General features: G+C 49.2%; 1 long non-coding RNA gene across 1 annotated transcript; it reads left to right on the forward strand.

Moving 5' to 3' along the window:
- The first annotated feature begins 3,885 nt into the window (after window positions 1-3,885).
- Window positions 3,886-34,875, forward strand: LOC129476464 (uncharacterized). The gene is made up of 5 exons (XR_008654933.1): window positions 3,886-3,974; window positions 26,013-26,168; window positions 28,948-29,065; window positions 29,522-29,658; window positions 33,203-34,875. It is a non-coding gene; the product is annotated as an uncharacterized lncRNA (long non-coding RNA).
- The last annotated feature ends 36,760 nt before the right edge of the window (window positions 34,876-71,635 follow it).

The following is a 71,635-nucleotide window of genomic DNA, read 5'->3' on the forward strand; positions in this document are numbered from 1 at the left end:
CCTCCAAAACTCATGTTGAACTTTAATTGCCAGTGTAATGGAATTGGGAGATGGGGCCTTTAAGAGGTGATTAGGTCATGAGGGATCCACCCTCTTGAATAAATTAATGTCATTATTGTGGCAGTGAGTTAGTTACAGAGGGAATGGGTTCCTGATAAAGTGATGTTTGGCCTCTTCTTACTCTGTATTCTGCATGCTCACTTCCACCTTTTGCCTTCCACCATGGGATTACCCTCACCGGATGCCAGTGCCATGCTCTTGGACTTCCCAACCTCCAGAACCATGAGCCAAATAAACTTCTGTTCTTTACAAATTACCCAGTCTGTGGTATTCTGATACAGCAGCAGAAAATGAACTAAGACATCTTTGTCCATATAGGTCCTTAAGTACTGGGGCTTCCATTCTTATGGGATGATGTCTCAGAAGTAGGATTGCTAGGTCAAATGCTGTGCATCTTTTTTATTTTAATAAATGGTGCCAGACTGCTTTCCCCAAAGGCCTGAGCCTTCTCACTTCCTCGACAATGTGTGGCCCAGCAGCCTGGCTAACTTGACTTATTCTTGGCAGAGATTCCTCTCCAAGGAATTTGAAATTCAAAAGGAGACACACAGAGATTGAGAAGATTGGAGCTGAGTCATATTCATACCAATCAATTCTGAAAACAAGCCCAATATCTTGAAAATACAGTCTTAGTTTTTGCCCCAGTTAGCCAGAGTTGAATTCTGTTGCTTGCAACCAAAAGACACTAATAAGCCGTAGTCATGGACTGAGACCTCAACCTGGTCACAAATCCAGCCCTGATCCCAACTACGAATTCAACTCTAAACCACGCCATAGACTTAATCCTCACCCAGGTTGGAAACTGAGGGCCATTCCTGGCCCCAGACTTCACTGAACTCCTGCCAAGAACCCCTCTTCAAGGGGTGTTCCCGGCTGTCAGTGGATACATTTCAGTGGAAACATTTCAGCCAAACGTATCCATAACCTGGGACCCAAAGTTAAGGCTTCTTTGTGGCAACCAATGCCCATGACTTCTGGAGACAGGGGGGATTTTCTTGTGAAGAAAAATTTGTAAAATCTAAGAGATGTTTTGGGGACATCTGGGTTTCAGGAAATGAAAGACCAAAAGAGAACATGGTTCTGGGGTGAGGGTTTAGTTTGTGGAGGCAGATAACAGGGATATGAGGGAGCTAAGTGTCTGGAGCTGAATGGGGCTGGGATGAATCGCCTGCTGGAGACTACATGGGTCTCTATGAGAGAGAGATCCCATGCTCCCAAGGCAAGCTCAGAGGAGTTGTCATCAAGAGGTCCAGGCAGCCTGTGGCCCAGAGTCCTCCTCCTTTGTCTCTCTCAACATTCTGGCACTGCATCAACTGGCTCAATGGGCCCCCATGAGGCTCAGTCCCCTTTCCCCACTGTCCTGACTTCCCACAGGCCCCAAAGCCACCTGCCACCTCCTCCTTCCCTCCAATTTCCTTCCCATCATCTTTTCCCCTGGTGTGTCTTCTCACTGCATGCCTCCTGCTGAATTTCAGGGATTAGGACTGTCTACCATGGGACACAGCTCCCTTCTCTTCTCCCCAGAGCCAGGAGGCTCTTGCCAAATCTGGTCCCAGCCTCGCTTCAAGGATCTCTGAAATGAATTAGGCAGAACTTGCTGGGTGTGTGGCTGGAGAGACAAGCCAAGAGTGTGGGGAGGCGACTACCATTTGTCAAACACCTATTATTATATACCAGGTAGGGAGTTAGCACTTAGCTCCCCTATTTAATCTCTGCAGCAAGCCAATGAGATAGCAATTTTTATTGTCAGATCGGGAAGCTGAGGCCCTGGGATGTTCAAAGATTTGTCCAAGGCTACTCAGCCAGAGGTGGCAGAGCTGGGATTTGGACTCAGGACTGTTGATTCCAAAGCCAGCTCCTTCTAGGACTAAAGCAAGAGGAATGTAGTGGCCTCAGATCCTCCCTGAAAGGGAGGCCCTACCAGGTAGAGTTCCCCGGTGGAGGCCTAGAGCACCTTCCTGGACCCTGGGCCCACTCTGTAAGGAGGGCTAGCTGGGTAAGAGCTGTGCTAGAGGGGCAGAGAAGCAGGTTCCTCTCACTCCAACCCCTGCAGGTTCCGCTCAGGCAGTGCTGGCCTCCCTCCTCCCATAGAGTCTCCCTGCTTCCTTTATTCCTCAACAGGGAGAGAAGGGAGCCAGCAGACAGTGCTGAGAGTAGAGTAGGCAGTCAGAAGACCAGATACAGATCATTTACAGGCAAGAACTCTGGGCTGCCCCTGCTTCACTGTTTCCATCAGGGCAATGGGGCGTGGGCGGGTGTATAAGACGATGGCTGAGACCGTGTCAGCTCCACCAGTGTGTGTGTGTGGTGAGGCCTGCCTGAGCAGGCAAGTGCTGTGACCATGTCAGTGGAGATGGCTTTGCCCACAGAACATGATTCAGGGGATAGCAAGGGCAGGAGCTAGGGTAAACCAAGAAGACACATCAATAGCTGGTACGAGAATTCTGTTAGGCCCTGCCTGGGGTCCAAGCCCTGCCTCTGGCTGCCCCATCATGACAGAAAGGCGGAGGATAAGCAAATGAGAATCTGTGGTTAATAGAAATGGGGCCTTTTTGAAAAGAGGAACACTAGAGGAAATGCAAGGAGGTAAGAAAGGGCTGGAAACACTCTCCTGGTTGTCCTGAGAGGGAGAGGAAATTGCACCTGTAAGAAAAAGCTTGCCTTTAGATCTCCACAGAGGCAAGGGGCACTGTGTGGCTGATTAAGCAGAGCTCTAGTTACAGGCCTGATACCCCTGCTTGCTGTGCAACCCTGAGCAGGTCTTTTTTTCCTCTCTGGGTCTCAGTGTTTCCATCTGCACAGTGAGAATTTGGACCTAAATGTTCTCCAAGAGCTCGGTCAGCTCTCAAGTTCCAAAATCTTCTCCAAACCTTCTCTGAGTCAAGCCCCTTGAGCATGGCTGTGCCTCAGGCACTGACAGTTGTTTTAATGTGCTGATCAGTAGTGGAAGTCACAGTAACATTGTGAGGTGGGGGTGGTGTGCATTGGGGTCATCCTAGGATCCAACATGAACTCCTCACCACGTCCTAGAGGCTTGAGTGGATTAATGCCCTGCCCATCTTTCCAGCCTCCCCTCTCCCTCTCCAGTTTCCCCTGGCCTCCTTTCCTTGTCTGGGACATATCAGACTCCCTCTTGCTTTGGCACCTTCACATACACTGTTCACTATACTTGGAATGCAGGATCCCCACCTCTTTGGTAATTCTCTTCCTTTTGATCTCAGCTGAAATGACTTTCTTCCAGGAAGTCTTCCTGGGCCCCTAGCCTAGGCCAGCTCCCACTCTGAAACATACTCATAGCATCATGATAATGATCATAGTAGTAATTGCTTGTACCATATAAGTATGTTTGTATCTGTCTCTCCTCCTCAATTACTATCAGCTCCCTGATAGGAGGACCCTTGTTTATCTCATTCACAGCTCTACCCCTGGTGTCCAATAACCCAGGAAACTTTTAACCAACAAATATTTCTTGAAAACAAAACCCCTAGAAGCTGCCATGTGCTGTAGACCTACTGGGGGCCAGGCACAGACATACAGCATCTCATTGGGTCCTTGAATCATGCTCTGCCTACTTATTTCTTAGGTGCAGAGATGGTGTGGCAGACAGCTGATGGGTTTTGTCTTTCCAGAAGATCTTTGTCCTGGATCAGTTGGCTGGGGTGCGCAGAGCTGGGCCTGGCGAGCAGGTCTGCCTGTTTTGTGCCTCCTTTTTTGCTTGCCACCACTCTTCAGAGAGGAGCAGCAGCTGTGGCCGCTCCTCGTGTTCCCATAGCAACCAATGCTTACCTCCCGCTCACACTGGTTCCTAATTGCCTGATTACGCATCTTCTCCCCCGCCAGCTCGCCAGCTCGGGAGCTTCTTGAGAGCAGGGTCCATGGCAGGCTTTGCTCACCATTGCGTGGCTCCAGGCTCAGTGAGTATTAGTTAAATGAACAAAAATGAATGCATGACCATCCATGCACATGGGTTTTTAAAAGCTTTCATCAAAAACAAGGCACCTGGCAGCCTGTAGTGGCTGGGGGGAGGGCGAATTTGAGGACTCGGTGCTCCTGGCTCACCTCTGCTGAGTGGAGTGGGTGGCCAGCCCCCCTTCTCCTCTCTCCCCTGCTGCCTGGGGAAGCTCTTTAGAAAACAGGCAAGACAGCCTGCACGGTCATGGCTGCTGGCAGGAGGGGGATGCTGGAGACGGTGTGACACCCTCCCCTACCAATCCCCCCACCCCTGCTCCACCACGCACAGGCACACTCAAACTCCCTCACCACCTCCTTCTGATGGAAGCCGTCTCAAATGGCCAGTTTTTGCTTTAAGAATTACCAGAAACAATTGAGCAGCCTATTCAGTTCTAATGCTCTGTTCACAATCTCACCAGTCAGCCCCTTTACTCTGTTCCCATTGCCACCATGTTAATCCCACTCACCACCATCTTCCACCTGAGCTGCTCCAACAGCTTCCTCCCTGCCCCTCTTCTGTCCTTTTCTCTTTCCCCTCCTGCCCTCCCTCACACCATTTTCCATGACACAGACAGAAGGAGTGTCCCAAACAGAAATCATCCCACGTTATTCCTAGCCAGACTCACGAGGGAGGCAGGTGCATTTTTTACTATTTTTGTGGCATGACAGAGTCCGTGTAAGTCACTGAAGCACCTAGAGGGGAAGCAGGCAAAGCTACTAGTCCATTAATTTAGTCTTTAAATGTTTGTTCCCTTAAATGTTTGGCTTTGGACCACACATGAGCTAGTGAGCCCAGAGCTCACAAGGATGGGACCAATATGAGTTTTTACCCTAATGGAAGGAACAGAAAAAAAAAAAAAAAAAGCAAGATGTGATCTGCACTTTGTAGAGGGTGCTATGGGAATGTACAGGGAAGTATGTTTGTGCAGAACCAGAGGAAGGAACATTTGAGCTGGGCTTCCTATCAGAAATTGTTGGTTGCAAGCAACAGAAAGCATCTCTGATTAACTTAGGAGAGAAGGGAATTTATGGGGTTGGAGGGGTAAGCTATAGGGAGCTTACAGAATCAAGGGAAAAGCTAGAGAACCAGGTATGGAAATCGACATAAGCAAAGGCATTTCTTGGGGAGGGGTTGGGAAGGAATAGGAAGCAGGAATGGTTTGATCAGGATGTTGCCAATAACATGAATGAAGTCTGTTTCCTCTATTCTTTTTTTTTTTTTTTTTTGAGACGGAGTCTCGCTCTGTCGCCCAGGCTGGAGTGCAATGGCGCAATCTCAGCTCACTGCAAGCTCCGCCTCCCGGGTTCACGCCATTCTTCTGCCTCAGCCTCTCCAAGTAGCTGGGACTACAGGCGCCCGCCACCACGCCTGGCTAATTTTTTTGTATTTTTTAGTAGAGACGGGGTTTCACTGTGGTCTCGATCTCCTGACCTCGTGATCTGCCCGCCTCGGCCTCCCAAAGTGCTGGGATTACAAGCGTGAGCCACCGCGCCCGGCCTGTTTCCTCTATTCTTATATTGCTTGTTCCAGATTCAAAGTCCAACGAGAGTGTCCAGTCACCAAGCTTAGTCCCATGCTCACCTCCTGCCTATACTGGGCTGGGGAGGGGAAGGCAACTTCCCTTTGGCTTCTATGGAAGGAGGCATGCATGGATTTATTGTTTCACCAACATTACCCCAATCAGGCAGAGACAATTCACTAAACCGAGCCTAAGGAAAGGGGAGGAATGAAGGCTGGGAAGCCACAAACCAACAAATGTCCACTCTCTGCTTGACGGCAGCAAAAAAAAGAGGAAGAGGGCATTCTAGCCAGAGAGAACCAAATGGACAAAGAAAGAGCTGAAGCCTGCTGTGCTCATGGCAGGCAGGCAGCAATGTGTGACTGGGGTGTAAGAGGAGGCAGGCAAAGAGCCACAGATGAGATGGGAACAGGGAGAAGACAGATCACAGTGTGCCCTGTGGAGTGGGCCCCCAGTCTCTGGGGATGGGGGGTGACCACATTGGCATTTTAGAACCTTCACTCTGGGAGTGTCAAGAATGGATCAGAGATGGCAAAGTTAGAGATAGGGAGACCAGCAAGGAACTCTTGTAGGCAAGAGATGATGAGGCCTGAATTCCAACATTGGTGATGAAATGGAAAGAAGACAATGGATTCAAGAGCAATTCAGGACCTAGAATCCTGAAGTTTGAGGGGGTGGAGGATGGAGAGGAGTAAGAGATGACTGTGTGTCAAGAGGGAAGAGCGAGTTTGGGAGAGTTTGTGCTTTCTTCATGGGCTTCAAGAAGCCCACAAAGAATGGGTGTTCTCTCAGCACTCATTCAATCAGTAGTTAATGTCAGCCTGGACCCGCTAGCATATACTGTATTGAAAAAGGTGGGGAGAGAGAGTGAGAACTTTGTTTTTTTGAGATAGAGTCTCATTCTGTCACCCAGGCTAGAGTGCAGTGGTGCAATCTTGGCTCACTGCAACCTCCACCTCTCGGGTTCAAGTGACTCCTGTGCCTCAGCCTTCTGAGTAGCTAGGATTATGGGCGGGTGCTGCCACGCCCAGCTAATTTTTTTTTTTTTTTTTTTTTTTTTTTTTAGAAGAGATGGGGTTTACTCCATGTTGGCCAAGCTGGCCAACTTGTGACCTCAAATTACCCACCCACCTTAGCCTCCCAAAGTGCTGGGATTACAGGCATGAGCCACCCACACCCAGCCAAGAGTGAGAACTCTTAATGGGCCCTCTCATACTCTGCTGGTGGGAACATACACTGATGCAGTTACTCTGGAGAACAATCTGGAAGTATGTTTTACTGTTTTAAATATGCATACCTCAGCACATTGATTTCTAGAAATTTGTCCAAAAGAAATAACAAGTATGTACAGATAAACATAGGTACAAGGATGGCTCAACATTGTTTATAAAAGTAAAAAACTGGAAACTACCTCAATATGCATCAACAGGGAAACTGGCTAAATAATAAGCCAGTAGGGACACAAAAGAGAGAAGACACTGACCACACCCCTGGCCTCTGCAGCCTGACAGACCTCAGTGGAGGAGAGGGGTAAAGCTTTCATTTTTAGTGAAGTTTGGGTTTTGTCTGTTCCACTAGGCTGGACATGTTAATTCCTGGAGGTAATCGGAGGATTTTTTTTAATTATCTGAAAGCGTCTCAAAAAGTTCCGGCTCTTCAGGAGATTTCATCCAAGAAGTAGGGGAGAAATAGGTCACAGAGAGTGTTTAGGAAGAAATAGGAGGGAGAAAATAAGTTTTCTGCTTATGGATTTCAACCCGTTCACTAAAGTTACAATAACAACCATTACCTCTGGGGAATTCTGATTGAGGGAGGCAAGACTTTTACTTAATACTTTAAAAACTTTTGCATTGTTTGAATGTTTTCCAATGTGCCCAAATCACAGAAATAAAAAGATAGTAAAAACAACAAAGATACTCGCATTTGTGGAGAGGGGGGAGATGCTGACAAGCTCCCTGAACCCCTGGAGCTTCCAGAGCAGGGTTTCTCAACCTGGGCACTATTGACTTGTTGCAAGGGCTGTCCTGTGCATTGCTGGGGTTGGGGGGCGGTGAGGCAGACTGTTAGCAGTATCCCTGGCCTCTGCCCACCAAGTGCCAATAGCACACCCCCACCTCGAGTTCTGACAACCAAACTGTCTCCAGACATTGTCAAATGTCTCCTGGGGGGCAAAATCACCCCCAGTTGAGACAACTGCTCTAGAGAGATTATTCAGAATACGTGGGTGTCTTCTGAGCCTCTAGATCTGGTGACCTCATTAATCCTGTCTCCTAATGGCTCCCTGCCAGCACCTTTCCATGGCCCCATTGGTCTGGGAGTCAGAAGATGTAGCTTCCAGTTTCGGTTCTGCCACTTACTAGTGATGTGATCTTGGGCCTTCCAGAGCCTCATTTCCTCATCCCTAAAATGGGATAATTAACAATGACATGGCTCAAGGACAACTAGGTTCTCCCTTTCAACTGGATCTTTCCCTACTGCTTTTCAGGTGCCCAGGTGTCTCCCACTGAAACCAAGAACTCAACCCACCTTCCTGGACCTTACTTCCTTCTGCAGCTACTGCCCTGCCTCTCTCTTCTTCTTCACAGCCAAACTTCTTCAAAGAGTCATCTCACTCTTTTGAAGGTATTTCACACTCAATGTATCCTAAACTGATCTCGTGATCTTCCTTCCCAAACCTACTGTCTTCTCGTGTCCCTTATCATAGCAAAGGGACCCCCTTACATCTAGTTACACAAGCCACAAGTCTAGGAGTCATTTTCAACATCTCCCACATTATCAACCTCATAGCCCATCCTGCTCATTTGACTTCCTAAGTTGCTTTGGCTTTCAAGATTATTTATTTCTAAACAGGAAATACATTGAAAAATCGAAATAAACATAAAAAGAGATTTAGTAAGGAGTCTCACCCAACTCCATCAGCTTCAGCTCTCCCCCTAAAACACACACAGATAAACCACCTTTATTTGGGGGGTGGGTTTCCTTCCAGTGCATCTTTATGGAAAGACAAACAATAGATATTGCTTCCTTTCTTCCACAAAATACAATACTATACATGCTGTTCTGTACCTTGCATTTTTCACCTGAAAATATATTTTGTCAATCTTTCTGTTAAGTATAAGAAATCTTTTGCTCTGTTTTTACAAATAGTATTCTACTGGGTGGACCTAACAACATTTATTTTACCATTCCCTTATTTACAAGTGCCAGTTATAGGTAATCTGCTATTCTAAGCAATCTCTAAGCATCTTTTCAACCCATCCACTTGTTTCAGTCTCCTTTGCCTCCACTCTAGCGCAAGCTACCACCATCCTTTCCTGGACTCAGCAGAAGAGCTTCCTAAATACTCTGCCCAAATCATCTCTTGCTCTATCTTCACGTAGTGGCTGGACTGGTATTTTCAAAACATGACTTTGATCATATCCTTCCCTTGCTTAATGACCTGCTGCAGCTTTCTTGTGGTTTCAGGGTAAAGAAAAAACTCCTCCTTATGGCCTGTGAAACCTCATTGAGTCTGGCCCTGCCTCACCCACGTCTCCCTGCTCCCCTGACCCCCTCTGCCCCCTCCTTCTCCACTCCACTCCCAGTGGACACCTTTTAGTTCTTTGCATATGTTGTTACTTCTTTGTTTTTTAGATGGAGTCTCGCTCTGTTGCCCAGGCTGGAGTGCGGTGGCGCGATCTCGGCTCACTGCAAGCTCCGCCTCCTGGGTTCATGCCATTCTCCTGCCTCAGCCTCCCGAGTAGCTGAGACTACAGGTGCCCGCCACCACGCCCTGCTAATTTTTTGTATTTTTAGTGGAGATGGGGTTTCACCGCGTTAGCCAGGATGGTCTCGATCCCCTGACCTCGTGATCCACCCGCCTCAGCCTCCCAAAGTGCTGGGATTACAGGCGTGAGCCACCGAGCCCGGCCCATATGTTGTTCCTTCTGCATAAAACACTCTACTCTGCTCCACTCACTAAGTTCCTTTCTATGTGTCCTTCAGATCTCAGCTTCTTTGTCCACTCCTCAGGAAACCTTCCCTGAGCTCCCTGCTAGGTCAAAGCCCCAAATTAAAGGATCTCATTAGCACCACATGCTTCTCCTGCATAATCCTAGTCCCAGTTGTAAGTTCACATTCATTTGGGGGACACTTTGATAAATGTCTGGCTCCTGTTCCCATGTGGACTATGAGGTCCATGAGGGCAAAGGCCTTACCTATCTTTGCTTTCCATAAAGGCCCTGCATCTAGAAAATTGTTGACCAAATGAATGAAAGGATGAGGCATATAAGGGCCCCAGCAGAGAACCTGACACATAGTAGGTGCTCAAGAAATGTTGCTTTCCTCTTTCTTGCATTCACTGTCTTTGCTCTGGAGCCTGTAATGGGTTGCCTTCCATGTGCGCTACTCAACAACGCTGCTCTCTAGACACTCAGCCTGTGGCCCTTGCTTGGGCTTCTCCTTTCTTGATATGACTCATTTAATGGCTGATCATTTCTTCCTCCTGAAAATCCTCTCTTGTCTTGGCTTGATGCCCTGGGATCCCTTTACCCATGGTGGCTTCCTCTCTACTTTCTCTTCCTCTGCCTACCCCGAGATGTTGGGATTCCTCAGGTTTTATCCCAAACCCCTTCCCCTCTCATTCTATACACTCTCTTTTGAGCCATCTCATCTATGCTCATAGCTTCCATCACCATATATGTCAAACTTTGAGTCTCCTGCTCAGGTTTTTGTAACATGCCTCAGGCCCCCGTATTAAATGCCAGCCTCTGCCTCTAGAATGTAAGTGGAGCGAGACAGCAGAGATCGTGTCTATGTTTGCTTATTACAGTGTCCCCAGCCCCTGAAGCAGTGCTTGGCACATAGTAGTCACCCAATAAATACATATTGTCAAATACGTAAATGGCAGGGCCCATGTTAGGATGGAGACAGCTGCCTTCTCCAGAGGCAGCCTTTTTCTTGGCAAGGCAGTGGGGCAGAGAAAGAGGCTAGGTGCTAAATGTCATGTCCTGGCTTTTCTCATGCTGGGCCTTAGCAGATATCTCACACCTACAATCAGGATGAAAGATGAAATTCCAAGCAGGATTTGCACCCAGGAGCCAGCAGTCTGTGAATCAGCAAACTGTCCTATGGGGTTGTTTCACCCCATTTGCAAACCATAAGGCAGCCTTTGAGAGAGAAGGCAGCTCAACAGAACATGTGCTATCATCATGTCCAGCCAAGTAGCCATTAAGGGGAGCAAATAGCTGGCCACATAGTGTGGCAATGTTGTCAGAGGGGAGGAGGGCACTAGGCTGAGGCTGCACCTGCCAGAATATGGAGATGACATTGAATCCACCTGCACCACTGAAGAGGGGAGCCAGACCACCCTGCTCCCAAACCCAGGGACTTTCCAACAAAGGTCAATGGTGGAGGAAAGCCAGGTTGAGTGGGCAGAGGAATTCTGCTTATAGCCCTGACACACTGCCTGTGGCACAGCCTCCTACAACAGACCGGCCTGTAAGGCCAGGTCCTGCCTGGTCTGCCATAAGAACTGACACAAAAGTATAGACCATTCTAAGTCAGAGCTGAGGAGGCCCTTTGAACCCCAGTTCCACCCACCTCATGATTCCAATGGAAAAGCTGAGGTTTAGTTTAGGCAGAGACTGTCCTGTATTTGGTAACTAGCAAGCCAGGGCGTCTGGCTTCTCTCTTAGCCTTTAGCCTGCTTGGCCCTACAGACTTGATAGTTTCTTCCTGCTTACATTTTAGAGGGAAGAGACAGACCACAATCTTAAAAAGAATATGCAAGTAAAATATGTAGCATGAAAGATGGTGGCAAGGGTTATGGAAAAGAAGAAAGTAGTGGAGGGAGAATGAGGGTGCTAGGGTTTGTGATTTTAGATGGCGTCAAGGGAGCACTGGAGCAAAGCCTGGGGGAGGTGAGTGAGTGCACTTGCTCTCTCTACAGTGTACTGTGAGGACACCCGAGACAGAGCCCGAACCTCCAGACTGCCCCCAACAGGGCCATGGTCAGAGGGCCTCCTGGGAGGTTTGCCTATGGATTTTGGCCTGGCCACAGGGACGGGAATAAGCATATGTTCTGAAACTGAGGCTGTACACAGAACCAAAGGCCTATGACACCCTAGGTCAGGTAATATTAATAACAACAGTAGTAGTAATAATAATAATAGCACCATTTTATCTGCATTGAGCACATACCATATGCCAGGCACTGTTTCTAGCACGTTACATGTGTTATCTATCTTATTCCATTCACACAATGACCCTATGAAAACAGCGCTGTTCTAATGCCCATTTCATAGATGAGAAAACAAAGTCTCAGAGTGGTTACAGAACTTGCCCAAGGTCACAAAGCTAATCAGCAGCAGAGTTGTGCTTTGATCCTAGGTCTTTGGACTCCAGAGCCCATGTTTTATAGACAGAAGCAGGTTTTAGCCATCTGGGCTGGAACGTGTGTCAAGAAACAGAGGGTAGATGAGATGATCTCTTGGGTCCTCTGCTGTGGTCATAAGGGCCAGGCAGCTCAGAGGCAGTTGAAAGTGATGTCTAACATGGAAGCCAACATGGGGTAGGATTGTGTCTGAGGCCTGTACAGAAGAGGTAGGCTTCATCTTCTCTGGAATGTGAGCTCCGTGAACACAAAGCCTTGTCTGTCTGGTCTGCTGCTCTATCTCCAGTGCCTGACACTTAGTCAGTGATCAATAAATATTGGAGTAAATGAGTGAATATAAGAATGAACCAATAATTCACTCTCACTTATCGAAGGTGGGCCCAACCATAGACACTGCCATCTTTCCAAACAACCAGGGCATCTGGACTTGTGTCTCCCTGAGAATGTGAGGCAAAGAAAGAAGGCATGGCAGAACTAGGAGCAAGGGAGATGCTGCTGGGGTCAGGAGCCAGGACAGAGCCCAGAGCTGAGGACTGGGACAGTGATGGGTGCAGAGAGGCCACCCTTTGTGAACACAGTTCTGGGTGCTTTACATATGCCTCCTCATATCATCCTTCCCACAGCTTTGGGAGATAGAGATTGCTACCTCATAGAAAGATGAGGAGACTGAGGCATAGAGAGGCTAAATGACTTGCCATGGATCATACAAGCATTATGGGGTGGAGCTGGGTTTAAACTGGGATTGGCAAGGCAGGCCAATTGATTTGTGTGGTCCCTGACTGGGGTGCAGTTAGAAACTCTCTCCCCTCTGCTGTCTACCTTCCCCCATCCCAACATCCCAAGCTCCTTTGCTCTGCAGCTGTCCCCAAACCTCAGCCTGGGAGCTGGACCCTGCCTCTTCAGTCTCCCTAAAGAGTGGAGACTCCATTGCAGCAGATTTTCCCTCCCTCCCTCCCTCCTTCCCTCCCTCCATGTACCCTAGAGGTCTGAGGTCAGGGCAAAGCCAGCACCAGCAGTAAAGAACAGAGCTGGAGTGAGACAGATCTGGGTTTAAGTCCTGGTTCTTCCACTTAATACCTCAGAGAGGAAGAACTACCTTGCTGAGCCTCAGTGTCCTCCTCTATACATATGGGATAATATCACCCATGTCATGGGGTTGTGGGGACTAACTGAAATCACTCAGGGGAAGGAACTGGATTCCAGGTGAGCTGGAGACAGGAAGAGGCAGTCATAATACTCCACCACATTACAGCTTACACAGCATGTTTCCATTAATTTCTAGGCTCCCCTTTTTTTCTGTATAACCATTCTATTGGGTAAAGTTATTGTCCCTCTTTTGTAAATGTGAACACTGGGGCTTGGAAGTGACTTGCTAACCAAAGGCATGCAGTCTGGAAGTCGCAAGGCAGACATTCTAAGCTAGATGCCTGTGACACCCGAGTGTGTGGGGAGCCCCCTTCACCTTCCAAGGCGAGCACTCCTTTACCCTCCGATATCAAGTTTGGTGGTGACAGTACTTGTCTTGTAAAAGGCTGGTTCTCCTGATCCTCTCCTCCAAAGCAAGACTCAGTGGTGCACTAAGAGGATCTCCTCCAGGCCACAGCCCCCCTCACTCTGCAGTAGCAGCAATGAGGAAAGGAAAATGGTTGTCCCAGCACAGGATGGGAGAGTCAAGCATGGTCACAATGAGGGCCAGAGAACGAGCAGGAGGTAAGCAGGAACCCTGAAGTAGTGCACCTCACACCCAGGAAAAACCATGTCTTTGGCCATCTTTAGAGGCGGCTTACCAGAGAAGCTGCAACAAGACACTTCCCCGTTGTCAGGTCATAGCAGTCAGCCTCTGTGCGTAGCTCTGTCTCATATTGTGAACTTGTTCTTTGTATAGAATGGGTCTCTTTTCTGCTGTAGCCCGTGAGGTTTTTTTGCTTATCTTTGATGGTCTGTGAATTTCCCACAAAGTGTCTAGGTATAGACTTATTTTATTTATTTTGATTAGTCCTTGGCCTGCCCTTTCTGCCTGAAACTCATACCTCTTTTCCTTTCTGAAAAATTCTCAGCTATCATCTCTCAGTGATTGCCTCCTCACCATTATCTGTTTGGAGCTTCTGTTAGACTTAGGCCGGAACCCCTCAATGCCAACCTTCGTGCCTACTAACTGCTCTTTCAAAGTTCGTTTCTATGCTGGTGTGAATCCCTCAGCACTAGCCTACAATTCTCTAATTCTTTCCATGACTGCCCAAGCTAGAGCTATCCCATTCATTGAAGTTTGCTTTCTTTTTATTTCGATGACTATATTTTTGACTTCCAAAGTTTCTACTTGATTTTCTCTTTTTATCTCTCTTCCTGTTTTTGTGCAATCCTATTTTGTCCTTTTAAGGAATATCATTCCTTCATTTCTCTCTGTGTGCATCCTAGGCATGCTTATTTTCAAAATCTGTCAGCCTATTCTCTAAAACTCATCTGGAGTAAATTTATGTGCTGATTGTAGATTTTGCTGGCTCTCCCTGAGCATTAGATTTCTTTACGTGTTTTGGAATTTTGGTTTGGAGAGGGAGTGTTGGTGTTGTTTTGTTTGTGTTTGTGTCTTATTGTCTTTCTCTCTCAGTGCTTACCCCTCCCTGTCTGGTGGTTTCATGGCGGCCTCCACTGGCCCCTCCAGACCCCTCAGCCCAGAATCCAATTTTATGACACTCAGGTCTCTTGCCCTGTAGGAGATGTTGGGGGCATTCTCCTGCTTCAGTGTAGAACCTTGGGACTCGGTTCACTTCCTTGTCATGAGGTCGAATCTGCCTCCACCCAGCTCCTCATGGCCCAGGCTGCCTTGTAGTCAGAACTCCCAGAAGCAGCTGGAAGCTGTCTTTTCCAGCTCGTAAGGGGAGAGCCCTGCCCCTCCTCCCCCTGGTTTCTGCCTCCCATCCCACAATGGAGCACTTGTAGTATTCACAGGAGCTGAGCCCTAGCCACTCCTGCCCACCCCCCGCCATGGCGCCCGTGTTCTGACCCAGGGGCTGGCAGGCTACAGCTGTGCTGGTTGCTTCGCATTTCTGTGTGTCCTCTATATCTCATTTTTTCAGCCTGATTCTGTCTTTGGGGTTTTCTCTTTTTATAGTGTATTGATCTTCCATCACTCCGTGCTTGGTACAGAGGGGCTCTGTTGCCATCTTAACTGGAAATGTACTCTAATTATGTACTGTATGTACCATAACCAGAAATGATTTAACCAATCCCCCATTGTTACACTTTTATGTTGTTTGCCATTTGGGGCTAGTACAAACAAGAAGGCAATAAACATCCTTAATGCACTTGTCTAATTCCTAATGCGAAGTTGTGAGATCAAAGGGTAGCCATGTTTCCATTTGATACACATTTCATTTTGTATGTACTACCCCAACCATCACCACCACCACCAATACACCATCGCTGGCATCTGGTTTGTTGAACAGAACAAGGGAAACCCTGGAAATAAATGAGACCGTGCTGTCGTAAAGTCCAACTTAGTGTACACAGGTGAGGCATTCTTAGACAACTTCTTCCCTGTTCCCATCTCTTTTGGAGCCCCAGCTCCTTCTCATGGGTTATTTCATGTAATCTTCATGACATCCCTACGGGATAGGGAAATCTCATTTTGCAGAGGAGTAAGCCAAGGCTCAGAGAGGTAAGACGACCTCCTAAGCTTTTACTGATAGGAAGAGGAGTCCACATGAAGTTGAGGAGAAAGGTGGGGTGCTCCCCAGTCCACTGAGCTGCAGAAGGGAGGCCTTCTGGCCTTCACTGATCCATATGTTTAGGAATTTGGCTGCCTCCATGAGACCATGGTACAGCGATTGTGGGCAACTCCTAATTGTCTGGGTTTAGGCACACTGGGGCAGCCTCCACTGTGCGTGGGACAAATGCTGGCTTTGCAACTCAGGCTCAGCCCCTCTGTAGTTAAGTAATGATGAGCTCCTCCTTATCCTCTCATTTTTCAATGGGAGATAGCCGGGTATAGTGAGAGCACACAGGCTCTGGATTCAGTTAAAAACCAGCTCTGCCACTTTCCTGCTGCTTGACCTTGGCAAGCCACCTCACTTCTGTGGGTCTCAGTTTCCACATCTGTAATGTGGGGTAATAAGGCTTCTCTTGGAGAGGCATTGTTAAGATGAAAGAAAGACCGGCATGCCTGGCACATGGTAGAGATTCAAATAAAGCTTGTTTCTGACAAGGGTGAAAGGTCACATAGCTAAGCCTGCTCAGCCAATCAGCTGGGGCCACACCCTGTCCTGACTCCACACTCAGTGTTCTTCCCAATGCAACTGTCTGGGCCTCTTTCAGCTATTTGTTTCATTGTCCTGTCCCACTATGTTCCCTCCTGCCAAAAAGAAAGAACCATCCCAAGGAGCTGAAGCTCTGGCCTCTGTGCATGCTCCCACAGCTTCTGCTGGGCTGCCTGACACGAGCATGGGCCTTGAAAGCTTCACACCTGCCCCTGGACCCCACCACAGGTGTGAGCCTGGGTGCGTGACTCTGCAAGATGCTACACACTGAGAGGACTGGAAGTTTGAGATTACTGTGGAGTGGTGGCTGCTGATAGGGCCTCCGGCCTGCCCACTGCCTAGGCCTGTATCCCTCAAACAAGTCTCCCCCGCTCTCTTGGAGGCACTGCCCGCAGCCTGTTGGGAGATCACAAAAAGCAAGAATTGGCCCTTCCTCCTCTGGCAGAGCCTGCATAGCCTCTGGGAGGCAATTAGGGCTTGGGCCTGCCTTGGGAATTCCCAAGGGTACCCAAAAACACTTCAAAGTCACAAGCCCATCTGCCTGCTTCACCCTAGGGGAGAGGGGCAAGCGGGGCATATTGCAATCACTCCCCAGGTGGGAAGCTGAGGAGACCAGTCTCAGGCCCACGGTGGCCTGGGATGGAAACTCTGGCCATGTGGGGTTCTGCCTTTGCACAGTGCTTTGGCACATGAAGATATCTGGTTGTAGGCTCAGTGTGAGGGAATGGGGTGCTGGTGAGCAGAGGTGAGGCAGGGATACTTGGAGTCCCAAGTGCCTGCAGCTCTCACAGCTTATGACCTGGGTCTCAAGATAGGCAGAAAGACTCTGTCACAGGGAGGTGGCACTGGTACCTCATGAGATTAGAACTGAAGACCCAGGCCCTTCCAGCCTGGTCACTGGCACACTCCTAAGGTGCTCTCTGCCCGTCACTGGCGGTTAGTGCTCCTAGAGCTCTGTGCCAGGCCCACCTCTCTTCCATCCTTCACATGCCTCTGGTGTGACCTCATCCACCCCTCAGATTGCAGCTACCACCTCTGTACTAATAAGAGTTCCGATGAAGTGAGTGCTAACTCTGTGCCAGGCACTGTTCTAAACATTGTGCTTGTGTCAGTTCATTTAATCTTCACAGCAACCTAATGAGGTTGACCCTAATATTACACCATCATACAGATGAAGAAGACAATGAGGTCTGGGAGGCTATGGAACTTGCTAGGAAGAGGCTGATGACTCCCAAACTGCTCTCTTTCGAGCTGGTTTCTCTTCTCATCTCCTTTCTTCCTATTGCTCATGGCACACCTAGGCTGGAATGTCCCACAAGCTCCTCAAACCCACCACAGCCAAAACTGCACTGACATTTCTCCTGTACCCACTCCCCATCTCAAAATCCTCCTTCTCCCAGAAGCCTCATCCCCCACAGTGACTCTCCCATCTACTACATCCCTGGGATGCATTCCTTTCTCTTCCCCCTGCAACACCTCGAGGGTCTTCAGTCCCACCCATTCACATTTCTTCAATCTCCCTCCTCTTTTTCTCCTTCCTCCGTGATCCTTCCCCCGCGGTCTTCTTCTCCTCCTTCTTCTTTAGTTTTATTTTAATTAATACATAATAATTTTGCGTATTTATGGGGTGTAGTGATGTTTCCATACATGTATACATTGTGTAGTGATCAAATCAGGGTAATTCACATAACCATCATTGAAGCATTTATCATTTCTTTGTGGTGGGGACATTCAAAATCCTCTCTTCTAGATATTTTGCAAGATACACTGCACGATTGTTAACTGCATGGCCTTGCTGCACAGTAGCACACCAGAACTTACTCCGCGTCTTCCCTCCCCAGCCTGTGGGAGCCATTGTTCTACTCTCTACTTCTGTAAGATCAACTTTTTTAGATTCTTCATCTCATATCTCTACTTTTGTCTTCTCCCCTCACATTTATCTTCCACACTGCCATGGGAAAGGCCCGTGGCCCATCCCCTGCTCAAAATCCTTCTATGGTTTCCCATGGCCTACAGGATCAAGGCCAAATTCCTGATCCTAACATGCAGGGGCCCCCACAGTGGGAACAACTACCTGTTGAACTTCACCCTTTACTTCCCCAGCCACTCCCTCTAGCCAATCTGGCCTCCTTGCTGTCCCTTCCAAGGTAACTTTCAATGCCTTGAACTCCTGTCTTTGGCGTACTCCATCCCATCCCCACACTCCTCCACACCCTTGGAATACTCTCCTTCTTCCCATCCACCTGTCCTGAATGTCCATCCCAAATGCCACCTTCTCGGTGAAGCCTTCCTGTCCTCTCCTGTTGAAAGTACTCTTGGCTGTTTTGAGACCGCAGCAGTGTAATACGGAGATCGGACAGACCATGAGATTTGGAGACAAAACTGAGCCATGGGACATCTGAGAAGGCCCTTTAATCACTCTACCTCAGTGTCCTTCCTTATAAAATGCAGCCGTGAATACCGCTCCTCCGGGTTGTGTGAGGGTGGAATAAGAGGCAGCAGACAAAGCTGGGCACACAGTGAACAGGCCTTGGGAGCGCCCATCACCTCTTCCCAGGGGCACTCCATGTCCACAGCCCTCTGCGCCACAGCACACTGCCAAGGACTGTTCTACCACCCCGACCCCTGAGATTGTTTCTCTATCTTTGCTTTCTTCCTAGCCCAGCATGCAGTGGTCCTCAGAAATCCCTGAGGGAGGAAAGTCCTGACAGGAAACCCCCTTTCTGAGCAGCGTCAGTTTGGGGCCTGATGGTAGAGATTTTCCCCGGTCTTAACAAGTGAGGCCTGCATCATTGTGTTGTACAGGTCAAGGTGGGTTGTTCTGGTTCCACTGAGCACTGAAGACTCCAGGAGTAACAAGCCCCCATCCTTCGTTGGCTGGAGAGGCTGTCATGACGTGGTCATCTCCCCTAAGAAAGGGAACTTGGCCTGAGCAGCACTGGGCTCTGGGACCAAGGTATGTGAGCTCTGGTCACAGAAAACCTGTTCTTAGAGGAGACCTGGATACCTGTTCCTGGATTTATCAACTATCAGCTTTTCTCCCCTGGGCCATGGGTCCAAGAACCAATGGAGCATTTCTGGGTTTAAGCAATCTGTACTTCCCTCTGTTCTTCCCCCCAGCCTGATCAAAGCTCGCTCTTGGACCTTACTCCCCTGTTCCTTTAACAGCAAGTTTAGGAGCATGGTCATGGGGGCTGGAGTGCCCAGACAATCCAGCTGAGCCCAACAGGACAGAGAATAAGCATTCCCTTATATGTGATTGAGTCATCCGTCACAAATCACATTCCCTGATTCAGAGACTCTCAGAGTAGCAGTGCTAGGGCAGTTCCATATACCTTTCTCCTTGCATTGCAGCTGGGCAGACTGAGGTCCAGAGAGGGTGAGGGACTGATTCAGATCACACAGCAAGACAGCAGTGGAACCCAGACCTCCAGACTCCCAGCCCAGGGCCATTTTTCCCACACCCAGGACTCTATCTGAGAGAGCGATGGTAACTGGTAGGAGAAGCTGGGGGTGGGGGCTGCAGGAGGCAGGAACTTGAGGGGAGGAATGTGGGACTGGAAGGTGGAGGGGAAGCAAAGCCCCCAGCGCTGAGTGGCGGCCCACCCTGGAGACATCAGCCTAGCTATCACACTGCTTCCTTTGCTGAGGATTAGCACAAACATCCCCCAGCTGTGGCCCTCCCTGCTGGCCAGCTGTGCAGGCTTTGGGTGGCGCGCCCCAGATGCAGGAGGCCTCAGGCTGGAGGCTGGACTTTCTCTCTTGTGACGTTGTGTGCTCTCCCGGCATCCAGAGGGCATGGGCCAGCCTCTGGCTCATCTCTGCTGTCAAGCCCGGTGAAGGACAGTCAACACTCCTGACTGATCAAAGGCACTCCCACCTTCTGGCCCCAGGAGTGCCGGGGCCGAAGGGGAGTGGGAGAGCTCAGATGCCATCCTGTCATGCTTTGAAGTCCCAATGCATTCTGGGATAGAACTTGCTGTGGAGTGAGACCTCTGGAACACAAACTTAACAAAAATTCCTGACATGTGTTATGATGGAGGCAGGAGAGCCGAGTCCTGACACCTTTGGCCAGACCTTTCACCTCTCTGAGCCTTGCCCTTTCCAACTGGGCCAGGAGGGCACTGGATTCTGCAGAGTAAAGGCCAGACCAGCTTGCCATCCCATGACTCTGAGTTTCTCTTTCTTCTCTCAGAGGCCAGGTGGGCAGGGTGGCCCAGAAAAGGCTTATGGGCAGGAATAGAGGTAGTCTGGTACCAAAGACAGGGTGCGTGGGATAGCTGGGTGTGGGGGATATTTATTCGTTCATTTATTCATTCATCCATCCATGGAGCACCTACTGCATTCCTTAGCCCAAGGACTTGGAAATCGGGCACCCTAACATGCTGCTCCGCTACTCAAGGGACCTATTAATAGATTCTGAACTGGCTCCTCCCCTCACCGTGCATTGCCTCTGTTCTAGAGCTAGGATGGGCACACTGGTTTGTGACTTTTAGCCATCGGGGGCCATATCCAGCAGAGGTTTTGGTTGACTCTGAGTCCAAAAATAGATTGACTGGAAAGCTTTGGGATGGCTCACAGTCTTGTTGGGGAAGGGGGAGAACCAACCTCAGAGAAAGGGCAGGCACCCAACGAGGCAGGGAAGTATGTTACAGAACCAAGGGACAGTCAGGCTCATACACTACTTCCAGTACTGCTTCTCCTCACCTGACCCCTGCCAATGGACCCTGACATTGGGAATCATTTCTGAAATGCTTCTTTCCATGAGGAGTATCTGGCTGTCTGTCAGGGGGCTTGAGGAGGGAGCTCTTTGAGCTTCTGGCCTTCCCCCCTCCCTCCCTGAACTCTCTCTAGCTACTGCAGCCTATGCTCAAGCTGATATTGTTTTCTAACTGACCGAGCTCTTTGGCTTCTCCAAGTGCCCCAGCCAGCCCTGGGCTTTCTGAACTCACTATGTCTCCAAATAACTTCTTTTTCCCCTCCATGTATGTCCTTTAGGGCCACAACTAAAGGGGCCAACACAGACATCTCCCTCACTGGTCTTGATCATTTTGTGCCTGGCCCCAGCCTAATTTAAAGCCCTGTAAACTAGTACATGTCATGACCTCAGGGTAAAGGTGAAACCCCCTGCCATCTGCTGAGGGGGTGGGGGGGCACCTGCTGGAGGAATGGTACAGTCCAGACCCATGATTGCCCCAGGAGAATTAGCCAGAGGCGAGCCAGTCTGCTCAAAGCCCTGGAGGCTGAGAGGTCTGGTGGCAGCCTGTCAAGGAACCAACCGTGCAGGGGGCTGGCCAGGCTGGATGTGGGAACCACACTGGAGACTTATTGGCGCGGATCCCTCTCATAGCTATGCTACAAGCCCTCTTATCAGATGCAAAGGGGATCTTCTGTTCTCCACAAGGGCAACATCCTACCAAGGTGGGGGTAAAACTGGCCTTGGGAAATTAGAGACATTACGTGACTTGCTGAAGGTTATGTAGATGATAATGAGCAGAGCTGGAACTCCCCAGTCCTCAGTCAGCAACAAAGCACTCTAGCAAAGACCACATTGTACCAACTCCCCCAGATAGCTTTCAGGAGCCCCCAATTCCCCGCCAGCCCCCTGCCTCAGGCCTTAACTACTTCATCAGAACCACAGTGTGTCCAAGCTTGAAGAGACCTCAGAGATCAGTAGCCTAGCCCTCCCCTCACACACACATACACACGCACACACAAGTACACAAAGTACAGCTGGAAAATTGAGGCTTGGGGAGGGAAAGGAGAATGCCAAAGATCGGCAAGCGGGTTAGAAGCCAGATCCCTGGGCTTCTCTGGCAGCCACGGTTCTGTGTACAGGCCCGGCTACATTCCTGTCCTTATCTTACAACCTAGTCGCAGCAGCTATTCCTACCTGTCCTCTTTTCATCCTGTCCTCAAGCTTTGCATTCAGGGCAGAACCTACTGCTGGAGAAGTCCCTGCCCTCCACCTGAGCACCCATGGATCGGCTGGTGCCCCCACAGCTACCCCTGGTGGAAGAGCCACCCCACTTCCGGCCCACTTCCTTCTCTTTTAATAGCATGTGTGAAGAAGAAGCTGTTGGTGCCAAAAAGATTCCAAGAAAATAGGTAGGCCCAGGCCAGGCAGCCCAGGCTGCTAATGCAAAGAGGCAGCTCCTACCCTTCCATCAAAGCCCTGGAATCCGGAACTGCAAAGGCCCCAGGGAGGAAGTAAAAGGAAGCTGAGTTGCTAAGTGGCCTGCCCCCATCCTCCACCCCACTGCAGATGCCAGGTTGGTTGGAGAGGAGGGGACTAGCAGAGGAATGATGATAACCATTCTTCCCATCTGGACGGCCCTTTCACACACCACTAACAGGCTTCCCTCCCCTTCTCTTGTCCCAGCCACACAAAAGGCTTGGTAATTATCCCCAGTAGCCAGATGGAGGCTCAGAGGAGACAAGAAACCTGCCTGAGGTTGCACAGCTAGTTGGTGGTGGTATTAAGCACAATTTGCAATCCAGGAATCCATGTCCCATGCATATTCCCCTTAGCTTTCACCTGGCTTACAAACCCAGGCCTTAGGCTCCTGGATCTCTGCCCCAGCCAGAGGGCAAAGGGGATAGGGCACCCAGGCTGGGAGGGACTGTAATAGAAGAGGGTTTAAGATGGGGGAGGGCACTGAGGACCAGTATGACAGAAAAAAGCAAGTCTACCCCTGTCCCAAGTTTCCCTCATTGCCCTCTAGACTGAAGAACTTTGTTTAGCTTTTCTTTTAGAGCAGATCTGCTGGAAACGCACTCTCAGTTTTTCTTCATCTGAGAATGTCTTTACTTCTGCTTCCTTCCTGAATGATATTTTCACTGGATATTGAACTTTCTGGGTTGACAGTTCTTTTCTTCTGGAATTTAAAAAATACTGTGGCACTTCCTCTGGTCTCCATGGTTTCAGGCAAGAAATCCACCATCATTCATACTCAGGTCTCTTCTGACTTCAAGGGCCTGCTCCAAACGAGGCCAGGCAGGGTAGCAGAAAGAACTCTGGAGGACTGGGAGTTGAGCCACAGCTCCACCACTTCCTATCCATGTGACATTGCATGAGTCCCTCCACCATTCCCAACCTCAGCTTTTACATTGCTGCTATAAAAGGGTGGGACTGGATTGTCACACTAAAGACCCTGACATTCCCTGGGTCTCTGAGTACTATCTAATTCCCAGGGGTGCCAAGCTCCTGGTGATGAGGAAAGAGACCCCACAGAGACACCCTCTGTCCCTGCTTTCCTTGGGGGATGTGGCTTGAGTCCTGTACTTTTTGCTCCCTCGACTCACGCCTGCCCTGGCCTCACCTGGCCCATTGAGGCAGGGAGGGTTCTTAGGATGTTTCAGGCTTCCCAACCCAGCTCTCAAATCCTGAGCAACCAGGGGAACCCTCTCTTTCCCTCTCATCAGGGCCGTTGCAGAGCACTCCTTCAGTGGGCAGGGGGGCAATCTCCAGGACCACCCAATGTCCTTCCCCATCCTACCCACCCTACAGTACAGTCTAACTGCTGGGCTCTCCCAGACACTGCCATGCTGTTTTCATGCTTCCATTTTGTTCCCTCTGCCTTGGAAATCCTTTCTCCCTTGTCTACTTGGCAAGGTCTTGCAGAAGCAATACTAGCTCTTTACTTTACTACTCTCTGCCTCGGTTTTCTCATCTGTAAATCAGAGATGACAATAATAGTAATAATACCTACCCCATAAAGTCACTGGGAAGATCAAACAAGCTACTCCCTATGAAATCCTTTGAATAGTGGTTGGCCCATAGTAAATATTCAATAGATACTAGCTTATTATTACAGTTATCATTAACACTATTATAGTGTGATGGTTAAGTGCACAGACCTTAGAATCAGACTTCTGTACAAATCCCCTGTGCCACCTCAACCAACTACTTGACCTCTATGTGCTTCAATACTCTCATCTGTAAAAGGCGGTTAATAATAGCCCCACCTCATAAGGTTGTTATGAGGATCAAATAAGACAACACTTTGCACAGAGCCTGACACATAGTAAAGCCCTCAAAAAATGTTAGCTGTGATGATAAGGATGCTTGTCAACAATTCAGCTTCCTTTCCTCTTGAGAAAGAGAGGCAGCAGATACTCTTGGGGAACGTGTCCACTGGAACATGAGCTAGGGAGAGACACCCATGCACCCATGCAACTCTTAGACCACATCAGGTTCCTGGTTCTGGCTTGTGAGATTCCCCACCTCTGTGACTTCATGTGGCCTGTTCTCTATGCCTAAGTTGCCCTGTCCCCAGGCCAAGTTCCAAGGCCTCACCTTTGGGAGGCCTCCCGCAGTTCCTGCATGTTGACTGAATTCCAGGTTCCTGTAGGACACACCCAACATGCCATCTGAAGCTCCATCCGATGCTCCCCAAGGTCTGCTTGGGGTGGAGTTAGTTCTGCACTGTAGCCCTTGATTCTAGCCCTGGCTCTGCCCCCTGACTTTCTGTGTGACTTGGGGTCAGTGTCTTTTCCTTTCTGGGCCTCGCTTTTTCATCTATAACATGAGAAGTTTGGCTCAAATGGTCTTTAAGGTTTCTCCCAGATGGGTAAATCCTAGCATTACTCACCACCGTCAGCCCAGGGCTAAGCTAGTCCAGTGCCTGATGTTAAACATTTGATAGGGATTCAAGCTGAGCTAAAGTGGACTGATTATAGAACCACAGACAAATGCCTCGACCCAGTCCCTCCCATACCTCCTGCACATCCTGTCACCCAGGCTTTAGCCATCCTTGGCTGCCCAGCTCCCTAACCTCTGCAACTCAGGGCTTGAGGACAGAGCCTAGCTGCTGCCTGAAAGCTGGGCTGCTGGAGCCCCAACAGGAATGTTCCTGGGCTTATTTTGGTCCCTTAAATTAGAAGGCTGAAGGTTCTAATTTACAACTCCCTGCCCGGAGCGGGACCCTGGGCTGGGGTGGCCTGCCTCAGCTGCCAAGCATGAACCCCACTCTAGACCACAACCCAACCTCAGAGCTGCCTGTGGCCGTCCCTGCATAGCAACGCCACAGACAACAAAGGCCCCTTAACCCTCCTCTTCTAGCGGCGACCGTAGCAGTGGCTGCTGCTGCCTTGGGACTCAGCAGGATGAGGCACAGAGCAGGGAATGGGCTGGCTAGGTCAAAACACTAGGAAGGCACAGATAGTTCCTGTGCCCACACTGGGCACTCACCCTTTGGGCATCTTGGCAGGGCCACAGGGGCTGCCCCCACAGAGCTAGGCCAGACGGAGAAATGTGGCCAATGGAAACTAAGGCCTGGGACCTAGAGGGCCACTGAGCTTTGAGGGAAGAGCCAGCTGTTTTCCATCTTCACTGAGTACTGAGGGAATAGAAACAGGCAGGAAAAACAGTGAGAAGAACTGCTGGTTTCAAAAGACCAGCCTTCTATCCTAGGCATACTGTGGAGAGATGACTGGACCTCCAGCCATCCCCCTTCAATCCACCCTCCAGGCTGCCATCAGAGGTACCTTGCCAGCAAAGACTTGATCGGATTATTTCTTTAATTAAAACATTTCAATGGCTCCCTATCACCTACAGGGGAAAATCCAGCCTTCCATTCAAGGAGCTAAGGCCCTTCACAATGTGGCCCCAGCCTACCTTTCTACGTCACTCCCAAGGCCTCTCCTACTCCACACACCCTACAATACAGCCACTCTGGCGGCTGGCTTTCCCCCAGACCTCCCATGCTCTTTCATGCCTCCATTTTATTCCCTCTGCCTGGGAAGTCCTTTCTCCCTTGGCTCCTTAGCAAACTCTTTTTTATGGTTGAAGCCTCAGCTCAAATATTCCCTATTCTGGTACAAAGGTAACAGTTTCCTCTCTTGTGCTTCCAGTGTTTCCCTCAGACTTTTATTCACTCAAGCAGCATGTATTGGATACCTACTAGACAACAAGCATTATTCTAGGAACCAGGGATACAGTGGCAAAAATGACAAGCCATAGACCCTGCCCTCATGAAACTTCATGTAGAGGAGACATACAGCAGATCAGTAAGCTGACAAATGCATAAGATGTCTGAAATAGTGTTGTGTACAAGGTGTACTGGAAAATGCTGAGTGGTCTGCTTGAAGGAGGGCATCTGCAGCACCTGCTGACTTCTGTGGTGCTGACATTCCCATCATGGCTGATCTCAAGCTGGCAGTGTGAAGTCATTGAATACTGAGTTGGGAAGAGCCAGTGAAAGCCAGCTCCAGCACATTGGTACATACTAAAAAGAAAAGAAAACCAGTTAATAGAATAGAGAGCAACTGAGGCACAGAGGTGGGGAGTGTTGCTAAATTCAATTAGGTGTGGGGGGAACCAGGGAAGGCCTCTTTGAAGAGGTGACATTTAGGGGATGGCCTGAATGACAAGAGGCCAGTTATGCAAAGATCTGGGGGAAGCTCTTGTCACTTTTGGTTTTTAAAAATACTTTTTCTATTGAGGCATAATTTCCATACATTAAAGTGCACTAATCTTAAGTGTACAGCTCCATGAATACTTACATATGTATCAGCCTCTGTAACCACCACCTAGGTCGAGATATAGACCATTTTCAGCACTCCAGAAGGCTCTTGTGTGCCTCTTCCCAATCAGTAATCCCTGCCCCAAGGGAAACTACTATTTTGACTTCTCTCCCTGTAGGTTGGTTCCACATGTTTTTGAAGTTCATATCCATGGAATATAAATATAGCATGCCACAGTATGTTCTTTCTTTATGCTGTATTTCCCTCACTTAACATCACATCTGGGAGAGCCACCCATGTTGTTACATGTTACATGTGGCCATGTTCTTTTTCACTGCTGTGTAATATTCCATTATATGACTCTTTCCTGGTACCTTCCGTGTTAATGATGTTTCCCTGTCTGTCTCCTCCTCGGGGCCTGAGACAGGGCAGTGTAACACAGCACGAGCAGCTATGAGCTCTGATGTGGGCCCGAGCACTGCTGAGCTCAGGGATGTGGAGTCCTTTTCTCTGAACAGGATGTTCCCTTCTGTCTTTGTATCTGTGAAACAGATAGTGGCAAGCCCTCCTACAGATGTAGCAAAGAGTTAGCAAGATGATCCACAGCAAGCACTTAGTGGAGGCCTTGGTCTGGAGGGTCTGCTCAAGGGCACCCCAGGTGCCTTCTCCACCCTTGGCCTGTGCATTTGGCAAGCAGCAAGTATAGTTCTTGCATGCGTGTGGGGGAAACACAGCACATGTGTGATTGTATGTTGTGCTGTGAAATGACTGCCGAGATTGCTTTGGGGATGGTTGGGGTGAGGGACAGTTTTGACGGACCAGAGGCACTTCCATTGCTGAGAGGGCCTGGAATGTGAGCTGCCACAGAAAGGTCTTCAGTACCCTCCCCACCAGGCTGGACCAGGATGTATAGAGGGAAAGAAAGAGGCAAGGGACTCATGATCCCTGCCACAGCGCTTGCACAGGAAGGAGTGCAGAGCATTCTTGCTGGGGTCTCTGCTCCCTCCCTGCACTCCACTTGGGGAGGGAGGCAGGGCAGAGACCATTTTCTTCAATTTACAGTTGCACGAACCTAGGTTTGGAGAAGTAAGGTCAATTTCACATAGCCTAGAAAGTGTTGCAGGAGAGATTCAAACCTAGGTGTGTTTAACTCAAAGCCACTCGGTTGAGGGCATCTTGTGAGACCTTGAGGGTGCTGACCCAGCCTCAAGGAGACAGAGTAGCTGGGCAAGCAGGCTGGGCTCTGGCCTGGAGGAAGGCCTTGGGCCTGGTGCTGTCAACTGCAGAAGGGGCTGTCTGGGGAGCCCCTACCAACACATCCCACATAATGGGGCTCACCTAGGCATCACATCCTCTTTTTTCTCCCTTTACTCCCAAGAGGAGACAGTGAGCAGTGGAAGAGGAGTGCCTAAAAAGAAACACGTGTCCTCAGCATTCCAGCTACAGCTCCCTGCCTGCCCACTCCCCTGTGCCTCCCCCTCACTTCCCCACCAGCCCCTGCCCGTGAGCAGCCTTGTCCTTGGTGCTGCCACCTCTGGCTCTCCCCATACCTCCAATTTGTTTCCAGAGGCCTTCAAGGCCAATCTTTCTTTATGACAGAGCCTCGTCCTTCATCCACTCATTATCTCTCTCTTTCCCTGGCTCTTGGGAGCCCCAGGCCAGGGAGGGAGAGTGATGGGGTGGGGACACAAGAACATGTGGCTCCCAGTCCTGACTCTGTGACAGATTCCCTGCATGCCATTGGGTCAGTCCCTTCTCTTTTCTGGCCTCTTTCCCTATCTGTGCAATGAGCCAATCTCCAAGGGCCTTGTCAGCCTTGGGTTTCTCACCAGGCAGCAGAGACTCATTGCCCTAATGGAGAGAAGCAGAATGAACTCCAGCTCGAGGTCAAGAGCAGACTGGAGACAGAGAGGAGGCCAACTGGACTGTGTTCAAAATGGAGGCTGATTCAGGCATAAGGGCATAAAGAGGCTGGGATCTGCTCACCCTGGGCCCCTTTTCCTGTGACTGCTCCCTCAATATGCATTCAACAAGTCACTATGGAGCAGCAGCTCTGGACCAGGCAATGAGTTAGGTGCCTAGGGTACAGCAGTGAGCAAGGTGGACACGGTGCAGCTGCTAAAAATTGCAGCAAACCCTTGGTTCCTCACTTTGGCCTTACCATTCCAGCCATAGCTTCTACTTCTCTTCCCTACAGACTTGGAGGAATTTGGGGCCTGATCATCCAAGGCCACACAGAGAATTAAAACTGAAAACCGGGCTCAAATTCTCATCTCCTAACCACCACTACCTCCCTACACCTTGTCAAAATTTTTCTCCCTAGAATCCTAGACTCACTGTCTGATCCAGAAGGCACTTTAATCATGCCTAAGAGCCTGGAGATTTACAAAGGAAGCTGTAACTGGGAACAATCCGGCCTGCTGGGAAGCTGCTTTTCCCAGGTACCCACAAGCAAGACACATGGCTTCACTCCTCTGTGCCCCTACAGTATTTTGTTTCCCCATGTAGGCACATCAGTGGGTGCAGGTTGCCGCCTTTCATCATTTACTCACATGCTCGTCTCTGGCACTGAACAGAGCCTGTGTCTCCTCTATCTCCGTATCTCGCAGGCCTGGGCCAGGCAGACATGGGGAAGCAATTCAGTGGGTGCCCGTGGCATGGAATTGACCATGTTGCTCCTGAAACACAGTTTCTTTTTTTCTCTCCCTTTCTTTCTTTCCTTCTTTCTTTCTTTCTTTTCTTTCTTTCTTTCTTTTCTTTCTTTCTTTCTTTTCTTTCTTTCTTTTCTTTCTTTCTTCTTTCTTCTTCTTTTTTCTCTTACCCTCTCTTTCTCCCCTTCCTTCCTTCCTTCCTTCCTTCCTTCCTTCCTTCCTTCCTTCCTTCCTTTTTTGAGACAGGGTCTTGCTCTATTACCCCGAGTGGAGTGGAATGGTGCTATCTTGGCTCATTGCATCGTTGACCTCCCAAGCTCAAGTGATCCTCCCACCTCAGCCTCCCAATTATCGGGACTACAGGCACACACCACCACAGCCAGGTAACTTTTTGTATTTTTTTTTTTTTTTTTTTTTTTGAGACGGAGTCTTTCTCTGTCCCCCAGGCTGGAGTGCAGTGGCGCGATCTCGGCTCACTGCAAGCTCCGCCTCCCGGGTTCACGCCATTCTCCTGCCTCAGCCTCCCGAGTGGCTGGGACTACAGGCGCCCGCCAACACGCCCGGCTAATTTTTTGTATTTTTTTTTTTTAGTAGAGACGGGGTTTCACCATGTTAGCCAGGATGGTCTCGATCTCCTGACCTCGTGATCCACCCGCCTCGGCCTCCCAAAGTGCTGGGATTACAGGCTTGAGCCACCGCGCCCGGCCAACTTTTTGTATTTTTAGTAGACGGGGTTTTACCACGTTGCCCAGACTGGTCTTGAACTCCTGGCCTCAAGCGATCTACCTGCCTCAGCCTCCCAAAGTGCTGGGATTCCAGGCGTGAGCCACTGCACCCAGCCCGTGAAATGCAGTTTCTTCTGTGCCTGCCCTCAGTGAGTGAGCTCTGGAGGCAGGTGCTCTGGATTTGTGCTGTGGTTCTGTCACTAACCCCAACTTTCACAGTGACTTAACTTTTCTGTGCCTTGCTTTCCTGCTGGTAAAATATCAGCAGTTACAGTACTGATTCATGGGGTTGCTGTGATGCACCCCAAATAGTGTCTGGTACATAGTAAATGTTCAGTATTTATTACCACTATTACTACTGCTCCCAACCCTACTACTGCACTCACTACTACTACCATTTTAACTTAAGGATGTATGAAGCTATTTCCTGGATAGGCTTCCAGAAGTGGATATTCCTCATATATGATTGCCAGCCTAAAGGATGTGAACTAGCCTTCTCTTCTCCAATTTTCTCGTGCCTAGGACTCACCTGGGGATCTCATTAAAATGCAGGTTCTGATTCAGCAGATCTAGGGTGGGGCTAGAGACCCTGCACTTCTAATGAGCTCCCAGGTAGTACTGACACTGCTGGTCCAGGGACCACACTTTCTATAGTAGCCCTTGCCAATATTAACTACCAAAGACAGCTACTGTCTATTGAAAACCCAGCAAGCGGCAGATCCTGTGGAAGTGCTCCATATGCGTTATCTCCTTGAATCCTTGCATCAGCCCTGAAGGGTATGTATTTTCATCCCTATTTTACAGATAAGAAAACTGAGGCTCAGATAAATCAAGTGACTTTCCCAAAGTTACACAGCTTGGAAGAGACAGGGTTTGAACTCAGACCAGGCTGACTCCCAACCCCTATTTTTTTCCATTCTTGCAAACAGCCTCCCTGTGGTGTGGCAGACCCCAGAGGATGTCTGTCCCCCCACAGAGAGAGGACTGCAACACAGCACCTGAAGTGATAGCAAAAATCACTCTCTGGGCACAGCTCTGTAACATATCCAAAGCACTTGCCTGCCCACCACAGGCCTGGTAAACAGGCAGGGCAAGGACCTGGATCCCTGTTGAAGCTGGTGAGGACTGAGAGCTGTTGGGGTGGGTGTAAGGACATGCAGAGGGTGGAGGAAGGCCCTGGCCTGGATTCGCCAAGGGATGGCCCATGACCCAGGAGCTATTCCTCATCTCTGTATGCTCAGGAATCCTCCAAGGTTACAGACTCAGGGCCACTGAATGTCACTGGCCCAAAGCCCAAGATGCTGAGGTCTCAACCCAAGGACCCATTTTATGCACTGGGGGCAGGACAGCAAGCCAGCAAGAAGCCCCTGTGTTCTCACTGGCTTCTTACCATGAGGTAAGCCCTCAGCCTCAGCGGAGAGAGCCTGTTGCTTCTGGCAGCTCTGTGGTTCAGGGCTGCTGTGTCCCAGCCAAGCCTAGAGACATCCTCACACCTTCTGGCTCCCTGATTATGCCCATTCCTTTTCCTGACTAGGCCCATAACAACCTGTTTTCACACAGTGCATAAGACGATAAACATGTGCTACTCTCTTGGGTCTTTCCTTGGTCTCCTAACGGGACCATGGATCTGTTGGGTATCTGAGAGACAGGTTTCTGGGGTCTGAGATTCCCCTGGAATTGTAGGCAAAACCATAGGGGGATGTGACATTTTCGGAATGGCTATTTGTAGCTTTTACTATTCATCTGCTGATTTAGCAAATATTGATTGAATGCTTATTTTGTGTGGGGCACTGAGTTGGGCACTAGGAGTACAGTGATGAGCGAAACAGAGAACGCTGCCTCCAGGAAGCTTCCAGTCCAGGGGGCAGTCAGTGAACAAGTAAGCAAACCAATAATATCTACACGTAAGGACAGATAGTGATGCTGGGTTCTGTCTAGTCCAGTGTCATTCGCTACATAAACAGGCACTGCTAACATTTTTGAAGGGATGCCTGAATGAGGGCCAGGGTGAGGGAGGGGCAGGGCCTGCCAAAGGTCAGACCCCCAAAACAGACCCTCAGGCTTCAGGGCATGCATGTGGACCATCGCATGCATGAAATGTTTAAGTGGGCATGGAGCTAATCAACAGAGCTGCAGAAGAGAATGATCACCTTGGGCCTGGCATGTTTTTTGGTGACCAAAAAAGCCACCCCCACCTCCATTCCTATACTGAGCTTATCCATTTCCAACACAGATTGCTCATGGGGGAGCCTCACCCCACACCCCTCTTACCCCAAAGGCAGCTGTTCTCCCTCTAGCCTGCTGGGTGGGCTCTGGACCTTCCTCGGGCCTCACTCTTGAGAAGGTCCAGCTGGTGGGTCCAGCCGGGGATTTCAAGGATGATGGGGCCCATCTGGAGGGAGCTTGGAGTGAGCCAGAGGGGCCAGTAGGGAGGAAAAGCCCCTTGGGAACAGAAGACTGGGCTGGGGGAACTCTCTCAGAATGATGCAAAGAAGAAAAGGAAAGGCCAGGAACCTGGGTTGGCATTCATGAGAGCGTTCTGAGGCCTGAAAGAACTCTGAGAGGTCACCTTCACTCACCCCACCTTCAACTAGGACGCACTCCCACTGTATATGAATCTGTGTCAGTGTGCAGTTTCTAAAGACTCCTGGCTGGCGAGTGAGCCCTCTCCCTTCCCACTGTGCCTTAGCACTCTTCTCTTTCTTCTCTGGTGGCTCCTGTGGCCCAGACACCGGGCACTGTGTGGGGAAAGGTAAAGAGTGGATCCACAGCTGAAGAAGTCCTCTCTCTGTTCTAGAGGACTTCAGTCTCATGCAGGAGACAAAGCCTACAGAATTTTCTTGGATACAATGTGGTCAGTGCTTTCGGTCTTCTGAGGAGGGAGAATTATGTCTGTGGAGGGTGGGGTGAGGGGACCAGCAGGGAGAGTAAGGAAAGGCCTCCCAGAGGAGGCATCAAGAAGAAGTGAGAGGCTCTATGGGCAGAAGGCCATCCCAAGCTTCCAGAGAGCTGCCTGCTCTGGTCAAATCCCCATTCAGATGTTCAAGTCCCGTCTACCATGTTTCAGCCAAATGCTTGCCCAGCCTCTCCTTTCCCACTTCCCGAAGCAGGGAGCTCATTCCCTCTCAGGACAGAGATCATTTCAGGACAGGCCTAACTCTAAGAAGTTGCTTCCTTTTTTTTTTTTTTTTATCTTTTTGAGATGGAGTCTCACTCTGTTGCCCAGGCTGGAGCGCAGTGGCACAATCTCGGCTCACTACAACCTCCGCCTCCTGGGTTCAAGCAATTCTTCTGTCTCAGCCTCCTGAGTAGCTGGGACTACAGAGGCATGCCACCACACCAGGCTAATTTTTGTATTTTTAGTAGAGACGGGGTTTCACCATGTTGGTCAGGCTGGTCTCAAACTCCTGACCTCAGGTGATCCACCTGCCTCAGCCTCTCAAAGTGCTGGGATTACAGGCATGAGCCACAGTGCCCGGCCCAAAAGTTGCTTTCTCCAGCTTTTGGGCTGAACTCTGTCTCTTTGTGGCTTCCATCCATTGGTCACAGTGCTGCCTCTGGGCGCCACCTAAGCTCTGTCTTCTCCCTCTGCCCTCCAACAGCCTCTTAGAGGTCTGAAGCATCACCATAGCCATAACCCCTGAGTCTTCTCCAAGCAAAACAACTCCACTTCCTTCAACTGTTCCTCATGAGACCAGGGCCCCCGCTTTCTCCACGGCATGCTTTTGCCTCCCTGGTCATGCTCCAGTGTGACTCTGGTACCCTTAATATGTGGCACACAGAACTGACACCATATTCCAGGGCAGTCTGTCACCTCCTTGTTCTTGAAACTTCACTTCTATACTGCCTACAGATGCAGCTGAAGGTTCCACGGATGTATTTGGTCAGACCATGCATATGACAGTCACCTCCTCAGCTCTGCTCCTTGCCCTCTCACCTGGTTCCCCCTTGCCAGCCTACATTTGAGGACTGGATTCAAGAGCAAGACCTAACATTTCTCCCTGTCATATTTACTTTGTAAGCTTCAGCCCCTCCTTCTAGTCTGTCAGAAATGGGAATGTTTTTGAAAACAGACTCTGAAAGCCAATGAGATGTGCTCCTCCTGCCCACAGTTGGACCCAGCCTCCATATTTGATCAGTGAACAGCCAAGTCCGCACATGTGCCACGAGGCATTTGTCTGCAAATTCATCCGGAGACCTTGACAGATGCCTGGAGGTCAGAAATCAGCCTCCTCTATGCTGCCATGTGGCCCCAGGAGCCTGAAGGAAACACCAAGTACATCTAGAAGTTGATGGTTGACCGATGGGAGAGGGGTCAAGATGCCAGTCACTCAGCCAGCCAACCTTCCCTGAAGATTGTTGGAGGCTCCAAGTGACATAGGGGATAATGCAGAGAACATTCAGAGACATCATCTACTGCCTGTGCCCTCTGGAAGTTTCTAGTCTCACATAAAGGAAGACCAGGGAGGCCCTTAAGACAACAGAGTAGGCTGAATAATATCCCCCAAAGATATCAGGTCCTAATCCCTGGAACCTGTAAAAGTTACCTGATTTGGAAAAATGATCTTGGCAGATGTGATCAAGTTAAGGGTTTCTAAATGCAATCACATACGAGGGAGGCAGAGGAGACTTGACATAGACAGAAAAAGAAAAGAAAAGACCACGTGACCATAGAGGCAGAGATTGGAGTGAAGTGGCTACAAGCCAAGGAATGCCGGCAGCCACAGAAGCTGGAAAAGACAAGGACCAGATTCTCCCCTAGAGCCTCTGGAAGGAGCATGGCCCCATCAACACCTTGATTTTGGCCCAGTGATACTGGCTTTAGACGTCTAGCCTCCAGATCCGTGAGAGAATACATTTTTGTTTTCTTCAGCCACTAAGTTTGTGTTCATTGTTACAGAAGCCACAGGAAACTGAGATAGGTGATGATGGAGGTCCACAGGCAGGTGAGGGGCCTGGGCCACGACCAAGGTGGGCCAGGCAACTGATGGCCATAAATCTTAGGCAAGGCTTCCTGGAAGAGACAGGGCTCCCTGGGCTGTGACAATTGAGCAGATCAGGCCCGGTGTGGCCAGAGATCACTAAGATTGCAGAAGTGAAGGGGGGTGGTGTGTATGTGAAAAGGCCACATCCTGCCAAGTTGCCACTTTACGTTCCTCCCAGGGGAAAATGAGCAGAACCCTGCATCGCCAGCAGGGTGGCCCTTGGTCATGCTGCAAAAAGCCAAGATGTGGGGTCAGACAGACCTGGTTCTAGCACCACTGCATACTGGTGCCTGCTGCCTCCCTGAGCCTCAGTCTCCCCATCAGCAAAATGGGGATGATAATATTGGTGTAATTTCCAAGGGTATTTTCTCATTTTCCAGCTTTTCCTTGTTGTCGCATTTCTTCTTTAAGCTAGATGTTCATAGGCAAGAGGAGGGCTGCTGCTTTTAAATGAAGGGATGCCAGGAGGGCATGGAAATGCCAAGACCCCCCTCCTCGGGATGAGGCAGGGATTGGGCAAAACAGTAGCTGGCTCTGATTCTGTGCACACTGAAGGCCAGTGCCCTCCCTGCTTGCCTCCAAGAGCTGCCCTGCCGGGGCAGGTGCCCCTACCTCCCCAGAGGGCCTGTCTCCTCCCTCCTGACGTCTGCCAGCCCAGCTCCCAGGCAGCCTCAGGAAGGCATGGAGGAGAGTCGAGCTTGGCTATTTATAACATGGGATGTGATAAACACTTCCAAGAGATATTTCCCGATAGACCAAATTCAACAGAGATTACATAAGCAATTAGATCTTCTGAGCTCTGTGCTATCTTTTTGCACGGAGGCTGCCAAAAGCATGTGTGAGCAAGTCTGTCTTTATAGTCATACATTTATACTTTATGAGAATGTAATTGAAATGTTTCAGGTGAGCAAGCCCACCCTCCCTCCCTGCTCCACGACTCACCGTCTCCCTCCAGCTGCCACAGGCTGGGTAGGGGACCTCGGGGCCTCTTCTTCTCAGCCAGCTGTATGTTCCTGGCCAAACTTCTGCCCCTCTCTGCACAAATACAGGGCTAGACAAGCTGGCATCTTGAAGGATGTTGGGAGATTTGAGGACTCCCGTGCCAGGGGCTGTGGGAAGAAGAGCACTAGGCAGGGAGCCCCAAGCCTGAACTGAAGCCTTACTGCCCCCACTGACTTGCTGAATGGCCTCAGGCAGGACTCTTGCTCATTCTGTACCTTGTTTTTCCTTCTGTACAATGGGGAGAACAACACCGAGACCACAGTGCTGTCATAAGAATTCTGTGAGAATGTATATGTAAAGCTCCCAGCCTGGTCTATGGTAGGTGCTCAAGACATTCTGAATCCTAGGGTCCCTTTCCTCTCTCTGGTCCACCATGGGCACAGAGGACGGTTAGTAAGGAGTTTGGCTCCTGGTTCATGTGGCCTACCCTCACTGGTCTCACCTTCCTCCTATGTCACTCTCGTCTCCCCAAGTGCAGACGTTGCTTTCTCATTTATCAGGCTGCGGTGGGCCTTAACAGTGGGAGTTGTCTCTTGCTAAGGGTGAGAGCTGTCTACTTTCGACAAGGGTCACACCTCCACTTCTTCCTGGCCCAAGTGCCAAGACTCAAGCTGATCCTCAGGTGCTGGCCCTTCCCACCGCAGCAGGATCTTTTGTCTGTCAAAATGTGCAGGTCCAAATCCCCCAAAGCCTTACAGCCAGCAGCCCCTGGGTCCTGGCTCTCATAAGTTTAGCTGTCATGACTTGGCACACAGTGGCCCAGCAGGCCTGCCTGCCCACTTTGTCCATGGGGAACTGGGCAGGATAGCTGGCTGGCAACAGCCCAAGGTGGCTGGGGTGCTGAGAGGAGGCCTGACCCTAATTGTCCTCTCCTTCCTCAGCTCTGGTTGTTCTCTTCACGCACCCTGAGCTCCTGCCACACTCAGTTGCTTACTCTGTTCTTCCCACCTCCAGGCCTTTGCCTGTGCTGGTCCCTCAGCCTCTGCTCCATCTCCGTGTAATAGGTGCCTACTTATCATACAGGTCCCAGTCCAAATACTGACCTACTCTGCAAAGGCAATGATCTCCAAGATATGCACTCCCAGGGGCTTAGTGTGTCACCCTCTCCTGGTATCAGGGTGTGCTGTGGGTCTATGCTCTCTGTGGTCCCCTGTGGCTAGCCTGGAGCACCTAGCTCAGAGGAGATGCCCTGGGGCATTTGGGGCAGTAGGATCAGGGTGGTCAGTATCGGGGACAGTGAGGCAGGTGGAATCTCTTCCCCCAAGGCCAAGCAGACATGGGCCAGCACAGCTGGCGGCTCCTTTCAGTGGAAGAAATGGAAGCAAGGGGTTGAGGGAGGGTGGAGCCTCTTAAAGCTAAGATGTGACTTTAAAGGTATTCAGCAAGCACTCAGAGAAGGTTATTGTGGGACCCGTGGAAATACTTCTGCTGTGTAAGTGGCAAGGGATCTGTTTTAATGTGGTGGACAGAAAACTGGCCCCGGAATCAGAAGACTACCATGCAACCAGCGATGTGATCTTGGCCAAGTCACCTGTTCTGACTCTCAGTTTCTTCATTGTACAATGGGATAGGAATCCCTACCTTACGTGGCTGTCTCAAGAAGTAAATGATAGCATGTGAACACTAGTCGGGACCCAAACAAACCACCATTTCCCTTCCCCACCAGGCCCCCCAGGGAGCTCACAATGTATCCAGTAGAGCCCAAGTACATTCCTAAGTGTTGAGGGCCTCAAAGTTGAGTAATGAGTTCTTTTTTTGTTGTTGTTTGTTTTTTGTGACAGGGTCTTGCTCTGTCACCCAGGCTGGAGTGCAATGGTGTGATCTCCACTCACTGCAACCTCCGCCTCCCAGGTTCAAGTGATTCTCCTGCCTCAACCTCCCCAGTAGCTGGGATTACAGGCGCCTGCTACCATGCCCAGCTAATTTGTTGTATTTTTGGTAGAGACAGGGTTTCACCATGTTGGCCAGGCTGGTCTTGAACCCCTGACCTCAGGTGATCCACCCACCTCAGCCTCCCAAAGTGCAGGAATTACAGGTGTGAGCCAGCACACTCGGCTGAGTAATGAGTTCTTAAAGGGACATCTTATGAGGACAGAGGTCACGGGAGTGAGGATAAATGACTACAGCATAGATGCAGGTAAGACAACAGGAAGAATTCTCAAATGATGAGGACTTGGAACCAAGAAACTTTTAGAAAGGAAAGATCCTGTAAGGAATTGACATCTGAGCTCAAGTCTGTATGACATGAAGGACCTGGCCATGAGAAGTGGAGCAAGTGTGTTCCAGACAGAGGGAACAGCAATGCAAAGGCCCTGAGGCAGGAACCAGCTTGTAGGTTCAGGGCACAGAAGAGATGAGTGTAATTGGAACAGAGTGAGTAAGGGGAAAGTGATCCCAGATGAGGCCAGTGGTATCAGCAGGGGCCACTCTGGAGAGCCTTGTAGGCCACGGATAAGGACTTCACGTTTTCCTCTGAGTGACATCAGAAGCCTTGGGAGGGTTGTGAGGAGGGAAGTAATGTGACAGACTTAGGACTGTCACAAATCATTCAGCTTTTGTGTGACTAACAGTTGGGAAGGGACAAGCCTAGAAGCAGGGAAGCTGAGAAAAGGTTGCTGATCCAGGCGAGAGGTGAGAGTGACCTGGACAAGGATGGCTGCAGTGGAGGTGTGGGGAAAAGATTGGGTCTGTGATTTATTTACAGGTAAAGAAAGAATACTTACACTGGGCACGGTGGCTCACACCTGTAGTCTCAGCACCTTGGGAGACTGAAGTGGGTGGATCACTTAAGGTCAGGAGTTCAGACCAGCCCAGACAACATGGCGAAATCCCGTCTCTACCAAAAATACAAAAATTAGTGGGCATGGTGGTGTGTGCTTGTAGTCCCAGCTACTCGGGAGGCTTAGGTGGGAGCACCACCTGAGCAGCAGAGGTTACAGTGAGCCGAGATGGCAATACTGCACTCCAGTCTGGGTGACAGAGTGAGGCCCTGCCTCAAAAAAAAAGAATAAAGAGAGAACAAAGAATGCTTACTTGGCATCTATTATATGTGCATCTGTCGTCTCACTGAATCCTCCCAACTGCCCTGTGAAGTCAAGCTCATTTACCTCCACTGAACTGAGGAGGAAATTTAGGCTCAGACAGGCAAGTGGCTTGCCCAAAGTCACACAGCAAAGTGGCAGACTAGGACTAGGAGCCAGGTCTGTGTGATTCCAAAGCTTACATGCTTTCCATGACACCGTGACTGGGGCCTGGGCTAGGTCCTGCTTTCCCCGACATCAGCTCTCTGAAGAGGAGTTTCTTGCCACTGCTATGTTCTAAACCCGGCCTGGAGCCCTGTTCAGCCCATCTGATTCTCCTCCCTCACTCCTGAGACCAGCCTTCACGTCTTCATCTGTAAAATGCAGGGACAGCCCATTGTCACTATGGCAATGTGAGGGCTAAATGAGATGCGATGAGATAGCAAAAGCTCCCTGTCTAGCGTCTGGCACACTCCCTTCCCTCTTCCCTCTTAGCAGCAGGACTCACCTGTGGCCTAGATGCCCAGCAAGCTGCGCCCGCTGCCCTGGTGCTCCCTTCCCCACCCAGCTCCCCACTCAGAAGCCAGCACCCCTAGGCAGGGCCCTGTCAGGCACACGCTCTCCCTTGTTCTTGCTGTCCATTCCTCGGGGCTCAGGCAGATGGGATGAGTCCTGTCATGCAAGAAGGATGCAGAAGCAGGAAGAAAAGCTCATTTCCTCTGGCATGATGTTTTTTATCCCCACCAAAAACAAACATAACTGACACTCACTCTGTGGGGCCCAAGCCCCTCTGGGGAAACAGAGAGGGAGCAAAATATCCATCCCATGCCTTTCCTCTCCACATCCCAACTCTCCTGCCACAAAGCCTCAAGAATACTTCAAACCAAAAGGAAGCAATGGCTTGCTCTCGGCGCAGCACTCTTACGGTACATCTGGAGAATCTCAGGCTCAGGAAAAAGGGACTTGGCCAAGAGCACACAGCTACTTAACAGTGGCACCAGAAATGAAATCCTCGTCTTCACTCCCAGAAGTGTGCCTTTGCCTCTCGTCGTGACCACACGGCAGCCCGCAGGTACCTGGCATGTGAGCCCATGTGCCCCCCACTAGCTTCCACCATTCTATGCAAGGGCCACGCAAGGGGGATTGGTGGGGGGGTGTCTATGTTCAGCATCTCTTACAAGCCCCTGACCCTTGCTCCCTGTCCCCAGGACAGAGGTTCCATCCTGGGTCACCCCAGAGTAAGGACTCATTCCCCAAGCTGCGTGGATCAAGGGCCCGGGAATGGAGGCCACTACTGTTCTCTTGCCTCAGCCACCCACCTCCATCCCTGGAGACTGGCTTCTCCCCAGATTACCTGGCACCCACTGTGCCCCCTCTTGGCAGCCCCATCATTGACCCCAACCCAGATCCTCTCCTACTCAAGCCAGGAAGAGCGGGAGGGCACACAGAGGCCATGAGGAAACTCGTGCTGAGCCGGCCTTTGGGGACCTCACATTGGTGAGCAAGAAAGGGGCCATGGCCTCTGGGGGTGAGAGAGCCAGCACGGGATTATGGGCTCCTCGCTCGGAAATGATTGGTCGTGACAAGCTCACTGCAGGAACAAAGCCATGTGAAATTGACCTCATCACCGGCGATCAGATCAGATTGTTTAGTGTGAGGGGAATGTGAGGGGGTGTTCAGCTAGGCCATGACCTAGTTAGGGCCTTAAAGAGGCAGAGCAGCTGCCCCACTCCGGGGAGACAGAGGCAAGAGGCCTCCCAGGGGAAGCCCCCACTGAGCTGCAGGTAGAGGAAGACTCATTCCCATGCAGGCCTTTCAGCATCTCCAGAGGGTAGCTGAGCACCTGCGCTAGGGTCTAGCCTCAGGGGACTAAGGGACAGTGATAGAGGGGCCCAGGGTAAGAAGCATGGGCAGCATTCCTATACTTGTCCAGGGAGATTAATGAGCTAGAGCAAAAACTGGGGCAACTCGGAGGGTAGGAGTTGGGGAGAACCTAGGGGACAGGGGCTGAATTTATTTAACAATTATTTGTTTATTTACTACACCTCAGATGCTATTCTGAATATTTTACATATATTAACTCAACCCTCAAAACAACCCAATGAAGTAGATACAATTATGATGCCCATTTTATAGATGGGAAAAACTGAGACTTGCAAATCTATTATGCGGCCCAGCCTGGGCCATCTGTTTCTGGTGTCTGTGCTATTAACTGCTATATTCTATTGCATATCTTCTCTTTGGCAGGGTTGACCAAGTGTGGCAGGCCAAATAGAAACTAGGAGGAGGTTCCCAATGCCTTTGAGGCCTTTCTTTCCCATCAGGCCCTAGGGGCACCAGGAGGCCCAGAGGCTGGGGCAGGGAAGAGGGGTCCTGTCAGGAACTTCAGGAACAGGTGCCTGTTTTCTCCTTGGATCCTGTTTCCTGACACTTGCTTGAGGAACCAAGAGGGGAGGGAAAGCAAAGGGACATGTGGTCAACTGGGCAGAGCAGGCCCCTTTCTGCCAAGTGCTGCCTTAGGGAATATGATTCCTGCTGCCTGAGAGGTATAGAGGGATGCCAGAGAGGGGGCAGGACTTATGGTGGGGCACATGGTGTTAACTCTTTCATCTGTGATATGTATGCAAAAAGCTTAGCACAGGGCCTGGCACAGAGAAGTAAGGCACTCACTAAACGTGAAACAAACAGCAAAATCCACTGAGGGTAGGGCCAGAGCAACAGCTGCAGCATGAAGGATCCTGGTTGGCTTCTGGGAATCATTCCAGGGAGACCAGAAATCTCCCCTTGAGGGCTTGAAGCATAGAGAGACCCCTGCCACCCCAAGGAGTTTGGAAGCACCTGAGGCCAGTGCCTGGGTGGAATCTGCTGGGAGTTGCAAGGGTGCAGCTCTGATGGAAGTTGAGCGGTAGATGCAGAACTGGTCTGGCCAGGCTAGGCTGGGCCCCTTCCTAGTTTGGTGCAAGCTGAAGAGCCCAGGCTGGCAGGATCTCAAGGCTTCGTGCCTGCTCGCTAGGAAGTATGTGGCTGAAAAGCACTCTTGCTACTCCTGGGCGCTGGGCTGAAGGGGCTGACTCAATGCTCTGTGCCTCTCTTCTTACAGGGCATCCAGTCCTGAATGTGCCCCCAGAGCAGGCCTCTCTGCTCTCTAGCTCTTGGCTGCCCAGTTCCCTGGGCACCTGAGGTCTCCTGTCAAGGGCTTTGGGTCTCAGGCAGGGACGGGCCAGCCTGCCTCCTGCCCTGGCCTTCTTTCCAGCTGCCTGCCTACTTTCCCTATGTCCTCAGGCTGGGCCAGTTTCCATTCCCCCACCTTATCTCAGACTGAGGTGAGGTGGGACATGACCTGGTAGGACATCATTTCTGACCAGTAGCCCTTCCCTGGAATATTTCTGATGCTCCTGCTAACTCCCTCCCCAATTTGGTTTGGGATGGGGATGCCCTCTCCCAGGATGCAGTGCAACTATGATGGGTTGGAGGGCCTCTCATTCTCTCCTGAGAGCCCACATTGAGAGAATGCAGGCAGAAAAGGACCTTAATTCTTCGGGGAGACCTCTGAAGGACTGCCAAAGGGCAGAGGGAGCTGGGGTGACCTGGATGATCCCAAAGACCACAGTTAAGACCTGAGGGTGGAAGTCACAGAAATAGTGATTTTAGTCCACTTCCAGAAAAGACCTCCTGTCAGTTTGAGCTGTTCTGCAAGGGGACGGCTGAGTCAGGGCCTATCGATACCCCCGTCCCCAGAGGTTTGGAAGTAGAGGCTGGATGGACAACCATGAGGGATGCTGTAATAGGGCCAGTGAAAGGAGGATGGGACTATTCTATCCCCGTGTCCTCCTCTGTGTTTGTTTGTTGCAATTGCTACAGCCCCATGGGATGTTGACCTCTGGTCAGCTCCCCTCAACAGAATATCTATACAAGTTCTTGAAGTTAAAGACAAACAAAAAGGCCAAGAGCAAATTCAAGTCATGGCTTTGGGGTGGAGGGAAAGAGAGGAGGAAAGAGACAAGGAGAAAAGAAAAGTGTGGGGTGGGGGGCAGCGCAAGAGCACTGACAGAGAAAGGGAGATAGATAAATAGAAAAAGGGCCAGAGACATCAAACCAGAGGCAGGGACAAAGTTGGAGACAGAGAACTGTTCCCTGCACTTCATTCTCCTTTGTCTCCAGCCCAGCGGCATTGAGGTTTCTGAAGAACTTGGCTGACCCCTAACCCTATATGTTGCTTCAAAAGTGAAGGAGTGGCCCCCAAGGGCAGCTGTGCCAGTTGCATTGGTCAAGGCCTTGGAACATGCCTGGCCTGGGCCACCAGGCTTCTCCTCAGCTGTGCCTTTGGGCAAAGAGAGGCTTTCAGTGGGGCCCCAGAGGCGCCCAGGTGGGAAAAGCCAAGAGAAGGCTCTGGGGGAGATGGTCTCTGACCTCATACATCTAAAGAGCTGCCACTGGGTAGAGAGGGCAGACTAGGGTCTGGTGGCCCCAGGGTACAGAGCTGTGATCCACAGGTGGCAGCCACACAGAGGTAGTACTCAGCTCAATCCAAGGAAGGACTTGATAGCCATCAGGGCTCTTCACAGAGGGATGGAGTAAGAGAGGCAAGAGAGGCTGGCTGACCGCCTGGTGGTGGAGTGGGAGGGCCCAGGATTGCATGGAAATGAGACTAGACAGCTTCAGAGCCTAAGAGAGGAGCTGATTCTGTGATTCCCTGTGTACTGGGTGACACATCTTTCCAGCCCAAAGGAGAAAATCCTGTGTTACTTTACATAGCCAAGCCTTTCTAACAAGGCTTTTACATAAGAATGTTTCTATGTTTCTAATCTGAAGAATTTGCATGTATCTATGTTGTAATCTCTATGACTATGTAACTATCTATGCATTTATAAATTTCCATAGCTCTGTATCTCTATATCTATCTATATATCTAAATGCCTCTATATCTAAGTAACTATAGGTCTATTTATGCATCTCTTTGCTCTATGTCTGTCTATTCTCTGTGCATCTCTCTCTCCACTTCTGAACGTGATCTCCAGGATGGAGATCCTGTAGGTTTAGAGCTCCCTGCTTCTTCAGCTGCCTCTGTCCATGGCCATTGCCCACCTTCATGCCAGTTGTTCAAGGCCTGACTTCCCAGCCTCCTTTCCCACAGGGCAGTGGCCATCCCGGGCTTGGGCCAAGGGGTTACTGGGAGGATCCTGGCCAAAGTCCGGAAAGCCATCCTTGCAAGCCAGAAGCAGCTGCTCTGCCTGCATTTGGGGGTTAGGAAGACAGGAGAAGCAGGAAGAGAATTCTGGGGAAATGTCTGGGAGGGGAAGTGTGGGGGAGGGGAGGGTGGGAGACAGGGAACGTAGCAGCAATGGAGCACTTGTTAATTTTTATTATGGGGGGGCAGAACATCCAGATTAGTGGCCCGGTGTTGTCATGTACTTGCTGTGTGATCTAGGACAAAGTCCCCTCCTTTGCCGTGCTTTAGTATTTCTGTCCACACCATGAGCATCTTTAAGGATCCTTCTGGAGCTGCTGCCCTGGAGTTTGGTGACAGGGCAACAGTCACCAAACTTTTAAAATCATGAACTCTTATCACTAAAGCATTTTGAGCACACCAACTCAACATATTCACAGAAATTTGTTTATACATAATAGTGATTAAGAACACAGACTTTGGGCCTGGCCTGTGTGAGTTTGCATGCTGAGTTTTCGCTTGGGCAGGTGACTCCATCTCTTTCCACATGCTATGGAAAGTGGAGCTGGTAATACTACTTGCGGCCATAAGGTGTTGTGAGGATCTTGTGAGTTAATTCGTGTGGTGTCTGGGACACAGTAAGTGTACATGTGTTGCTATTATTATACATGCATTACTTTGCTAATTGATTAGGTATATCACAAATGACATGCTGAACGTCAAAACTGTTAAAAGGTTAGGTAAAAATAAATAAAACATATATTGTGATAATTTTTCTCTCATTCCCTAAATGGGTTGCCTGGTACAGTTGGAGTTGGAGGTGACTGTTGTAGAGTTTGGGCGGGACCTCTTCTCTCGCCTTCTGACTGACTCTAGTAGAGGTGCTTGAGTTTGACAGTGGGCCCCCAGGAGCTGACTGGGATACCCCTCACTACACAAGCACTCCGGGGGCTGCTGCATCTTTCCAGGAGGCCAAAAGGGAGCCCTACTTCCCTAGACCCCAAGGGCCAGCGCCATCCCAGGGACCCTCCCACACAGGCCCCCAGACTCTGCGGCCCACACATCAGGCCTCTGGTTCTTCCACAGACCAGAGCCTGGTGTCCAGGTGGAGCCCCTTCTTCTTTCCCTCAGCATAGCTGGCCTCACAGGGTAGGGCACCAACCTCTGAACCACAGATGAGCAAGCCAAGCCCAGGGCTCACAGTTGGCATGAATCACTATTTATCAAATTCATAATAAGAGCTCACCACCGGCCGGGCACAGTGACTCACGCCTGTAATCCCAGCACTTTGGGAGGCCGAGGCGGGTGGATCACAAGGTCAGCAGATCGAGACCATCCTGGCTAACACGGTGAAACCCCGTCTCTACTAAAAATACAAAAAATTAGCCGGGCAAGGTGGCGGGCACCTGTAGTCCCAGCTACTTGGGAGGCTGAGGCAGGAGAATGGCGTTAACCCGGGAGGTGGAGCTTGCAGTGAGCCGAGATCGCGCCACTGCACTCCAGCCTGGGCGACAGAGTGAGACTCCATCTCAAAAAAAAAAAAAAAAAAAAAAGAAAGAAAGAAAGAAAGAAAAAGAAAAAAGAAAAAGAAAAAGAAAGAAAAGAGCTCACCACTGGCTGGGTGCGGTGGCTCACAATTGTAATCCCAGCACTTTGGGGGGCTAAGGCAGGTGTATCGCTTGAGGTCAGGGGTTCGAGACCAGGTTGGCCAACATGATGAAACCCTGTCTCTACTAAAAATACAAAAATCAACCGGGCGTGGTGGCAGGCACCTGTAATCCCAGTTACTTGGGAGGCTGTGGCAGGAGAATCGCCTGAACCTGGGAGGCTGAGGTTGCAGTGAGCTGAGATCGCGCCACTGCACTCCAGCCTGGGTGACAGACCAAGGCTCCGTCTCAAAAAAACAAAAACAAAAACAAACAAACAGAAACCCTCACCATTACTGAGCGCTTGTTAGGCACTTTCTTAAGCACTTTACCTGCGCTGTCTCTTTCAATCGTCCCAAGTGTCTCGTGAGGCAGGTGCTCTTATTCCAACGTGACTGATGCTAGAGAGCACATGGTGAATAAGCGAGGGAGCCCGAAAAGACTTCCAGCAGTGTGACTGGAGAGCAGCCTCTTAACTACCTTTTGATGCAGAATGAACGAATGAGGGAATGGGTTCTCGGGGCCCCCTCCACACTATTGCAAGTCACCTGCTGTTGCCTTCCTTAATTCTGGGCTTATCCAGACCCCTCAGCTTCCCTGCCTTTTTTTCTCCCGGTCTCCAGGTCAGCAGGTCCAAGGCTTTTTCGGCGCCCCCTCCCCGTGCCGGCAGGGCCCCCTACCTCCTCGGAGCCCCGCCCCTCCGCGGCCGACCCGCAGGTAATCCCCACCCCCATCCTGCCCCCGGAGCTGCAGCCCCTTCCAATTAGCCCAGGCTCGGAGCTTCTTGGCTGGGACCGGCTTTTCCCCTCCCGCCCCTCCCCCACCTGGCTCCCACGTGGGGAGCCCGGCTCCCAGACCTCGGCGGCCCCATTCACAGCGCCCTCCTCCATTGTCCTCGCACTGTCACTCACACATGGTATTAGCATTTCTAAAGCCCCCTTCTCCGCGTCGCCGCTGTGGCCCAGTCAAAAAGGGGCTCACTTTGAAACGTAAGTTTTGGGAAGGGGTGCTTCCTAGGCTGCTCAAAAGCTTATCTTTGGGTCCTTTAACTCCGGGCCTCAGTGTGTTCACCGATGAAATGGGGAGAATGGTTCTCCCTCATCTCTAGGCTCAAAACACCTGGAGCTTCTCAGCTCCAAGAGTGGTTGAAAACAGGGCGCCCCCAGGGGCCCCAATCAACTGCCTGTCCCTTCCTCTGGGTTTCTTGAGCCCTGCCAGTCTGGACCCTCCATTTCCCACCCACGTGCCAGGGGACACATGGAGTTTTGTCAAAACTGGTTTTCCCTGCCCTAACCCAGGCGCCTTTGTTAAGGGCCTGGCAGGATGGGGCATGAATGGGGGTGACTTCTTTGCCCTGGCATCTGAAACCCGCCTAAACACTTGGATGGAGAGACAGCGCCACCCAGTGGCTGCCTGGGCTCTATGCCAATGTTCCCTGGGGTGGGTCCTCGCATACCTGGCTTCTGGGCTGGTAACGGAGGAGTCTCACCAGAGAAACCCTTTTCACTTGCGGAATTTCATTTACATTCGTTTAGCTGCTTCAGACCCAAAGCTAAATAAAGAGCTGGTGGTTAGAGTCCCAGCCGGCTCAGCTCAACCTCACAGCCCACCCCACCCCTCCCACCCCCTGACTGCCCTCGCCACCCCTGCCCTGGGGCTCAGTCCAGGGGGCTGGCAATGGCTCTTGCTCCAGACTTTGTTGCCAACGGCCAGGCTTTTCCCCTCCCTGGGCCTCACTTTTCTCCATCTGGAAAATGGTAGAATATTCCACAGCCACCCCCTCCTCCCGGTGGGCTGGGGAAATGGGCACTAGCTCGGGAGTTCCCTTTTTGTGGGGTGAAGAGGGGTGTGTGTGTATGAGGGCCAGGCAGTCCTCCAAGTCAGTTGGCCACCTGGGCCTTGAGAATAGGCTCTGGCCCCATCTGTACACCACTGCGTGGAGACCCATCAGCTGCTGACCAGCCCCTCTGAATACCAGGAAAATAGGATCCACCCCTCCCCCATGCCTGCTTTCTTTCTTTAGTTCCTACCCCCTGCTTCTAGCCTCTTCCTGCTTCCTACCCCCAACCCTGCCTGTTCAGCCGTATGCTACAGGCTGTGGGCATTTCTCTTCAAGCCTCATAGGGAGCAAAATGAGGCAGGTGACCTCTGTCTCCAATTAAAGTCCCCTCCATATCCAGTTCCCTTCTGGAGCCCCTTTTGAACCTGCTCTGGCCGAAGCAAGTGTAGGGACCAGGGCAAAATTTCTCCTACACCCTTGGAGGTTTCGCTGAAAAATCAACTCACAAAAGGCAGATTAATCAGAGAAAAGGCATACAAATGTATTAACATGTGCACAGGGAGAATCATGGAGTGATTACCCACGCCCGCAGTGGGGGGCAGAAGCTTAGATACCATCTTGAGGTTACACAAAGAATGGGGACTTGGATCGTGGCAAACAGGTTATGGGAAGGGGGAGAAGAGGAATTCTGCTGAGGGGCAATAAATGATTACCAATGAGAATGATTGAATCGGGGAACAGAGATTAACGTGTAAACAGTTCTCTTTGGAATTTAAACGATCCTGAGAGACACATTATTCTGTAAAAGGGTCTGTTCAGGTGTGGTTACATTTTTGGTTTTCTTTTCTGCAATAGATAATAAGATAACAGGGAAGGAAAAAAATTGTTCTCCTTGGAGGGTCTGTCCGGTCTTTAGTTGGGGAAAACTTCTCATCCAGTGCCTGTTGATGTCTAAAGACCTTTATTTCAAAATACTCCTTATACCAGGGAGCCATATTTTGGGGTGAAATTCCTTGTGCTCCTTCACAGGCAATGAGGAGAGAGGGAACAAACAGTCGGCCCCAGAAATCTGGAGTACTCAGCCTACATCCTCCTGAAGCTCCTGGCCTTCTCTGGTGGAGTTTCCCTCTGTGTAGGAGAGGGCAAAAGGGCTCCAAGCTCCCTCTGGCTTGGGGAGACAGATGAGGTGGACTGGGCCTAGAGCTTCGTTTGTCTGAAATCTGCTTAGGCCTCCAGAAATACTGGACTGATGGAGAGAGTAGGAGAGAGGAGGAGGCTTGGTGGGGGAGGAGGAAGCAGAAGCTGCTCAGCTCTCTGATGTAGCGTCACCTCTAAGCAGGCTCCAACCCAGACTTTTGACCAATCCAGCAGGAGGTAGCAGCGAAAAAGAGCTGAGAACAGGCCCAAAAACATGGATCTGCAGCATCAAGGGTAGGGCCCTGCTGGCCTTCAGCCCCTCTAGCTCTGCTCTGAAAAAAATCAGAGAGGCCCTGGGACAGCTAGGTATGGGTGTGGGGTATTTAAGGGGAGGCCACCCCATCCCAAAACAGCTCTATTCAGTCTGTCATTTTTATTAGAGTTCTAAATAAGATTTTGCCTAGAGAAAATATGCCACCAAAAAATAAAGTTTAACAAACCCTGATTTAACCCATCCCTACATTTTACAAAGGGAGAAACTAAGGCCTAAAAAGGTAAATTAAGGTGGTCCTGGCATCCAGCATAAGGCACCGCACCCATGAACTCCTCAATCAATACTTGTAGAAGGAGCAATTGAATGCCATGAAATTTTCAGACAAACTTAAAGCATAACTGAATTCACTTTCAATCTATATATGAACACACCACAAGACCTGCCACCTTCTCAAGCTGTCTAAGTAAGTTATCATACAAGCAACAACAAAGAAACTTAAGAATTTGCTCAAATGTTGGGAGTTACCTAAAATCGGAGTGAACTCTCTTAATTGAGGTGTAAGCAAAGGGATCATTTCTTTTTTTTTTTTTTTAAAGATTACCTAAGTATTATTGCCCTATTCAACATGTTTTCTTTTTTTTTAATTTTATTATTATTATACTTTTAAGTTTTAGGGTACATGTGCACAGTGTGAAGGTTTGTTACATATGTATACATGTGCCATGTTGGTGTGCTGCACCCATTAACTCGTCATTTAGCATTGCTAAAATTGCCTAATTGTCCTTGCCTTCTGTCCAAGCCAGGATGTATATATATTCGTGTGTAAATTTTGGCTAATTTTCATCATGGGTTTAACATTAGCTTGGCTGATATTTGACATGAAGAAGCCAAAAAGGAAAAGCTTTCTCTTGCTTTGAGGTTGAAATGTGAAAGATGTAATCCTGAACACAAAGACATATTCACACCCCAAAAGGGTGGTTTGGTACATAGGGCTCCTCATTGTCCCTGAACCCAGCCCGCCATGGATCATCATGCACCACAGAATAACTTGTGGATGCACACTGGCATGATTTTTTCATCATCCTCATGTAGATTATCCCCAGGAAGGGTTTAATCCTGGGCTACTTTCTTTAACAAACTGTTGATGGACTATCAGGAAAGTAATGTAATGTTAGGAGGGGCTTGAGTAGGACATAATGATCAAGAGAAGCCATCTACCAAAATGGGATCGTGCATACCAAAAGCAAAGAGAAATAGTTGGTGGGCTAGGCCCTGGTTTGACTTATCCATGCTGCTAATTTGCTCCACCCTCCAAGCCCACTTCCCTATACCCCCAGTATGGCTAAGTAGAAAGAGCTTTCTGCCACTGACTCACTAAATATGACTTCAGGCAAGCCACTTTTTTCTCTGAGCCTCAGTTTGTTCATCTGCAAAAAGGGGGTTAAAAGTGAGCTATAGATCAAGAAAAGTGAACGGATAATCCACAGAATGGGTGAAAATATTTGTCAGTCATATATCTAATAAGGGTTTAGTGTTCAGAATGTATAAAGGACTCTTACGACCCAAGAATAAAAAGACAACCCGAATTTTTTTAAATGCACAAGAGAAATTTGGACAAATAATTTCTCCAAAGAAGATATGCAAATTTCCATTAGCACACAAGAAGATGCTCAACATCATAGTCATTAAGGAAATGCAAATCAAAACCACAGTGAGGTACCACATCACACCCACTACCACGGCTAGAATAACTTTTTTTAACTCAGAAAATAACAAGTGTTGGTAAGGATATAGAGAAATGGGAACCCTCCTGCATTGCTGGTGGAAATATAAAAATGATACAGCCACTGTGGAAAATAATCTGTCATTTCATCAAAATATTAAACATAGAATGACAACACGACCCAGCAATTTCACTTCTAGGTATATACCCAAGAGAAATGAAAGCACAAGTTCATGCTAAAACTTGTACACGAAGGTTCACAGCAGCATTGTTCATAATAGTCAAAAGGTGGAAATGACCCAAAAGGCCAGCAACTGGTTAATGAATAGACAAAATACTGTACATCCATACAGTGGAATACCATTCAGCATTAAAAAGGAACGAAGTACTGATGTAGGCCATAACATTGATGAACCTTGAAAACACTATGCTAACTGAAAGAAGCCAGATACAAAAGGGCACATATTTTATTATTCCATTTATATGAAGTGTCCAGAATAGGCAAATCCATTGAGACAGAAAACAGATCAGTGGTTGATATGGGTTGGGGGAAAAGGGGGGATGGAGAGTGACTGCTAATGGATATGGGGTTCCTTTTTAGGGTGATGAAATGCTCTGGAATTAGATAGTGATAATGCTTGCACATACTAAAATCCTGGAATTGTACACTTTAAAAGGGTGAATTTTATAGTATGTGAATTTTGAGTGAACTGTAGCAGTAATTTACAAATTTGGCAGAATCACAGCTACTCCAGAACTACCCCCCCCTCCTGGGGATTCTGGGCCTGTAAGTCTGTATCTTTAACATGCCCCTGGGGTGGTTCAGATGCAGCCAGGGTTGGGAACCACTGGACCAGCTCTAACATTCTAGGTCCCTGCCTGTGTCTGTAATGAGAGGTACCTGTAAACAGTTGCACACAGCCCCTTTCTCTGTGGGAGCTGGCCCCTCTCAGGTTCTGCATGCCCTGAAACAACCAGACCTCACACCCCAAGAAGGACCTGTTGCATTAGCCACAGAAACAGACCCCTCTTGTGCTCCTGAGGCTGCAGGGGGTTTTCCGACCTCTGAGGCAGGTCTGCTGGCGTTGGCCCCCCCGGGTGCGGGGGCCCTTTCACTCCTCCCCCTCCTCCTTCCTCCAGGGTCTCCCTCAGTGGAGCCTGAGATCCATTGCCCTTTGCTCTGCACCAATGCCAGGCCTACCCAGCAGGCCATGTGGTGGAGGAACTCAAACCCCACTGGAGGATCTGGCAGGGGAGGGGGCCACAGGGATGACCCTCAGGTGCCTGGGAAACCTCAGGCCTGGGTCAGCTTGGCTCTGGTGCCTGGACCAGACTCTGAGGAGGGAGCTCTTGCAGAGGAAATCCAGGCCCCATCTTCAGCAGGAGGCGCAAGCAGATGAGTGCTTCTGGTCCCCATCAGTGTGAATGAGGACAGGAGTGTGTGTACAGGCCTAGCAAGGCCGTAGGCTCCACTGCAAGCCAAGGTGTTAGGGCCTTACCAAGAACTCCTTATGAGCCTTGCCTTGTCTGAGGCTCAGCTCATACTCTTTCCTCACAATCGCTGCAACAATAATAACACTTCCCACTGATTGAGGACTGACTATCTGCTTGGCCCAATGAAGCATGCTTTGAGATATTTCACTTCAATTAATCCTCACAACTTTTTCAGTAGGAATTACTCTTCTCACTGTACCCGAGGAATGAGGAAGTCAAAACTCATATATTCACTCCATGAATATTTATTGAGCACTTACTATGTGCCAGGCCCTCTGCTAGGTGCTGGGAATACAGAAGTGAGTAAAGTCTAGCCCCTCTTAGAGATTACATTTGGTCTTTAAGCAGGAAAGGAGCTTTCTAGAAAGAGGTTGGGCTGAGATAGCAAGCCAGGTCCACTTGAGTCCACAAGTCCTCCACTCCCAGGCTGCCCCACCTCTACCACATGTGTAGATCCCCTCCACACAAAGCTCCCAGAAGCCCTCCCAGGGCTGCCCTGTGGCTGGGTTGGTCCAGGAACGTGAGAGGAGCACAGTGCTCCCAAATGTTTGTTGTTCACATCCCATAAGCATGATTTTTGCCATAGTCTCACCCCTGTTTCATTATTCAGCTGCTATTTCTCTTTAAAGTGACTCATTTCTGAAAAAAAAGACCTTTCATACATACTTACCTTAGTGTCATACTAAGCAATGATATCTATGAAATCATTTGTTAGTGTGCTGGTTGCATTCCTTTCCTAATAAACCTTTAAATGAATTTATCACTATCAACATATAAATCTTTATTTATGTGCCATTTAAAATTCCCTCAACACCAGCAATATGAGCACCATACTTTGGGGAAACACTGGGATAGAAAGAAAATATGACTCCCTTAGCTGCTTGGAGGGGAACTTGCTTGGGGACCACCTTCGTTGGGAAGTGGCTTTGGTAACCCTGCTTTGGGCTAGACCCTGAGCCTCCAGAGCCCAGAAGTGCCCTGATTGAAGGCTTATTTGTTATTCTAGAGAGGCCAGGAGGGAAGCAAGAGGAAATGCAGTTGACAAGATGGTGGAAGAGCCTTCATACTGCCAAGTGACCCCCCCCCCTTATAACCCCCACTCCCCCAGTCACCAGTTAGTCATTCTCCTCAAGGAAGGCTTGAGGCAAGTAGTGAAGGTTGTGGGCCTCTGGGCAGACTGAAGAAGGCAGAACCCCAGGCAGCAAACTGTCTGCGTGGTACAGAAATCCTGGGGAAGCCTTTGGATTATCTCAAGGTTTAGGCCAAGATCACCCATATTTGATAAGGGCAGGGATCCACAGCCACAGTGGCTGCGTGACCCTAGACAACTAACTTCATCACACCTCATTGTCCCCATTTTAAAAATGGGGAAATAAGAGGGCTCTCCTTTCAGACTGGTTATGAGAATTAACAGACAAAATGCGTGAGTGGACTTCTGTAAAGGCCCATCTAAATATTATCATTTTATTATAATCACTATTCAACAAATTCAATAAACATGCTTTGGCTCCTTTGGTGCACAAGGCAGCATTCCAGGCACTTAGGCACGAGGGAAGAAAAGCGACAGGTGTGGAGGGGTACACAGAGATGAGTACAATGCAGTCCCTGCTGTCTACAAGCGGAAGCAGACAGACAAACAATTTGGGTTGAACCATATGAAATTGCCAACATTCAGCCATTTTTGGCCCACAAACCAGTACTACTTTTGACATCAGGCAAAGTGAAATAAACACAAAATAGAAACCAAGGAGGGAATGATTTTCTCTAGCTGGAAAAAGGAGGGAAGTTTTCCCTTGAGGAAGTGAGCTTTGACTGAGTCTTGAAGGATGGGTTGGACTCCAATAGGCTGAAAACCAGTGAGAAAACCCTTGCAGCCTAGGAGGAAGGGAGAACATAGACAAAGGCTTGGAGGGGGGTCGTGCAGAGCTTGTTTGGGAAATGGGGATGGACCGTGTTGCTAAAGGCATAAGGTACCTGGGGTAATGCACTGCAGAGGAGCCCAGAGAGCTGAGCGGGACCCATTGTTGGGGGTCTTAGCTGCTGACCTTGTCTTCCCTTAGGAGTTGGTGGCTGTCCATCAGCAAACAGGGGATGCCATCATTCCTCCATGCTTATTTGGGCAAGTGACCCAAAGTGGGTCAGCAGCCTTCCTGTGTTACCGCAAAAGGCTGAAATGGTAGTAGGAGAAATGGTAGTCAGCCAAAAGAAAGAACTTTCTGGAAGTGAACTATAAGAACCTATTCTAGAACGACCAAGGAAGGCTGAGGATTCTCTTCACCTGGAGACCTTGAAAAGCAGAAGAGATTCTCATCTGTCTGGTTCCAGAACAATTCTGCCTAGAGGCAGGGGGCTGGACCAGATGACCTATTTGGGTTCTTTCCAGTCTGCAGCCTCGATGATCTCATCTTTCCCTCTTCCTCTGGACGAGGCTTCTTCGCCCCAGCTCAGACTCATGGGGATTACTCCTGTTGCTAGAGATCTCCCAGGCCCCCAAAGCCACAGTTCTTCCAGTTGGTGATTCACAGCTTTGTCAGCAAGATCATCCCAAACGTCTAGCCTCCATCCTCCTTGCTGTCAACTTGAGTAAGCTCAGCCTTTCTCTTCCTAGCTTCCCTTGGAGGTAAGAAAAAGCAGGCTCTTCGCCTTGTAGAGCCAAGACCCTTCCTGTTCAGTCTTATCACTAGCCTTCCTCTCACCTTTGAAGAGATAGGGAGGACCTCCCACATACAACAGATTTTAGAGTCAAAAGGCCTGGGTTTGAATTGAGACTGGCTGTATGACCTTGGGCAAGTCGTTTAAGGGTACTTACTGTGTGCTTAGTGACAACTTGTTGAATAAATCCAGTTGTACGCATTATCTCCATTTTATGGGCAAGGAAACTGAGTGAGCCTCCAAGAGGTTAAGTCTCTTGCTCACTGTCACCCAGCTAGTAAGTGGTAGAGTTAGGACTGGAACTCAGATATGACAGATTCCAAAGGCTGTGCCATCTCCAGTCTGTTGTGTTACCCCTTGCTTCACTAACTCAACCTCAGTTTCTGCCATCTGTAAAATGGGGCTAATATGCTCTGCCCCACAGCTATTGGGGCGATTAAAAAACAAATATACTGTGTGTGAAAGTGATGTATAAGTCAAAAAGTGCTGAGCAGACACTAGATAATTATACCTTCTGAAGCCCTGGTCAATTCTCTTGGCTTCTGCCCACACCTTTGAGAAGCAGTTTCTGAGGGCAGCAGGCAAAGTGAACCTCTCCCTTCCTTCGTACGGACTTCTTTTCCATCCCAGCTGTTATCGCACTGGGCTGTCATTCTTTCCTTAGCATGTTGGCCTCCCTAATTCAACTGTGAGCATCTCTAGGGCCCAGTGCTTGCCACATAGTAGCACCCAAGGAGTGTGGCATGAATGAATAAATAACGTAGCGACTTTCCTCCACAAACCTGCTCCTTCTCTGTCAGAGTTCCTGCCATACTCCGTTCTCTGTCGATGGTCCAGACTCCTATCCTCCCTCCCTAGACTAGAGCCCAGCTTTCTGACTGAGCTGCCTACTGCTAGCCTCCTGCCTACCAATCCTGTGGTCACACGCTAACCTCAGCCAGCTGGCATTCTGTCCTCAGCATCTGGCCCCAGCCCCATTCTCTTTGAGACCTTCCCACCCACTCTACTGCCTTCACACTGCCAGGGTACTGACCAAATGGCCAGCCTCAGTTTCTCAAACATGCTGGACATTTCCCTCCTTCTCTGCCTCAGCACTCCCTCTACAGGAGTGTCCTTCTCATCCAATGCCCTCTTGTCAACGTGCATGTTCTGGCTTCTTTGTGACGCTTTCCCTAACCAACCACCCTCTCCAAAGCTAAAGATGATCTCATTTTCCCATGAATCTCCATTGTGCAGGGCAGATGCCCTTTAGAGGACTCCTTCATATCTTCTATCTTCTCAGGTGTCATTTGCATCCTGCTCTGTGACCTTGGGCATGCTCCTACTCCTGTTCTGGGCTTCAGTCTCCAATCTGTACAGATGTGTCCAGTGGCTCTTGCAACCCTGCCACCCTGTGATCTGGCTCCTTTAGGGGTCAGGGAGAACAAGACACCGAAGAGGAAGAGCTCCAAGTAGGCTGGCCCCAAGTGGGGCTTTCAACTCTTGACAGCACATGCTCAGCTCCCATTCCTGAAAATCAGCTTCTCAGATATTACATGCTAGTTGGCTTGCTTAATAAATGGATAAATAAATATCTACTTAACATGATTACTGTCAGAGGCCTGAGCTCCAGAGCCCTTCTATCATTGGGGTTTTTATTGCCAGAGAAGCTAATTAGCTCTAATTAGGCAACTCCCAGGTGCTTAAGACAGGGGGATTGGGGGAGAGGAGGGGATGGGGGAGTGGAAGACAGGTGGAGAAGGGGAAGGAAAGGTGCTTGTTTCTTTATTCACCTCTCTCAGCTGCTAACCTCCCATGACTGGGCTTGGGACACCTCAGGAACCTCAAGCTTAGTGACACCTCAGGTACCTGGTTCTTAACTCCTCACCCATCTTGGATGAAGGGAGGAAGACTCTTGAGAACCTACTATGTGCCGGGTGATGCATTAAGCATGTTCTCTGCATGATCTCATTCGATCTTCACAATAACCTTCAGAGGTAGGAAGTATTCATTGCCCATTTCATAGGTGAGGAGGAGGACCTGGACCTGGATCTGATTCCAAGGCCAGGGCTGCTGTCTTTGGCTACTGCTGCCCCTAACAGGAAGTTTGTGCTGCTCAGAGAGGGGCTTTTGGATAGTCAGTGGCTTGACTTTGCTGTGGTGCAGCTTTTCCAGGATGAGCCCAACTGGGCACAGCCAGAGCTTGCACACTACCTGAGTTGGTCATGTTTTGATTCAGGGACTCCTCCCCCATGAGTCAAAGCTCTGGGCTGGAAATCCTGGATGACTCAGACTCCTGCCCTCAGGGAGCTCATGTTCCAGTGGAGTTCTATGGTCATTGGAATAGCAAGTCATTGAAGTACAAGACCTATATAAAGAAATACATCTGTCTTCCATCATGGCATTACTCTGCTCAGACATTTTTCCTAGGTTTTGAGGCCCTAAATCAGCAAATTTGGATTTCCATGAGACTGTTTGGGGTATGGGAAGGAGTGTAAACTGTGGAGCCTCAGTCTGAATCTAGGTTCTGCCATTTATTAGGTATATGATCTTGGCCATGTCCCTCTTTATCTCTGTCTGCCATTACTCCCACCATCCTGGACCTAGCATCCCGACTCTCACCTGGAAACCCAGTTTCTTAACTGGCTTCCCTGTCTGCTTCCTGCTTCTCCGTAATCCAGTCTTCATGCTGTAGCCAGAATCAGCTGGATAAACATGAGACAGCTCATGTGATAGCCCTCTCTAAGTCCTTCAAAGTCCTCACCATGGCCTGCAAAGCTGCATAATTGGACCCCTGTCGATCCTGTCTACCTCCCTGGCCTCCTTTCAGTCCACACTCTCTCACCAAACTCCACCGTGTTGGTCTCGTTGTTTGAAACAAACTGACCTCCTTTCTACCTCAGGGCCTTTTTTCTTGCTGTTCCTGCCACTTCAATGTTCTCACCCCAGCCACATGTGCATTGTTGGCTTCTTCTCATTCTGAAATGTCACCTCCTCAGAGACATAACAACAATATCACTTTTGTTCTGTATTCAGTACTTCTTTTGTCTCCTTCCAAACATGACCATTGGTCATTATTTTTTATTCCTTAAAAAAAATGTGTTTATCGTCTCTTTTCTTCTACTCAAGTGAGGGTAATGACTCTCTTTTCATCACCACTGTGCCACAGATAGTGTTCAGCACATAGTAGGTGCTGTGCTCAATATGGATGTGTTAGATAGACAGACGGATAGGTTGACGGTTGGAGTAGTGAATGAATCAACACTTCTTAAAGCTGTCATGAGGATTAAATGAGATAATGCATGTTAAATGTCTGGCACAGAGCCCAGCAAAGAACATAGCTCAATAGCCAATAGTTGAATCTGCATGTGACCTGCTGCCAGACACCCAACTGCTTCCTGAGCCGGCCTCACCCTAGCCAACTAGTCCATCCCAACAGTCTGCTCCCTTCAAGGCCCAGCTCCTACTGCCCTAGAAACAACCAGTTCTTATCTGTAGGCAGTGGTGTGCTGGAGTTGAGAGCTGGTTATTAAATATTCAAGAACTTTACATGCAGCTTGTTAAGCTATTGGTAGCTTAAGAGTGGCCATGGTGGTAGTATTTATATCACAGAAATTGGCAGATAGTACAAGTTTGTACTATTTGCCACCTGCAAAGAGCCAGTTTCCCAGTACACCACCACTAGGCTTCACCTCTGCTTTCTCCCCATCCTAGGAAAGTACCCTACCCCGTGTTCTCTGCCTGCATCCAGCCTGCCAGCCTTCAAGGTCCAGATCTAGCACTGAGTCCCCCAGAAAGCTGTGTAGCCCTCTCTGATCTCACTCCAGCTGATAGCCTCAGTGTGACCAGGCTAGAGTACCTAAGCCAGCATTTCTATGCATTGACTTTTGTCATCTTTTTCTTCAAGTAAACATGAGAATCTAGTCCCCAAAGTTCTTTTGAAACAGTGAAAGTAGCAGCATGGTCTATATATTTTATCTTCTCTTCTTCCATTGTGCCTAGCACAGGATTGGGAACTGTAGAGGTATTCTGTAAAGACTCACAGCAGCAATTTGGTAGAGTGGCAGGAATCTAGGACAGGGAAACAGGAGATTTGCATTTTGGCTCAACTCAACCACTGACTCGCAGAGGGACCTGAGGCCAGTCCCTTTCCCTTTCTGGGCCTCAGTTGACCCATCTAAACTGATATTGATGATTTCAAAACTTCCTTCAAATTTCAGGCTACAAAGGGTTTATTCATTGATATGCTAGCAAGTGTTTATTATTTTTATGGGAGAAGTCAGGTACTTTCTTTTCTTTTCTTTTTTTTTTTTTTTTTTTTGACATGGAGTCTCGCTCTGTCTCCCAGGCTGGAGTGCAGTGGCGCAATCTCGGCTCGCTGCAAACTGCCTCCCGTGTTCAAGTGATTCTCCTGCCTCAGCCTCCCGAGTAGCTGGGACTACATGCATGCGCCACCACGCCCAGCTAATTTTTGTATTTTTAGTAGAGACGGGGTTTCACCACGTTGGCCAGGCTGGTCTCGAACTCCTGACCTCAGGTGATCTGGGGGCCTCAAACTCCCAAAGTGCTGGGATTACAGGTGTGAGCCACTGTACCCAGCCACGGTATTTTCAAAGAAAGTGGCATCTCTTCCACCCCATCCACCACAATAGAAGACTTGGAAGGGCCGTTAGAGAAGCTTAAACCCACCCATGACCTCTGTTCTGCAGATAATGATAGCTAGGACTTACTAAGCATTTATTATGTGCCAGGTACTACTCTAAATACCTTATTTACATGGACTAACTAATTTAGCCTCCATAACAACAATGCTAAAATGTAGATACTATTAACAGTATCATTTTACAGATGAGGAAACTAAGGATCAAAGAAGTGAAACAACTTGCTGGAGTCACACAGTGGGGAAGCTTGAACTAGGCAGCCTGATCCTAAGCCCCACACACCTAACCACTATGCTGTACTGCCTTTTACAGTTTCTCAAAGGAAGTGGCTGCCTCTCAGGGGCCCGGAGGCCCCCAGGCAGACAGCTAGCTTTCCCACTATGCTTCAATAGGTCCCAATGTAGCCTGAGCTTTACCAATAGGCCTTAGAGGAAACAGCATATATTGGTTTCTCCATGTTCTAGCTATATGACCTTGGGCAAGCCCCTCTGCCTCTCCGAGCCTCAGTTGTCTCATCTATTTCATGCTGGGGTCCGTGAGGATTAAGAGAAGAAGGAGATTAGCATGTACTGAATGCCTACGTGTGTCCGGGCACATTGCTTTAAATTACCTCCTCTGATTCTCCTGGAAGCCTAGAGGGAAAAATGATTTCTCTTGTTTTATAGAAGTGGAAACACTCTCAGAAAGGCTTATAACTTTCTTAAAGCCACACAGGCAGGAGGGGCAGAAATGGGATTCAAACACCTAGACTTCATGCTCTTTTTGTTCAAACATTTTATTTCAGAACAGCTGAAGATTTATTTAAAAAAAAAAAAAAAAACAGAGAATACAGAGTTCCCATGTACCCTGTACCCAGTTTCCTCTGTTCTTAGCATCTTCCATTAGGATGATATATTTGTCACAATTAATGAGCCAATATTGATACATTGTTATTATTAAAGTCAGATTTTCTTCATTTTTACTTATTTTTTTTCTGTCCTAAGATACCAAATTACATATAGTCGTCATGTCTCCTTAGTCTCCTCTTGGCTGTGACAGACAGTTTCTCAGACTTTCCTTGTTTTTGACGATCTGGACAATTTTGGGGGAGGACTAGTCAGGTATTTTAGAACATCCTTCAACTGGGATTTGTCTGATGTTTTTCTCATGATCAGACTGGGTTTATAGGTTTTAGAGAGGAAGACCACAGAGGTGAAGTGCCATTCTCATCACATCATATCAAGGGTACTTACGATCAATATGACTTATCACTGTTGTTGACCTTGATCACCTGGAAGAGGTAGTGTCTGACAGGTTTCTCCACTGTAAAATTACTCTTTGTTTTTCCTCTTTCCATGTTGTACTCTTTGGAGGGAAGTCACACATATGTGCAGCCCACTCTTAAGGAATGCAGAATGGGAAGATATGCTCCTTCTCCTTGTGGGAGCAGGATCTACATAAATTATTTGTAATTCTTCTACACGGGAGATTCGCCTCTTCTCCTCCATGTATTTATTTATTTGATCATTTATTTATATCACTCTAGACTCATGGATATTTGTTTTATACTTTGGGTTATAATCCAATTCTACATTATTTATTTTGTTGCTCAAATTGTTCCAGTTTTGACCATTGGAAGCTCTTTTAGCTGGCTCCTATATCCCTTTGACATAATCCCACCATTTTGGGTTTTATTTTTTAGTATAATAATTCCTTTCTAGTACTACAAGATGCTCCAGGCTCATCTTGTATATTTTCTGTTATCTGGAATCAACCACTTTTGTGAGGAGCTCTGGTTCCTTTTATTGGAGAATGGTATTAGAAACCAAGATCTGGGCACTGGGTGTGTTCTTTGCTACTGGGCCCTCTTGGCTAGGAGAATAAGGAGATATATGTGTATATACTAACTAGCGTATATACACATATCTACAAATATTTCTCTGCATAACCATCTGTACCTATATTAAGCTAAACATGAGTTCATACTGATGTCTCCCACTATAATGCATTGCCACATGGATCATTCCAGCCTTCTCTCTTGCTTATCTGTACACTCTCGCTCCGACAGTGAGCAGCCTGGCTTCCACCATCCGCCATACGACTTCGTGCTCTTTTCTTAGCCCTTCCTCCCTCACTCCTGCCAAGTTCCTAAGGCTTACATGGCATCTGCCATGGGAAGTAGCTGTGTTCAGCTTTCCTGGGCTATGGGTGGCCCTCAGTGGCTGGCTGTGATTTTGCAGCCTGGGAAAGCCTTGCCCTCAGGCCCCCTTTGGTTTGGTTTCCACAGGCAGTCCTCGAAGGAACTTCCTCCAGTCTTTTGGAGGACACAAGATGGTTGGCACCAGTGCCTGCCTGTGGATGACTAAACCATTAGACCTGCAGGAACTCATTGCTGGTGTGGCAGCAGCCCCTTCTCCACTGCCTGGTGTACTAGTCTTACCATCCCTTCCCCTGCCATCCAGGGGGGTCTAGCCAGCCAAGGGGTCTCTTGCTTAGCCTTGCTCAGACCAGCAGTCCCAGGCCAGTGGTCTGGGCTGAGGTATGGTAGAAGATCCAGAGAAAATTAGAATCTCAGGCATGGGCAACCCACAGCATGAAGGGCTAAGGCTCCTTCGGCCAGAGTTCAAATCAGTTTGGTTCAGTGACTGTCACCTTGGAGCAATACAGGGGCCCTTGTGCTTTGGAGGGCCTTCCTCCTTGTGTTCTCATTTATTCTCTGGTGCCTAGTGCAGGCCAGGGCTGGCAGCACCTCTCAAATGGAGTGCTCCGAGCCCAAATGTGGACCCACGCACACCCCAGTCTCTGTGCCTCCTCTTTGGGGCAATCTCTGGCTGGCATGCATGGAGTCAACCAGATGCCCTGAGGAGCCCCAGGACTCGCATCTATGGTGTCTTCATGGGGTTCTGTGGCTGGGCCTAGTTCCAGGAGAACGATCTGGCAGGCAGATAGCTCCTGCTTACTGGCACAGTACTTTTTTATGCAGGATCATGAGAAAGATTAGGCTGCCAGAATGGTGCTAACAGGCTGATTTGGGGGGACTCGAATTGTTTATATAGAAATGGGCCCAAGGCCCACAACACTCTAGGGGTAGTCCTTCTTTGGAACTTATGGAGTTGAAGGTACAAAATATCCGAGCTGCAAGGGAGTTTGGAAGCCATTTAGCCCAAGGCGTTATTGGTGTGTATTTGTCATTACCCTCTTGCCCCAGAATCTGACCTGGGCTGGCCCAAACCTGGAGCTGCTGAGTTGGAGAGAGTAATAAACCTGGTCCCTGCCCTCTAAAGGCCTCCCAGTCTAATGAAAGACACAGACACAGAAATTGTCATTTAGAATAATGTATTTAAAAGAATAGCAGTAATATTGGTAGCAGATAGCACATACTGAGCTCTTACTCTGTACCAGGCACTGTGCTATGTATTTGGCACGCATCTTCCTATTATTTGCCCTCAATGAGTTCTGAAGCGGGTGCTACTATTATTCTTCTCTCATGGAGGAGGCAACTGAGGCTTACAAATGTAAAATGGCCTAAGCATGAGAGTCAAGAGTCTGCCTCAGATCTGTCCAGCTCCACAGCCTGAGTTCTTTCACACTCTCACACCTAAAGCCTGAAGAAACGGAGGCCAAATGGGGTAAGGCGACTTGCCCAGAAAGAAAGAACTTGAATCCAGTGCCCTCTGCCCTCAGCCCTGCAGGGAAGCCGCCAAGCCTTGCCAGAAAGACAGTGGCATGTGTCCACGATCTTGGCTCTCTTCTCCTGCCATGGTCTCATCACCTGGCACAGTCCCAACCCCAGGCTGAGCCGGGCAGGCCATGTGGCTAGCACATCTCCCTTTCAGCTCTGCCAGGCCTGCAACTGGCCCACCCCTTGCGTGCCCCCTCCAGTGCCCAGCTCCCTCTCCTCGGCCAACGACGCAGCCCTCCTTCCGTTCAGCATTCCTGCCAGCTGGTGTGTGTGCCCTGTACGAGGAGGCTGGGTTGCCATGGCAGCCGTGGAGGGCTGGTGTGGAGGGGGGCCACCCTGGCGCAGGGCTCCTAACCTCCCTGGGAAGGGAGGCTGTGGCCCTGGGCCTAGGGAGTGCTTTAGCAGGTCACCTCAGAAGGCCTACCCCCACCCTGCCCTGGCCCTCTGCCCACACCGGGTGTGCTCTAAGAGCCCTCACTTCACAAGAAAGGGATGAGCTAGGGAGGAAAAATGCCCAGGCCCTTCAGAGCTCAAGCCCAATATAGCAGAACTAATTTGAAATGTCACTTAGGGCAGTCTCGCTCCCAGCCAGCGAAAAGCTGGTTTATTTACATAGTCGGCCATGGCGGGAGGCCAAGAACCCCACCATGCCAAGGCGTAGGGGATGGGTGGCTGGGAGCCCCAGTTGTGGCCCCTTGGCCTGGAAACTTGCTGAAAACCACCATCTGGAAACCCCTGTGGGCAGAAGGGCCCCATGCATGCCTTCCCTACTCCAGCCAGCACTCCCCCCTTTCAGGGCCGCAGGATAGAGCAGGAACTACTAGTGACTGTCTTGGTGCCAATTCTGTGCCAGGCACTATGCTGCATGCTTGACACAGTTTTCTCATTAAGCCCTTGCCAAGCTGAGCGGAGGGGTTATTATTACCTCCATTTCACAAGTGAGCAAAGTGAGGCCAAGAAGGATGTATGACTTTTGGGGGCTATAAAGCAAGTAAGTAAGGATTACTTAACTTGCAGTTGGTATTCAAATCCAGGTCAGTCTGACCCCTGAGCCTATGTTTTGCCCCCTGCATCCATATTCTGTATCTTGAGTCCTTGGATCCCACTGGCCCAGCCGCCACCAAGGATGGGGCCTGTGGGAGCCACTGAGCCTGTGAATTGATTTACTGATGGCTTTTTTTTTTTTTTTTTTTTGACACAGGGTCTTGCTTTGTCACCCAGGCTATGGTACAATCATATCTCACTGCAGTCTTGAACTCCTGTGCACAAGCTATCCTCCTGCCTCAGCCTCCCAAGTAACCAAGTAGCTGGGACTGTAGGTGCACACCACTGTGCCCAGCTTCTAATGGCCTTTTTAAGCAGAGTCCCTAAAGGCTCTACTGGATTTCCCAGTGAGCCACTGGTCTAGGGACTGACAGGACTGGGGTAGGTCAGGGTGGACTCAGGCCCCTAGTGGAAGAATGGAAGCTCTTCCTTGTACCTACCTGTCTTCTTTAGTCATGAGAACACCCAGGTCCCTGGCAGAGATAGGGCATGTAGAATTGACACTCTTATCTGTCTATACTTGACTCTGCCATGTACCAAACATGTAGCAAACATCTTCTGTGTGCCTGGAACTGTGCTGGGCATTGGGAGGATGATGGTGGAAAAGACACAGTCCCTGCCCGCACCACAATAATTAGACACCAAAGGCTAACATTAAGTGGTCAAGGCTAGGTGCTGTTTTAAGCAGCTCGTGTAGATTAATTTGGTATGTGTTTTTAAAATTTTTTTATTTTTAATTTTTGTGGGTACATAGTAGGTGTCCATATTTATGGAGTACATGAGATATTTTGATATGGATATATCTAATGTGTAATAATCACATCAGAGTAAATGGGGTACCTATCACCTCAAGCTTTTGTGTTTTGTGTTACAAGTAATCCAGTTATACTCTTCTAGCTATTTTAAAATGCACAATTAAGTTATTATTGACTATATCATGTGGTTGTGCTATCAAATAGTAGATTTTATTCATTCATTCATTCATTCTATTTTGTTGTACCCATTAACCATCCCACCTCCCGCCTAAGCTCCCCACTACCCCTCTCAGCCTCTGGTAACCATCCTTCTATTCTCTATGTCCATGAGTTCAATTGTTTTGATATTCAGATCTCACAAATAAGTGAGAACATGCGATATGTGTCTTTCTGTGCCTGTCGTGTGGATTAATTTGTATAATCCTTTTAGCAAGGCTATGTGATAAGTACTATTATTATTCACAGATGAGGAAGCAGAGGCATTGAGAAAAAAAGCATCTTGTCCAAGATCAAATAGCTAGCAAGTGACAAAGTTGGGGTTTGAACCCAGGCATACTGCTTTCAGAACCAAACTTCTGATCCAGCATTATCAAGAATACAAGGAAGAGAGCTGAATGTGGCAGCAAGAAGGCTCAGGACTAGACATAGAGGAGGCTTTCCAAGGCCACCATGGCAGGCAGGCACGAGAAGGTGTTCACCAGCCAAAGACCTTTCCTTGGGTACTTTTCCAGAGTGTCGACCCCAGGGAAGGGGGTCAGGGGCGGCTCAAGCTGCCCTCAGAGAAGTCTGACCACTCTGTCAGATCTTGACTCCACTTTTCTTGGATTTCCTATTTTGGCTGCTTCTTGGAGGGGCCCACTGGAGAAGGGCCTACACTCAGTGCTAGGACCCTGGGAAGAAGATGTGGCTGGGATCAGCTGGGAATCATTAAGGGACGTTGGCAGGGCAGACTGAGGTGGGGAAGGATATGAAGAAGGCCCAGAACCCAAGGCAGTGGTGTGACAAGTGGCCAGCCAGCAGGCTCAGGGCTGATGGGACAAACATAGGGTCAGGTGGGGAGGAGGAACTGCTTGGCCCCAAGTAGAGAGCCTGCTCACTAAGTGGTCCTCCTCGAGGCTCAAGACCCAGGGAGCAAATATCTGGAGAGAAGGCTGAGAGAGGAAATGGAGACTTGACCTGATAGATGGGAAAGGGGGCTGAAGGTCTTTTAGAACCCAGGCCACTTGGCAGGTTAGGATACCGTGTATGCCTCCTGATGACTTATTTAGCCTTTCTGGGATTTCCCAAAGCAGCCCAGAAGGAATTAGAGAGAACTCAGTGGTGCTAAGGGCTAAGATGTCCCTTCCCCCTGCCCCAGCCCTACTGCCAGTGCCCACCAGCCATACAATTCCTCTGAATAGAGGCAAGCACAAGACTTGCCTTTGCTACTGCCACGAGCTCTGGAGGATTGTATCCGGTAAATGTTTCTTAACCTAGAAACCCAGGGAGGAGTGGGCAAGAGAGAGGCTGCTTTGTGGGCAGGAGGCCCAGCTAAGCTCCTCAGGCAGTTGGCTCAGAACTGGTGCTGAGGCCGCCTTGAGGAAAAGGGGCAGCACTGGCTGGCAAGTTAATGGCAAAGCTGCTGATCTCAGGGAATTGATCTGGGGAGAAGGGCAGAAGCTCAGTTTCTGCCAGACCCATCTAGAACTGCAATGAGTTCCACTGAGTAGGGAGACTGTGGGACATCTCACCAGAGGCCACTGAGAACTAAGAGAGGTGCCAAGTAAAAGTGGGCTTTGTCCTAGGATTCCTCTAACCTCCTCAGCTGGTTCAGGATCCCAGGGACCTGCAAGCAGTCACGGGACCAGCACCATGCGGCCTCTGATGCAGGCCTGACAGCACCTCTATGGCCTTTAACAAGCAGGTGGCCAGCAGAAGGAGAGCCAGCGCCTTAGTGAGCTGGGAGAATGGGCTGGAGTGACATTCAAGGTACCAGAAATGTCATCTAGTTGCTGCTAAGCCTCTGGGATGAATTTTGTAGGTCCCTGTCTCCTTTAATTTCACTCCTCTAACTCCACCAATGGCCCACTCTCCTTATACTCCTTCGGTAGCTCTTCATTCTCCCCAACGTTCCCCACTCTGCCATTTTCTCATGCTACTTCCTTGCATACTGTCTTCACATCCTGGCATTGGGATCAGCCACATTGACGTGTGTATTTCCAATCCTTGCCCCATGATCTGTCATCCCGAGTAGGCAGCCAAGAGCCAGCTGGGTCCCTGTGAGCCCTGTGTGAACAGGGCAGGTATATTCTGTGTCTCTCCATTTCAGCAGAGAGATGCCAACTTGGGCTATTGAAGGGGAGGAAAAGGGCAGAGAAAGAAGGAGATCAATGAAACAGGATGGAGCTGCTCAGCTGTACCCCAACTCTCAGCAGGCTTAGTTAGCAACAAGGGCTCTCAGACTTATGGGAGCACATGCTGGAAAGCATGTGAGCATAGAACAGGGCGCTGCCAAGCATGGGCTGGCAGGCAGCAGGCAGATGGGCTCAGGATTCACCTTCCCTACAGCTCCCCCTACCCGTGAAAGAACTCTTGCTGGCCCAGGTCCCAAGGTCCAGGGAAGCTCTTGGCACTGGGGGGTAACTGCCAGAACACTCTGCTTTCCCCCATCTTTGTGTCTGTTGATCCTAATCCCCCTAGCTGCCCATCTAAGAGCCCTGCTGTACTCCTCACTCTCCCTTTCTCACCCTCACAACCGATCAATCATAAAATCACCAAACCCTGCCCATTTCAACTCCTAAACCTCACATATTTCTTTCCCATTCTGTACCTTTCACTACCACTAACCTAATCTTCAAAACAACAATACTCTGTCCTTTGCTAAGTGCTGTAGATATGCCAGGTTCGATGCTAACTATTTACATATATTTGCCTCATTTAACACCCCTACAACAACCCTCTGAGGGCTGTACTACTTTATTGGCTCTATTTTACAGGTTAGGGCAACTGAGGCCCAGAGCAATGAAGTCCCGTGCACAAGGGCATTCAAACTCAGGCAATCTGATCCCAGAGCCACACATGAAGTCATGGTGCTCTGGTGTCCCTTCCCTGAACACTGATCTTACTGCCTTTCCTCCTCCCTCCTTACTGCTGCCAGGGTGGTTTCTCCAAAGCCCAGCTCTGATCATGTCTGTTGGACTCCTGGCCCAGTGCCCTGTTCTGGATTTCCTTAGAGTGTCCATGCATCCCTCCTCACTGCCATTGCCCCTTGTCCAGGCTGTCAGCATTTCCTGCCTTCCGACTTTTGCATTCCACTATCAGCTTCTTGAGAGCTGGGGCTGCCTCTGTCCTGTTCACCAACAAAATATCCATCACACAGATGAGCTGGATAAAAATTCATTGAGTCAACAGATGGAAGAACAGACTCTCTGTTTCCTGTCTTCTCCTATCCAATACCTTTGCCACACTATTGCCAAAGGGATCTTTCCAAGTGTAGCCCTGAGCACATCGTTCCTCTGCTGGAAATCCATCACTGACAAATGTGACCCACAGACTCTACTTCTAGGAATTTATCCTATGGCTACAAATGCAAATAGACAGATGCCATATGCACAGATTATTTATTGCCCCCAGTGTAATCGTAAATGATTGGAAATAACCTAAATGTCCATCAGTTGGAGATGCATTAACTCTTGGACATGAAAAGAGAATGAGGTTCTAGATCCTTGAGGAATCACCACATTGTCATCCACAATGTTTGAACTAATTTACACTCCCACCAACAGAGTAAAAATGTTCCTATTTCTCCACATCCTCTCCAGCATCTGCTGTTTCCTGACTTTTTAATGACCACCATTCTAACTGGCATGAGATGGTATCTCATTGTGGTTTTGTTTTGCATTTCTCTAATGACCAGTGATGATGAGCTTTTTTTCATACGTTTGTGGGTCGCATAAATGTCTTCTTTTAGGAAGTGTCTGTTCATATCCTTTGCCCACTTTTTGATGGGGTTGTTTGGTTTTTTCTTGTAAATTTGTTTAAATTCCTTATAGATGCTGGATATTAGCTCTTTGTCAGGTGGGTAGATTGCAAAAATTTTCTCCCATTCTGTAGGTCGCCTGTTCACTCTGATGATAGTTTCTTTTGCTGTGCAGAAGCTCTTTAGTTTAATTAGATCATATTTGTCAATTCTGGCTTTTGTTGCAATTACTTTTGGTGTTTTAGTCATGAAGTCTTTGCCCATGCCTATGTCCTGAATGGTATTGCCTAGGTTTTCTTCTAGGGTTTTTATGGTTTTAGGTCTTATGTTTAAGTCTTTAATCCATCTTGAGTTAACTTTTGTATAAGGAAGGGGTCCAGTTTCAGTTTTCTGCCTATGGCTAGCCAGTTTTCCCAACACCATTTATTAAATAGGGAATCCTTTCCCCAATTGCTTGTCTTTGTCAGGTTTGTCAAAGATCAGATGGTTGTAAATGTGTGGCGTTATTTCTGAGGCCTCTGTTCTGTTCCATTGGTCTATATGTCTGTTTCGGTACCAATACTATGCTCTTTTGGTTACTGTAGACTTTATAGTTTGAAGCAGGTAGCATGACACCTCCAGCTTTGTTCTTTTTGCTTAGGATTGTCTTGGCTATAAAGGCTCTTTTTTGGTTCCATATGAAACTAAAAGTAGTTTTTTCTAATTCTGTGAAGAAGGTCAATGGTAGCTTGATGGGAATAGCATTGAATCTATAAATTACTTTGGACAGTATGGCCATTTTCACGATATTAATTCTTCCTATCCATGAACATGGAATGTTTTTGCATTTGTTTGTGTCCTCTCTTATTTCCTTGAGCAGTGGTTTGTAGTTCTCCTTGAAGAGGTCCTTCACATCCCTTGAACCAGAATACCATTTGACCCAGCAATCCCATTACTGGGTATATACCCAAAGGATTATAAATCATTCTACTATAAAGATACGTGCACATGTATGTTTATTGCAGTGCTATGCACAATGGCAGAGACTTGGAACCAACCCAAATGCCCATCAATGATAGACTGGATAAAGAAAATGTGGCACATATATGCCATGGAATACTATGCAGCCACAAAAATGGATGAGTTCATGTCCTTTGCAGGGACATAGATGAAGCTGGAAACCATCATTCTCAGCAAACTAACACAGGAACAGAAAACCAAACACCACACGTTCTCACTCATAAGTGGGAGTTGAACAATGAGAGCACATGGACACAGGGAGGGAAACATCACACACCGGGGCCTGTCAGCGGGTAGGGGGGTAGGGGAGAAATATCATTAGGGGAAATACCTAATGTAGATGACTGGTTGATCGGTGCAGCAAACCACCATGGCACGTATATACCTATGTAACAAACCTGCACATTCTGCACAAGTATCCCAGAAGTTAAAGTATAATAACAAAAAAAAAGGATGAGGAAGCACTTTATATACTGACATGGAACAATCCCTAAATGTACTATTTGGTGAAAAAGCAAACTGCTGAATAGTGGCTATAGCATTTATATAAAATAAAAGAGGAAAAGTATATATAAATGCATTTGCAGGATTCCCAGGCAAGATGGCCAAATAGGGACAGCTTTGATCTGTAGCTCCCAGTGAGACTAACGCAGAAGGCAGTTGATTTCTGCATTTCCAACTGAGGTACCCAGTTCATCTCACTGGGACTGGTTAGACAGTGGGTGCAGCCCACGGAGGGTGAGCAGAAGCAGGGTAGGGCATTGCCTCACCCGGGAAATGCAAGGGGTCAGGGAACTCCCTCCCTAATCCAAGGGAAGCCATGAGGGACCATGCCATGAGGGATGGTGCTATCCAGCCCAGATACTATGCTTTCCCCCATGGTCTTCACAACCCACAGACCAGTAGATTCCCTCAGATACCTACACCACCAGGGCCCTGGGTTTCAAGCACAAAACTGGATGGCCATTTGGGCAGACACCAAGCTAGCTGCAGGAGTTTTGTTTCATACCCCAATGACACCTGGAATGCCAGCAAGACAGAACTGTTCATTCCCCCTGGAAAAGAGGCTGAAGCCAGGGAGTCAAGTGGTCTTGCTCAGTGGATCCCACCCCCATGGAGCCCAGCAAGCTAAGATCCACTGGCTTGAAATTCTTCCTGCCAGCACGCAGTCTGAAGTCAACCTGGGATGCTCAAGCTTGGTTGGGTGAGGAGTGTCCAGCATTACTAAGGCTTCAGTAGGCAGTTTTCCTCTCACGGTGCAAACAAAGCCACCAGGAAGTTCAGACTGGGCAGAGCCTACCACAGCACCGCAAAGCCGCTGTAGCCAGATTTCCTCTCTATATTCTTCCTCTCTCGGCAGGGAATCTCTGAAAGAAAGGCAGCAGCCCCAGTCAGGGGCTTATAGACAAAACTCCCATCTCACTGGGACAGAGCACCAGGGGGAAGGGGCAGCTGTGTGTGCAGCTTCAGCAGACTTAAACATTCCTGCCCGCTGGCTCTGAAGAGAGCAGTGGATCCCCCAGCACAATGCTTGAGCTCTGCTAAGGCACAGACTGCCTCCTCAAGTGAGTCCTTGACACCCATGCCTCCTGACTGAGAAATACCTCCCAGCAGGGGTCAACAAACACCCCATACAGGAGAGCTTTGGCTGGCATCTGAAAGGTGCCCCTCTGGGATGAAGCTTCCAGAGGAAGGAGC

Source organism: Symphalangus syndactylus, chromosome X, assembly GCF_028878055.3.
Source record: "Symphalangus syndactylus isolate Jambi chromosome X, NHGRI_mSymSyn1-v2.1_pri, whole genome shotgun sequence".
Lineage (NCBI taxonomy): Eukaryota > Metazoa > Chordata > Mammalia > Primates > Hylobatidae > Symphalangus > Symphalangus syndactylus.